The 72,089-nt window shown below is 39.7% G+C and overlaps 1 protein-coding gene across 18 annotated transcripts; it reads right to left on the bottom strand.

The window, feature by feature from the left end:
• Positions 1 to 28,032: 28,032 nt before the first annotated feature.
• Positions 28,033 to 69,734, bottom strand: HNRNPC (heterogeneous nuclear ribonucleoprotein C). 18 transcript variants are annotated; one of them, XM_036356537.1, is made up of 12 exons: positions 69,579 to 69,721; positions 68,908 to 68,955; positions 64,464 to 64,628; positions 64,108 to 64,133; positions 63,414 to 63,585; positions 38,859 to 39,132; positions 34,551 to 34,665; positions 33,913 to 33,960; positions 29,889 to 30,076; positions 29,270 to 29,383; positions 28,873 to 29,054; positions 28,033 to 28,773 (listed from the first exon to the last, which is right to left on the bottom strand). In XM_036356537.1, the coding sequence occupies exons 6-12, from the start codon at positions 39,097 to 39,099 to the stop codon at positions 28,690 to 28,692; spliced, it is 972 nt and encodes a 323-aa protein (XP_036212430.1). In that variant the 5' UTR covers positions 39,100 to 39,132; positions 63,414 to 63,585; positions 64,108 to 64,133; positions 64,464 to 64,628; positions 68,908 to 68,955; positions 69,579 to 69,721; the 3' UTR covers positions 28,033 to 28,689. The 18 variants fall into 18 exon arrangements, with proteins under 18 accessions (XP_036212430.1, XP_036212411.1, XP_036212447.1 ...); XM_036356518.1 differs by lacking the exon at positions 68,908 to 68,955 and having other exon boundaries at positions 69,579 to 69,732; XM_036356554.1 differs by lacking the exon at positions 64,464 to 64,628.
• Between the last annotated feature and the right edge of the window lie 2,355 nt (positions 69,735 to 72,089).

Raw genomic sequence — 72,089 nt, 5'->3', positions numbered from 1 at the left:
GAGGATGGGAAACAGAAATTCTAGGCCTAGTGAATACATTCCCCTGAAATAGTCCATTGGGAGAATGCTGGGATTCTGGGGAGGGGCAGTTCCTGAACCAGGGACAGAAGACATTGCTCTGGTGGGGGTTTTTTTAATGCCAGGCTTTCTGTGGTGTAACCTTTTAGTGTGTTGCGTGCGCCTGTATAAGAATGTTTCTGTTAATGTTTTATGTCTCTTTGTTGTTTGTTTAATTTGTTTAAAAATGAGACAAGTCCCACTTTGGAGAAGCCCAGTTATGTGTGGTGGGGCTGAACATGTGATAGAGACTGCAGGAACGTCCCAGCAGCTGCCAAGAATTTTTAATCTTGGGGACTCTTCCTGCTCTCCCTCTCAGGGTGTTAGCCACCAGAAATTCTTAGCTAGTGAGATTTCTGTCTGTGTGTTTATAATTTAATGTTGACTTTCTATCTTTAGGAACTTTAGTTTGCTCTTCCCTGGCTTATGAATATGGGGAAGTAAGTTATATGGGCTGGGTTGGGCAACAAGGTTAATGTTTCCATGATAATGGGCAGTTCTTGAATGAGGATGGACCACATTCCAAGGGTGACTCCCAGGTCCCAGGGCATACTACTCCCTGCCAGGTTGGTATGTCCTTTCTTTGAACAGAAAGGGAAATCATGATTAACAGCATAATTAATATTTCCTATAACTATAACTAGCCCCCAGTGTTCTGTTTTCTCCCATAACTCTTGGAGAAACAGATCTGTAGAAGTACCTTCTAGCTGTGAAGCAGGGGCACTCCTGTTGTCATAAAGAGAAATAAAATAGTACTTTCACATTGAGTTATCCCTTTTACAAAATTGGTCAAGAAAATGCTTTAGGTAATAATTGGCTTTAAAATCTCAAAGTTGTTAAGACATAATAAATAGATGTAACTAAAATGAAGGATTTGTGATAAAGCTTTTCAGTAATAATTATAAATATGTTAATAATAAAAGTCCAGTCAGCTGCCAGCCCTTTCTGCATGCGCCTCTGTACCTCTGCACTTTACTTCTGCACCTCCTCTGAGTCTGTGATTGACTGTGCTCTCTGTTGGAGGAAGGGGCCAGACATCCTTCTCCCTGTAAAGGCAGAGAAGCCTAAAAGAGAACAAGGACAGACAGAGAAGGAGGATCCCTTTCCTTGCCTTCCCTTTCCTATGTGACCTGGGGACAATCTGAGGGAACATCCAAGATGGCGATTTACAATCCCAGTCTCCCCCTCAGGAGGAGGGCTGTCTTGATAAGGCTCCAACTGGCCTTGAGGCCTCTGTGCCACCAGGAACCAGCTTTTCTAGGTTGTGAAAGGAGTTGGAGCAGTGTAAAAGAAAATAGTTAAAACCTCTGCTGGAAGACCCCCATGGCTTAGCTGACCAGTGAATATGCAGACCCAAGTTAATGTCTATCTTGGGAAGACTATTCTCATGAAAAGAAGGGGGAGTGATTTGAAGGTCGGGTATGGCTATCTGGGAAAGGGAGAAGATGGGTCACAGAGAAAAAGGAAGGGACCCCTCACTGAGCCTTTAGATCCCAAGGCCACATTCTCACCCCTCTCCCAAAGAACAGTTTCTTAACAGTCCGGCTACTATCAGAAGCTGAGCTCATTATCACCCAAACCTCAGTATATTATCTCTAAGGAAAAATGTGGCAGTTTTGAATCCAAGCAGCTAGAGGTCTGGGAAAAGGCTGTGGGGCTTGCTCCCTTCTTCCCCTGCCCTTTTCTCCAGCCTCATAGGCCTATACATAATTTTCCAAAGTCTTTGATAACTTAAAGGCTTTGGAGCATTACTGGGTTAAATGATAAACATCTAAATATTTTGAAATAACAGGATACTGAAACATTAATTAATTTGAGTTTGCCTCTTAGGGGAAATATAGAGAATGGATTTGAATCTATTAATGAACAAGCCTTGCATTTTATTTGAAACTAGTGGGATTAATTAGAGGAAATATTTTAATATTGCTATTTGCCCTTTCTCTATAATAGAAGTGTCAGAGATGAAAGAAAATTAGTAAAATGTATATGAAAATCTCCCTCCTGTCAGAGTCTGGGGTGCGCTGCGGGATCTAGAGTCAAGTCCCCACCCACCACCTGCACGCACTTGAAAACACAGGAGACCCAGACCCGGCCAACCCCACCCCCATGGGGTGAGACCCAGACCCAGCTGGCCCCACCCCTGTCAAGCCCCTCCAGGCAGAGGGTGCAGCCTCAGGTCCCCCAGCTCAGCGCCAAGGTGGGGGGCATGGCCTGAGGTCCCCTGTCAAGTCCCACAGGGCATGGGGCACAGCCTGAGGTCTCCAGGCCTGGTGCTGGGGTGGGGGACGCGCCCTTGAAGTCCCTTGCTGGGCCAGGAACCATGCAGCCTCAGGTCCCTGCTGTTTGGTTGTGACATTATGGTGTCCCAGCTAATTTGCATATTCCTCTATTATATAGATAGATATCTCTTAAAATGTGAATGTATTGCTAATCTGAGGAATATTTATTACTTACATGGCACCTAAAAATTAAGGTTCCTAAGGGTTAAGAATTCTAAAATTATGGAAAGAAATTAGTTTTGGTATAATAGAGAAAGCATGAGGCATGAAAATGCATTTTGAAGAAGAAAGAAAGTGGTTTCTAAAACTGGTTATTTCTAGAAACCAAGACCTATGCTGCCTCACACAACCACTTCAAAAATACAACTAAAAGACAAAATGGCATCATCCAGAACCACAGGAAGGCTGGCTGAGTGGAAATTCTATGACTAGAAGGAAAGAGAAAAGCACTGAGACTCAGAGGAGGTACGGAAGTAAAGTGCAGAGGTACAGAGGCGCACGCCGAAAGGGCTGGCAGCTGAGGACGTGGCGCACGTGGAAAGGGCTGGCGGCTGAGGACGCCATTGTCTTTTTCAATCGGGAGGGAGTCTCAAGCTCCCAACTGCTCTGAACTCCAGTTCCAGGTGAGTCTCTGGGGACCCAGATTCCTATGGGTAGGAACTGGACTATCTGGCATCGGACAGAACTCGAGGGTGGCTTTCTCTCAGAGGTGTTTGCAGCGATTACCGGGACACTGAGATGCGGGGCCTCTTAGGGGTAGGACTGAGGATCAGCCATAGCTGTTTGCTCCGCCCTGTTGATCCCCTGAGACCCCGCCCCACCCAAGCTGTGCACAGAGGCTTTTGCATATGAAAGGCCTGGCCCTTTGCAACCTGAAAATTACCTAACAAACTGCAGCTGAATCAGAGAGACGCAGAACTTCCAAAAGAAGGTCCTAGGCCCCACAGGAGCTTGCATTGCTTCACAGCTGGGCCTCATCTGGGCACCTCCAAACCCCAAACAAAGAAGAGGAATCTCTCCATAGCTCCTGCTGGGTAGCCTCAGGCAGAGGATCTCCTTAGAGATCCAAGAGCCAGTGTACCCAGTGGTCAGAGTGGGACCATCCAGATTACAACTCCTCAGATCCATAAGGGACACACTCAGGGGCAGACTCAGTGAGCACCAAAGCCCCACTGAAGCAAGTCTTGCCCCAGAAGGGTGTCTCCAGCTCAGAAGTTCTCCCACTGCAGACACAGCTGATTCTCACAGCTAATTGGCCTGGAGGTCAATTCCTCCCAGTGATACCTACAACAATCAAGACTTAACTACAAGACTGTGCACAAAGTCCACAAAGGGGTGTACCAAGAGTGTCCACCTCAGGTAATTGGGGAGGCTGAGCCACTGGGCCCTATAGGACACCTAACACAGAAAGCCACTCTATCAACACATGGAAGCATAAAAAATGTGGAGACAAAGAAACAGGTCACAAATGACAGAAATGGAGGAAAGCAAACTACTGGATATAGAGTTCAAAACCACACTTTTAATGTTTTTCAAGAATTTTCTAGAAACTGCTGATAAATTTAGTGAGACCCTCAAGAAATCTAGTGAGACCCTCGAGGTTATAAAAAAGAACCAACTAGAAATTAAGCATACACTGACTGAAATAAAGGATATAATGCAGAGTTCCAACAGCAGACTAGAAGATCGCAAGAATCGAGTTAAAGATTTGAAATACAAAGAAGCAAAAATCATCCAACTGGAAAAACAAAAAGAAAAAAGAATCCAAAAATATAAAGATAGTGTAAGGAGCCTCTGGGACAGCTTCAAGCATACCAACATCTGAATTATGGGGTTGCCAGAAGAAGAGAGAGAGCAAGATATTGAAAACCTATTTGAAGAAATAATGACAGAAAACTTCCCCTACCTGGTGAAAGAAATAGACTTACAAGTCCAGGAAGCAAAGAGAACCCCAAACAAAAGGAATCCAAAGAGGACCACACCAAGACACATCATAATTAAAATGCCGCCGAAACCGGTTTGGCTCAGTGGATAGAGCGTCGGCCTGCGGACTGAGAGGTCCCAGGTTCGATTCCGGTCAAGGGCATGTACCTGGGTTGCGGGCACATCCCCAGTGGGAGATGTGCAGGAGGCAGCTGATCGATGATTCTCTCTCATCGATGTTTCTAACTCTCTATCTCTCTCCCTTCCTCTCTGTAAAAAATCAATAAAATATATTTAAAAAAATAAAAAAATAAAATAAAATAAAATGCCAAGAGCAAAAGACAAAGAGAGACTCTTAAAAGCAGCAAGAGAAAGAAACTCAGTTACATACAAGGGAGAACCCATACGACTGTCAGCTGATTTCTCAACAGAAACTATGCAGGCCAGAAGGGAGTGGCAAGAAATATTCAAAGTGATGAATGCCAAGAACCTACAACCAAGATTACTTTACCCAGCAAAGCTATCATTCAGAATTGAAGGTCAGATAAAGAGCTTCACAGATAAGAAAAAGCTAAAGGAGTTCATCACCACCAAACCAGTATTATATGAAATGCTGAAAGGTATCCTTTAAGAAGAGGAAGAAGAAGAAAAAGGTAAAGATACAAATTATGAACAACAAATACACATCTATCAATAAGTGAATCTAAAAATCAAGTGAATAAATAATCTGATGAACAGAATGAACTGGTGATTATAATAGAATCAGGGGCATAGTCAGTGGACTGACTATTCTCAGGGGGAAAGGGGTGTGGGAAGAGACTGGACAAAAATCGTACACCTATGGATGAGAACAGTGGGTGGCAGGGGTAAGGGCAGAGGGTGGGGTGGGAACTGGGTGGAGGGGAGCTATGGGGGGGAAAAAGAAGAACAACTGTAATAATCTGAACAATAAAGATTTAATTTTTTTTTTTAATATATTTTATTGATTTTTTACAGAGAGGAAGGGAGAGAGATAGAGAGTTAGAAACATCGATGAGAGAGAATCATCGATCAGCTGCCTCCTGCACATCTCCCCTGGGGATATGCCCGCAACCCAGGTACATGCCCTTGACCGGAATCGAACCCGGGACCTCTCAGTCCGCAGGCCGACGCTCTATCCACTGAGCCAAACCGGTTTCGGCAAGATTTAATTTTTAAAAAAAGAAAAAAACCTGGTTATTTCTGAAAGTTGTAAGGTTTCTAAAGAAATATTTGTGAAAGTTATAAAATGTTTGTAAAGAAAAATGTTGAAAAAAAGTTGAATAAATGACACAGGCCAGTAAGCCAGGATAAGTAGAATAGGAAAATTGAAATAGTTTAACAGCAATTTGGAGCCATCTAGTAAATCCTACCTTTCCGAAACCAAGGACACTTAAGACTAAATGATTTGCATTTTGCCTCCCTAAACAGAGAGTAAATCACTTCTATCAATGTACTCAGGGAGACTGATAGCAGAAATCCAATTAGTGTCATTTGCTGACTGCACCCAAGGACAAATAAAGTTAGAAAATAAACCTTATTTTGGTTAGTCCTTTTCTGAAGCAAAAGTTCTATAGATTATTATATGTTATATTAATCAGATATTTAAAAAGTAATCTTTATTGTGAGAACTGAAGTTTTACTAGCTTATGTTTGCGTTTAATACCCTCTTGTCACTTTGAATTCTATATAATCTTTTGGTAGAATGGGTTTGACAACCTTCCTAGGGTTTAAGTTTTAAGAAAAGGGTTTTTTTTTAACCTAGATTTGGCTATAGGTGATTCCAGTAGACCCTGGAATGCCTCAAGATCTTCCTACAGTGAAAACTAGAAACCAAATTTTTTTTTTAATATATTTTTTTATTGATTTTTTACAGAGAGGAAGGGAAAGAGACAGAGAGTTAGAAACATCGATGAGAGAGAAACATCGATCAGCTGCCTCCTGCACATCTCCCACTGGGGATATGCCTGCAACCCAGGTACATGCCCTTGACCGGAATCGAACCCGGGACCCCTCAGTCCGCAGGCCGACGCTCTATCCACTGAGCCAAACCGGTTTCGGCGAAACCAAATTTTTTAAGAACTATGTACTGGGTATCTCTTCTACTTTAATCTCTCTCAAGTTAGAAGGCCTCCTGCCCCAAGGTCTTCCTCTTGAGTTTCTGAATCATCGCCATCGACCAGAAGACTATGTTTGTTCTAATAAAGACTTGGAAGGGAAGCAAGTTGGAACCCTCCTGGGAAGGACCCTACCCTGTCTTGCTTACCACAGAGACTGCTATTCAGATTCAGAGCGAGGTTGGACCCATCACACATGGGTTAAGGGCAGACACACCTCAACTTGAACACCATACAAGGACATATCTCCTTGAAATTGACTCTGAAAACTGTGATCTGTCTTAATAACCATCATGTACTGAGTTCTATTTGCTTTAGGGATCTGGAAAATTTCAGGGGCTTACAATGTGAGCTGGAGAAATTTGTACAACCTGGGTCATGCTTACCCAGTTAAATTATTGATTATAGATCATTTGAATGACTTGGATATTTCAGCCTTTAGGTCAAAAGATTGGCTAGGACTAAATTTAGGAGTAGATGTCACAGGACAAGATCCCCTAGGCCACTGCCACCACCATGCAAATAGAAGTTGGATATAAGGGAATGAATGCCTGGGTGGAATGGATTAAATATTCTGTATGTACCCTAAATAAAAGTGACTGTTACGCTTGTGCAGCAGGAAGGCCAGAGGCCCAAGTGGTCCTATTTATATTCAGATGTACCTCAAACAGTAACAGGATGGAATATGTGCTTGCCTTATACCAGGAGGAAACCACCTGGGGAAACGCTTCCTGTAAGACCCTTGCCCTGTTGTTCCCATTAAACAAAGGTAAAGAGCAAGGACCCCCCAAAACGATCTGGCCCCTGTCCTCCGACATAAACTATACCTCCTGCCTCTCAAGGAGGGGAACAGTACTTGGAGTTTATGGGAAATTTATCCGGATGCATAAATGGCCAAGTCTCCTCAGAAGGCAGTCATGCTGCACTGTTGATACCCCGTGCTGATGTCTGGTGGTGTTATGGGGGACCCTGACTTGTGGCCTTGCCCAGCAAATGGAATGGAACTTGTGCTCTGATACAATTGACTATCCCTTTCACTTTGGCATATTGTAAACCTTTTTCAATGGACAGACAGACTAGGAAGAGGAGAGAGAGTCTAGGGGGCTTCTTTGATCCCCATATATACACAGATCCCATTGGGGTTCCAGGAAGAATGCCAAAGGAGTATAAGGCTAGAAATCAGATTGCCGCAGGATTTGAATCTGTCCTGTTCTGGTGGCCCACTGTAAACAAGAATGTGAGTTGGATTAATTATATTTACTACTAGAGGCCCAATGCATAAAATTTGTGCATGGGTAGGGCCCGTAGGCCTGGCCAGCGATCAGGGCTGATCTGTGGGGTGACCAGCGGGCGATCAGGGGGCCCCCATTGGCCCCTGTCTTGGCTGGCCTGGGACATGCGGGCTGGGGGCAGCTCCTGCGTTGAGCATCTGCCCCCTGGAGGTCAGTGCATGTCATAGCAACCAGTAGTTTCACTGGTCATTCTGCAGTTTGGTCCATTTGCATATTAGGCTTTTATTATATAGGATAACCAGCAAAGAATTACTAACTATACTTGAGACACAGTTAAAGAGAGAGCTGAACAACTAGATGCCACCATCAGGATGACCTGGGAGAGTAGGTTGGCCTTGGATCTGATTCTGGCAGAAAAAGGAGGAATTGCCCTAACCGGTTTGGCTCAGTAGATAGAGTGTCAGCCTGCGGACTGAAGGGTCCCAGGTTTGATTCCGGTCAAGGGCATGTACCTTGGTTGTGGGCACATCCCCAGTGGGGGATGTGCCAGAGGCAGCTGATCGATGTTTCTCTCTCATCAGTGTTTCTAACTCTCTATCCCTCTCCCTTCCTCTCTGTAAAAAATCAATAAAACATATTTAAAAAAACAAACAAAAGAAAAAGGAGGAATATGTGTAATGTAGGGGGTCAGTACTGTACATTCATCTGGACAACACAGCCAGACGGACCATCACTGAGGCCCTAAAGCATTGGCAGCTTTAGCTGATGAGTGAGCTGGAAACTGGGATTGAGGGCCCTTTCTCTGACCCACTGGACCAATGGTTTGGAAAGTGGAAGGGAGCGATGGTGTCCATATTCACCCCTTTGATTAGGAGTTACAATAATGGGATGTTACACCATCCCATGTATAGGGGGCCTTATCCAAAGATTAATTGAAACCGCATTGACCAAATAGCAAATTAGTCTTTTCCTAGACACTGTAGAGCATGAAAGTCAATGAATGTCAGCCAAGTTTGAAGAAAAGAGTTTAAATAAAGAAAGGGGGGAATCGTGAGAATAAACAAGTCATCTTTTCTGTCAAAGAACAGTTTAGACAGCCGCCATGTTGGACTGCGTGACTTGGCAGCCACCATATTGGCCACATGGCTTGCAACTCCCATGGGGGCCGCCATCTTGAAATGGCAAAGGCCAACCCCTCCCTTCAAATTAGTCAATCACAAAAGACTGCGCCTGAGCACCAATCAGAAGTGAGGAACAGGTCATGTGAGTAAAGATTAAAAGGCCAAGCAGACCACCTGCTCAGTGCACGTGTGCTTTCAGACCATGTGTATGTGCACCCTCCTGCAGGAGTAAAGATATTTGCCTTGCTGCCTGGCTCCTGAGTATGCTTTGTGTTCTACCAGGACCCCTGAATTTGGGGGCTTCCCTTATTTCTTACAAGACACAAGGAAATCAATTCACATCTTGAAAATTTATAAATAATAAAACTGTAATATGCTAATTAGACCAGACAGCCGAACGACCTTCTGAGCAAAGCCGCGGCTGTGAGGGCCGAGGCAAGCTGCTGTGGCTGCGAGGGCAAAGCCCCTTGCACAAATTTCATGCATCGGGCCTCTAGTTAGTAAATAAAGGGGAAGAATCAAACACTTATCCTGCATTTCCTATGTGAACTGCATCTAAAATATAAGGACAAAGAAAAGTTGAAAGTAAGAGAATGAAAAATATACCATGCATACTTTAACCAAACGAAAGCTGGTTTAGCTATGTTAATATTAAAGTATACACTAAGAGAGAGATCATTACTAGAAACTAGGGACATTTCATAATAATAACAGGACCAAGCCAACAAGAGGAAGTAAAACTCCTACAATAATATGCATTTAATAACATAGCCTCAAATATATATCAAGCAAAACATGACAGAAAATAAGGAAAAAATATATAAATTAAAATCACAGTTGGAGATTTTAACATATCTCTCTCACTAAATGATAGAACAATCTAAGAAAAAACCTGCAAGGATATAAAGGATATGAACAAACAACTAATAAAATTGACATATATAGAACACTGCATCCAAACACCACAGATTACACATCCTTTTCCAACATATATAGATATTTACCAAAATAAAACCTACATATGGCAATAAAGTAAAAGTCTTAACAAATTTGAAATAATTAAAGTATACAGAGTATATTATCTAAATGCTGTGGAATTGAGCTACAAATCTACAAGAAGAGAATAATAAATTCTTGTTTAGAAATTAAACAAGACAAGAAATGAAACAATAGATTTCTAAATAACCTGAGTCAAAAAAGAAACCACAATAGTAATGAGACATTACAAAAATTAAAAAGATAAAAGGACATTATGCCAATAATTTATAATGTAATTAAAATAGAAGAAATAATTTAAATCTACCAAAACAAAAAAGAAATAGATAATCTGAATAGTCCCATAGCTAATACAATTTTTAATTCTGCTTTTCTTTTAATTTTAGAGAGAAAGGAAGTGAGACAGAGAGAATCATTGATGTGAGAAACAGCAATCGGTTGCCTCCTGCACTTGCACCAACCAGAGATCAAATGCACAACCTAGGTACGTACCCTGACCTGGAATGAAACTTGCCATCATCTGGTGTAGGGGATGACACTCCAACCAACTGAGCCACATTGGCCAGGGCTTTTAAATCTGATTTTTAAAAATTCCCTACAGAATAGGAACCAAGATGGCAGTGTAGGTAAACTCGGTACTCGTCGCCTCTCACAACTACATCAAAATTACAACTAAAATACAGAACAACCATCATTCAGAACCGCCTGAAACCTGGCTGAATGGAAGTCCTACAACTAGAGAATTAAAGAAAGCACATTGAGACTGGTAGGAGGGGCGGAGGCACAGAATGAGTTGGTCCAACACCCACACCCACGTGTGGCATTTTTAATTTATTTTTATTCTTTTAAATATATTTTGTTATTTTTTTACAGAGAGCAAGGGAGAGGGATAGAGAGTTAGAAATATCGATGAGAAAGAAACATCAATCAGCTGCCTCCTGCCCAACCCCTACTGGGGATGTGCCCGCAACCAAGGTACATGCCCTTGACCGGAATCAAACCTGGGACCCTTTAGTCTGCAGGCCAATGCTCTATCCATGAGCCAAACCGGTTAGGGCACGTGTGGCATTTTTTAATTGGGAGGGACATCTTGGCTGCAGAGGCCTCCCATGAGGAATGAGGGGTCCCAGCCCCACGCCAAAGCCCTCTGTCTAGGGGTCCAATGCCAGGAAGAGAAGTTCACATAACTTTGGGCTGTAAAAACCAGTGGGAATTGTGGCTGAGTGACACAGAGGCTGCTTTAGACCTAGGCATTTCCTCTTAAAGGGCCAGTGCACAGCCTTACAAGATCTCACTCCCTCTGAGCTCCAGCGCTGGGGCAGGGGCTTGGGCGGTGGGAAGGGATCCAGGGACATATGGCGAGGAACTGGATTGTCTGGCATTGGAGCAGGAACTTGGGGGCAGCTTTCTCCCAGACAGGGGTGCTAGCAGGGGTCATTGCTACTATGCTGAGACCTCCTCCATCACAGACCTGACTGGCAGGGGCCATATCTGAGTCTCCATCAATCTGGCTCATACTGTTCGCTCTGCCCTGATGATTCCCTGAAACTCCACCTCACCCAATTTGCAGCCCCACCCAAGCTGTTTGCAGTGGTTTTTCCTGGATGAATGGCCTATCTTGGATCAGGCTTCAGACTTTCCTAAAAATCTCTCAAACAAGCAGCAGCTGGATTCAGAGTGCTCCATACCTCTCAATAAAAGGACCCAGACACAGCACTAGCAGCAGCCTGCCTTGCTTCACAGCTTGGCCTCTCCTGGGCACTTCCAAGCCAAACACAAGTAGCAGCCATCTGCAGATTAGTCTGTATCTCCTGACAGGTGGCCCCAGGCAGGGTACAGGCAACAGCTAACTTTGCACATCCAGGAGGACCCCAGAGTCAGTGCGCCTGGTGGACAGTAAAAACCATGAGCAACACACTCAAGGGGAAGACTCAGTGAGCACCAAAGCCCCACTGAAGCATGTTCTGCTCCATAGGGGTGTCTCCTGCAAAGCAGTTCTTCCATTGTAGTCAGAGCTGCTCCTCACAGCCAACTGACTTGGGGGCAATTACTCCCAGTGACACCAACAGCAATCAAGGCTCAACTACAACAAGACAGTGCACACAGCCCACACAGGGGCCCAGCTAAGGTGGCTGGGGAAGCAGAGCCATTGGGCCCTATAGGACACCAAGTACACAAAGCCATTCTACCAATTCCAGGAGACATAGAAAACACACACACACCTAATACATAGAAAAAAACACAGGGAAGCAGCCAAAATGTGGAGACAAAGAAACATGTCACAAATGAAATAACAGAAGAAATCTCAGAAAGAAAAAAAAAACCTAAGTGAAATGGAAACAAGCAAACTACTAGATACAGAGTTCAAAAGAATGGTTAAAAGGATGCTCAAGGATCTTAACAAAAGCTTCAAGGGGCTTAGTGAGACTTTCAACAGTCTTAGTGGGAATGTCAAAGACATGCAAAAGGACAGTCAAAAGTTAAGCATACAGTAATTGAAATAAAGAATAATTACCTGCCTGGTTGGGGTGGCTCAGTGGTTGAGCATCGACAAATGAACCAGGAGGTCATGGTTCAATTCCTGGTCAGGGCACATGCCCAGGTTGTGGGCTCAATCCCCAGTGGGGGGGGTGTGCCAGAGGGAACTGATCAATGATTCTTTCTCATCATTGATGTTTCTGTCTCTCTCCCTCTCACTTCTCTGAAATGAATAAAAATTTATATTTTTAAAAAGAATGGTTAAAAGAAAAAAGAATAAACAAATATGAAGACAGAGAAAGGAGCCTCTGGGACAACTTCAAGCCTACCAACATTCACATTATGGGAGTGCCAGAAAGAGAAGAGCGGGAGCAAGATATTGAAAACCTATTTGAAGAAATAATGACAGAAAACTTCCCCTGGTGAAAGAAATAGACTTACAAGTCCAGGAAGCACAGATAAACCCAGTCAAGATAAACCCAAAGAGGCCCACACCAAGACACATCATAATTAAATGCCAAAGGTTAAAGACAAAGAGAGAATCTTAAAAGCAGCAAGAGAAAAGCAGTTAGTTAACTACAAGGGAGCACTCATACAACTGTCAGCTGATTTCTCAACAGAAACTTTGTAGGCCAGAAGGGAGTGGCAAGAAATAATCAAAGTGATGAATAGCAAGGACCTACAACCAATATTACTCTACCCAGCAAAGCTATCATTTAGAATTGAAGGCCAGATAAAGAACTTCACAGACAAGAAAAAGCTAAAGGAGTTCATCACTACCAAATCAGTATTATATGAAATGTTGAAGAGTGTTCTTTATGAAGAGGAATAAGAAAAGGAATAAAGAAAATATTAAAAATATGAACACAAAATGGCAATAAATACATATCTATCAACAATTGAGTATATAAATTAAACAAACAAGAAATCTAATGAATAAAATAAACTGATGAATAAAATAGAATCAGAGGCATGGAAACATGGAACAGACTGATGAATCTCAGAGGGAAGCGGGGAGGAGAGGGTGGGAAGAAATTACTCAAAGATCTTACATACATATATGCATTATCTATGGACACAGACAATAGAGTGGTGAAGGCCTGGGACAGGGCAATAACCAGGTGGAGGGGAGCAATTGGGGGGAGGGAAAGGGACACATCTGTATTGCCCACAACAATAAATATTTTTTTAAAAGATGAAATATAACTATCCCTATTTACAGATTACATGACTGAATAGGTAGCTGAATCTACAAAACTCTCAATGAAAAGAGAACATTTATTTCCCAATTAAGCTACAAAAAAGGAAAAAAGTAGATTATACAAGATCAAGATATTAAAAAATGGATCATATACTAAATAAAATTAGTCAGTCAGAGAAAGACAAATACCATATGATTTCACTTATGAGATCTAAAGAGTAACATAAATGAACAAACAATATTAATCAGACTCAGATAGAGAACAGGGGAAAGGGGTGAGGGACTGGGTGCAAAAGGTGAAGGGATTGAGAAGTACAGATTGGTAGCTACACAATAGTCATGGGAATGTAAAGTTACAACATAGGGAATATAATCAAATGGTAATAACTATGTATGGTGCCAGGTGGCTACTGATAATATCAAAGGGAGCACTTTGTAAAGTAATTGTCTAAGCTCTATGCTCTACACCTGAAACTAACACAAAATAATATTGAATGTAAACTGTAATTGAAAAAATGAAAAGAATTATATTCCTATGTACTAAATATGACCATGTAAAAACTGAAATTAGAACACAATACCATTTGAGATTGCTCCTAAATATTTAGGTGTAAATCTAGAAAAACTGTGCAGAATCTGTATGCTCAAAACTACAAAATGCTGTGAAATAAATAAAATGGAAAAGTCTAAAAAAAATGGAAAGACACCAATGTTCATGGGCTAAAGGATACAGGATGGTAAAGATGTCAATTCTCCTCACAGTAATTTATAGATTTAACATAACTGAATAAGATTGTTTTACATATAGACAAGAAAACTCTAAAATGTATATGTATATGTAACTGAAATAAGTTTGAAAAAATAAAAAATAAAGTGAAAGGAATTATTTTACCCAATTTTAAGATTTTTTTTTTTATACAACTACAGCTAACAAGAGCATGGTATGGACAGATGGATAAATACATTGATTAATGGAACAAGATAGAGAACCTAGAAATAGCCCATACAGGTATGCTCAATTGATTTTTGATAAAAATGTCAAAGACATTCAGTGGAAGGTTAGCCTTTCCAGCAAACGGTGCTAGAGCAATTGAACAACCATATGTCAAAAACAAAACAAAAGAAAAACTCAGTCTAAACCTGAAATCTTATATAAAAAAAATACAGGAGAAAATTGTGAGGACCTAGAGCTTGGTGAAGAGTTCTTAGAAATGAAACTGAAAGCATAATCCATAAACTAAAAAAATTGATAAATTGGCCATCATCAAAATTAAAAACTTTTGCTCTACAAAAGGCTCTGTTAAGAATAAAATGACAGAGAGAACCAAGATGGCGGCATAGGTTAACGCCGGAGTTTGCTGCCTTGAACAACTACTTCAAAAGTGAAACTAAAAAATGGAACGGACATCACCCAGAACCACAGGAACGCTGGCCAAGTGGAAGTCCTACAACTAGGAGGAAAGAGAAACACATACGGACACTCAGAGGAGGCGCAGTGCTGAAGTCAAGTTCTGAGGTGCGGAGTGCCCGGAGCGGGCTGGCGGCGGAGGGCGCGGTTGGCGTTTTCAATCGGGAGGGAGTTGCAGACTCTGAGCTCCAGATACAGGCGAGTCTTTAGGGACCCAGACTCAAACGGGAGAAGCGGGACTGTCTGGCTTCGGTCAGAGCGAGTGCAGCTTTCTCTCCGAGGTTTGCAGCGGGTGCTGGGACTCGGAGGGGCAGAGCCCCTGGGGACGGGACTGAGAGCCGCCATAATTGCTCTCTCCGGCCCACCCTGTTGATCCTGTGCGACCCGCCCCGCCCAAGCCCTGCACAGAGGCATTTGCCGGATAGCCTCAGGCAAAGGCTAGATTAGCACCTCCCTAGAGGACAGAAGTTCTCTCACTGCAGACACAGCTGATTCTCATAGCCACTTGGCCTGGAGGTCAAACCCTCCCTGGTATTAGCTACAACAATCAAGGTTTAACTATAAGACTGCACACAAAGACCACTAGGGGGTGCACCAAGGAAGCATAACAAAATGCGGAGACAAAGAAACAGGACAAAATTGTCAATGGAAGATATAGAGTTCAGAACCACACTTTTAAGGTCTCTCAAGAACTGTTTAGAAGCCGCCGATAAACTTAATGAGATCTACAAGAAAACTAATGAGACCCTCGATCTTATATTGGGGAACCAACTAGAAATTAAGCATACACGGACTGAAATAACGAATATTATACAGACTCCCGACAGCAGACCAGAGGAGCGCAAGAATCAAGTCAATGATTTGAAATGCGAGGAAGCAAAAAACACCCAACCGGAAAAGCAAAATGAAAAAAGAATCCAAAAATGCGAGGATAGTGTGAGGAGCCTCTGGGACAGCTTCAAGCATACCAACATCTGAATTATAGGGGTGCCAGAAGATGAGAGAGAGCAAGATATTGAAAACCTATTTGAAGAAATAATGACAGAAAACTTCCCCCACCTGGTGAAAGAATTGGACTTACAGGTCCAAGAAGCGTGGAGAACCCCAAGAGGACAACACCAAGACACATCATAATTAAAATGCCAAGAGCAAAAGATAAAGAGAGAATCTTAAAAACAGCAAGAGAAAGAAACTCAAGTTACCTACAAGGGAATACCCATACGACTGTCAGCTGATTTCTCAACAGAAACTTTGCAGGCCAGGAGAGAGTGGCAAGAAATATTCAAAGTGATGAATACCAAGAACCTACAACCAAGATTACTTTACCCAGCAAAGCTATCATTCAGAATTGAAGGTCAGATGAAGAGCTTCACAGATAAGGAAAAGCTAAAGGATTTCATCACCACCAAACCAGGATTATATGAAATGCTGAAAGGTATCCTTTAAGAAGAGGAAGAGGAAGAAAAAGGTAAAGATACAAATTATGAACAACAAATATGCATCTATCAACAAGTGAATCTAAGAATCAAGTGAATAAATAATCTGATGAACAGAATGAACTGGTGATTATAATAGAATCAGGGACATAGAAAGGGAATGGACTGACTATTCTTAGGGGTGAAAGGGGTGTGGGAGATGCGGGAAGAGACTGGACAAAAATTGTGCACCTATGGATGAGGACAGTGGGTGGGGAGTGAGGGCGGAGGGTGGGGCGGGAACTGGGAGGAGGGGAGTTATGGGGGGGGGGGAAAGAGGAACAAATGTAATAATCTGAACAATAAAGATTTAATTTTTTTAAAAAAAGAATAACATGACTAGGAGAAAACATTTGCAAACCATCTGACAAAGAACCTGTGTCTAGAATATATACAGAACTCTCAAAGTTCAACAATTTAAAAAGATTCTAATCAAAAAATGGAAAAAAGGCATGAGTAGACATTTCACCAAAGAGGATATATGGATGGCAGAAAAGCACATAAAAAGATGACCAATATCATTAGCCATTACAGAAATGCAAACAAAAACTATAAACAAAACAAAAACCACTACATACGTATAAGAAAAATGAAAATAAGAACTAGTGAGCTCAGCCAGCGTAGCCCAGCGATTGAGCATCAACCTATGAACCAGGAGATCATGGTTCAATTCTTAGTCAGGGCATATGTCTGGGTTGTGGCTTGATCCCAGGTACGGTGCATGCAGGAGGCAGCCAATCAATGATTCTCTCTTATCATTGATGTTTCCCTCTCCCTTCCCTGGCCCCCCCCCGAAATGAATAAAAATATATTTAAAAAAAATAATGACAATCGCCCTAACTGGTTTGGCTCAATGGATAAAGTGTTGGCCTTCGGACTCAAGGTTCGATTCCAGTCAAGGGCATGTACCTTGGTTGCGGGCACATACCCAGTAGGGGGTGTGCAGGAGGCAGCTGATCAATGTTTCTCTCTCTTTGATGTTTCTAACTCTCTATCCCTCTCCTTTCCTCTCTGTAAAAAAATTCAATAAAATATATATTTAAAAAAATAGTGACAATCCTAAATCCTGGCAAGAATGTGGAGAAAGGGATTTCTGATACACTGTTGGTGGGAATGTAAAATAATTTGAGCAATTTGGAAACAGTTTGGCAGTTTCTTACAAAACTAACCATATACTTAATACTAGTATACTACTTACCAGTCAGCACAATCACAGGTAACGACACTCAATCACCACATCCAGAGAAATGAAAACTTATGCTTATAAAAACTGATACAGAAATATTCATAGCAGCTTTATTTCTAATAGCCCCAAACTGGAAACATCAAAAATGTCTTTCAACAGATAAATGGGTAAACAAACTGGTACAATAAAAAGGAACAAACATTGATACATGTAACAACTTGAATAGAATTCAAGGTTACATACATTTGTATACTTCTTGAAATGGCAAAATTATAGTGAAGAGCAGTGGGAGGATGGAGAATGTGGTGTGATAGTAAATAGTACAAAGGGTCCTTTGTGGCAATGGAACAGTTCTATATATTCATTGTGGTGGTGGTCACATGAATTTATACATGGATAAGGTTGTGCAGAACTACACACACAGGTAAAAACTGGTGAAATCTAAGGTCTGCAGTTTAATAGTTATGTATCAGTGTTGGTTTCTCAGGTTTTCTGGGGGTGAGGGTTTAAATTGATTTTAGAACGAAAGCCAGCAAGTGAGAGATTATTCCACTTAATTATATGTATTCATTGATTGATTCTTGTACATGCCCTGACCAGGAATCAAATCTGCAACCTTGGTGTATCGGGACAATGCTCTAACCAACTTAGCTACCCTCCCAGAGCTGGTTTCTCAGTATTGACAAGTGTATCGTGATAGTTTTAAAATGTTAACATTAGGGGGGCAGGAGGTAGGGGGGTAAGAGATCAACTAAAGGACTTGTATGCATGCATATAAGCATAACCAGTGGACATAAGACATTGGGGGATAGGGGAGGCTAGGGGACTGTCTAGGGCGGGGGGATAAAATGGACACATATGTAATACCCTTTGTAATACTTTAAGCAATAAAAATTAAAAAAAAAAATAAAAAAAAAATAAAAAAAAAAAGAAAAGAAATGATTAAAAAAAAATAAATAAATAAAATGTTAACATTAGGGGGAAACTGAACAATGGGTATGCAAGGAGCTCTCTCTATTGTCTTTGCAACTTTACTTTAAATCTAACATTATTCCAACATTAAACACTTATTTTTTTAAAAAGCAAAGATTTTTTTTAATGTGACACCACTACTAGAATGGCTAAAATTGAGAAAAAAAACAGCAGTTAGAAAGTGGTGTGGGGTAATAATCTATATCCCAGTAATTTCACTTGGATTTTATTTTAATGTTTATTGATTTTAGAGAAACACTGATTGACTGCCTCCCACACACACCCTGGTTTGGGATCATCGATCAGGGGTCAGGCTCTCAACCTGGGCATGTGCCCTGACTGGAAATTGAACCAGTGACCTTGTGGTGCATTGGATGATGCTCAACCAACTGAAGCACACTGGCAAGGGCATCCATCATTCTGAGTTTTATAGCCAGCAGAAATAAATACATTTGTTCAAAAAACGACATGCTCCAGAATGTTCATAGCAGCTTTATTCAGAAGTCAAAATTGGAAAGTTGAAATGCCTGTTCATAGGATAAACTGCAGTATATTTATACACTGTAATATTATACAACAGTATCAATGAACAAACTACAACATGCAACCAATATGAATTGACATAATGTTGAATCAAAGAAGCTAAACAAAAAAAAATCCCTACATATTATCCCATTTATTTGAAGTTCAAAAGCAGGCCAGACGAATCTACCATATCAGGATAGTAGATGTTGTTGGTATGGTGGTATAGTGGTGGGAAGAGGGCACACATGCATGGGACTTCGGTAGTGCTGCTGATCTTCCAATTCTTGATTTCTTGCTGCTGTGTGTTCAGTGTATGAAAAGTAACAGCAGTACACATGATTTATGTACTTTTCTGTATCTAAATTATGCTGCAATAAAAAGCTTACCCAAAAGGAAATAAACACAAAATGAGATACCACTGCATACCCATTAAAAAACCTAAAATTAAAAAGACTGACAATACCAAATGCTGGCAAGGATGTGGAGCAACTTAAAATTTCATTTACAGCTAGTGAAAATATACATTAGTACAGTCACTTTTAGATAATGTTTCGCAATATCTATTAAACTTGAATATACACATACCCAATAATTCCATCTGTTTATATAACTAAAAGAAATGTGTACACGTGTTCTCATAACTAAAAGCCATGTACAAGAATGTTCACAGAAGTATTATCCCAAACTGAAAACAATCTAAATGTCTTTCAATAATGCTGGAATCTAAGATCAGTTACAGCCCAGAATTGCAGGGAAATTAACCTCCTTGTGGCATCCCTCAGTCAGCGGGGAACAGGAGCCAGTAGATAAGCATTATGTATCCAATCTCAAGAACAAACCCTTATATTGGTTTTTCTTCCTTAACACATTAAGCGCCATGTCAGTCACCGGTGACTGACACTATACTTTCTGTCCGGACCGGTCAGTCACTGGTGCCGTCAGCATATCGGTGAAATTGGATATCGCAGGCTAAACAGAAATGAATATAAAACAGGCTTGGTGCTTAAAGTGTTAACTGTCTGACTCTTCTCACTTCCTCACTTGTTTCCTGGAATCATCTCCCAAATAAACTCTCTCTCAAGGGGAGCCCAAACTTCCAACAATAAAATACTGTGCCATCTATACATAACTCAGCCAAAACCTATTATGGTGATGCAAGTCAGAGGAGGGGTTCCCAGTGAAGCAACAACTGGGGGGGGGGGGGGGGGGGAGGGCTTGAAGGTTTCTGGGTACCGGCAATGTCCCTTATCCTGAGCAGGATGGTGTTTAAACAAGCATGTTCACTTTGTAAATCTTCGCGACACTGTATGCTTAAAGCATATGCATTTTACGTATACTTTAATTTAAAAAATTAAGATACACGAGGGTTGATAGGAGAGCTACCCATTTAGGGGAGAGTGGGCTTCTAAGGGAAATTGGACTTAAAGGTATTGAAAGACAAGGTGAATTGCAATGAGCACATCCAACTTTTCTGGATAATGCCCTCTCTCTCTCACCCTTGGCATCAGACACAGGTTATTGAGGGATTTGTTGGAGGCTGACATTGGGAGAGGATTGTGAAATTACATTATAGTGAAAGAGGGCCACGAAATTCACCTGTAGGAATGCACGCCCTTGTTAGGCACAAGATATTAAAACACTCCTTCAGGTGTGTTTTTTTTTCTCTTTCCCTTCAGGTGTATTTTTGAGTTTGCTCCTTCAGACTTGCTTGGCATTCCTGATGCCTATTTCCCAGACTGCCTCACCCAGGACTAACCTTCGCCTACGTCTTCCTTTCCCTTTCCCATTCATTCAACATATATTTATCTCCTAGACACTGTTAAGCACTTGGGATATATATATATTGGTGAACAGTAATAGATGTGGTTCCTACTCACTGTGTTCTACTCTAAGAAAAACATATCAAATAATTATACAAATTGATGAGTGTGACTGTAATTAATGCTACCAAGAAGATTCCTGGTTCTATGATAGCCTATTGACCTACTTAAGAAAGGCAAGGTAGGCTTCCTGGAAGAAGTAACATGAGCTCAACTCTAAAGATGAACGTAAGTTAACTAGGAAACCAAAGGGGCAAAGGTAGCGGGGAGAGAATGGGGAGTAGAGGGATAAAGAGAAGTCCATTATGGTTGGAACAGGTTAAGTGAGGGAGCAAAGGTTAAAGGCTGGACAGATAGGCAAGGGGGGGGGGCATTTATAGTCGAGCAAACTGTGTTAAAAAGTTTTGTCATTATCTAAGGGCATGTAGTCAGAAGGTTTTTAAGTGGAAAAGTGCCATGATTATATGTATTTTGAAAAGATCACTATGGCTGCTGTGGAAGTGACTGGAAAAGGATCACAGTGGATGTGGGTATACAGGAAGCTATTGTAGTAAGCCAGGAGCAAGGTGGTGGTAGCTTGGACTGGGATGGTGGCAGTCAAGATAGAGAGAAATAGAACAGTTGAACAGATATTTAGGAGGCACATGAACTTTAACTATAGCTATACAATATGGTATGTCATCTTTACTTCTGATCTGAGCAAATACATTCGTGTTTATATCAGCTAGATACAGGAGAATGCATTTTGCTAACATTTGTTGTCTTTTTTCACTAGGACAATCCTTCTTAGAAAAAAAGGTGTGTGGTCACATTGCAAGTGAATTGTGTCTGGGATATTCTGAAGCTAAGTACAAAACTAGTGAAGAACAGAATTTAAAACTGCCATAAAATTGCCAAAATGGGGGCAGGGGACATGGCTATGGAATCGACAGTAAGGAGAAAAAACACCCAAAGGGCATTGTAAAGAAGACAAAATGAAAAACAAATGTACAGAGGACGGGCAGGAAACTGCCATCTTGGTGGGAAAAGTTAAAACAGGATTCCTCAGATGCACCAAAGGTAGGATAGCGCTTTCCAAGGTCTGTAGAGATCTAGGAAAAATGAACCTTTGAGTCATTTACATGAAGACTACGGACTCCTTGGTGAAGTGAGGGACTCTGCATTAATATTCTTACACTCGGGTGAACGCTTAAGAGGGCAAGTCAGCATAAACTTCAGGAGTGCTGCCATCTGGTTGGTCCACAGGCTGAGGAGTAGGACCCAGGTTATGTACCCAGGTAGTTGCCGGGCCTGCCAGAAGAATGGATCAGTATTGTAGGAGGGAATGAAAACACTAATGGCAAACACCAAGGCTGTATGGAACAGTGAGAATGAGGATGTGGCTACTTCCCCGGGGGGGGGGGGGGGGGGGGGGGGACACTCTACTAAGGGCTGCTTTCCCCTCTGCCCAAGGCTGAGAGTTGAAAATTCGCTGTCACTGCAGGATGGGGGACAAGGCAAGGACAGGCCACCACAGCACTCCCAGCAGTTACATAGTCAACTTTCTGGCAATTAAACCCCAATGGCTTCTGGGAATTTGCGAATGACCTAGCTGCACTAAATAGATTTTGTGGAGAGCTCATATCAAGTCCTGGGAGAGGGGCAGGTTTGGCTGGTTCCTTGAGAAATATTGTGGATGAGGTTGGGCTGGCAGTTGGCTCTGGGTGGCTACTTAGACCACCTGGCCCCACTACAAGCCCTCTAGTAGGGGCAATTTCCCACAGCACGGCCAAGAGGGGCGTTTTAAGTATCTCATACCTCTCTGTATCAAATATTATTTAGGGCAAGCAGACAAGAGGCCAAAAAATAGCCATCAAACTTTAACTATGGACCAACCTAGCTGGAAATGAGTGAGAGTTTCTGAGTCATTGAACAACAAATAGGTCTTCAGCCTCACCTTTCTCCCCGACTAATGTCCCCAATTCACATCAGAAATGCATTATTGTGGCTTGTGTGGGTCTGCAAAGGTGACTCAATCTGTGTCACTAAACCCTTCACATTAATTAACCCTTTTGGTGTAAAGACCAGTCTTTTTTAGGGACTCTTGCAATTACACTGCCAGTTGTTTCTAATGGGCCTTGAAGGCATCAAGGTACAGGGACAAAGCTGTGTACTGTCCTGACAAAGAGGAATTTTTACAAGGTATTTGGGAAGCTTGTTGTTTGAGGTAGAATAAATGGTTTAAAATAGGAGTTCTGGGTGATCCAGGAAGAGCTAAGGAAAATGGGTGGAAGTATAATCTCTGAATTTTTGCTACATTTCTAAAGCCCAATCATGTTGCATAAAACAGCATTTCAGCTCTTGGCCAGGCAATTTTCAATGTACTTTTGCAGCTGGTAGGTCTATGAGCCACTCCAGCACAATGCATATAAAACATTCTATAATAGTGGTAACTGCCTTGGGCTTCCGGCACTTAACTAAAAGATGGGTCCCCACTTAAAAGAAACAAATGTATACTGCAAGAGGCATTGCTAAATCAAAGTGTGACCTAAATGGACTAGGTCTACAGTTGTAGGGGTTCTCACACTAGGGAAATCTTTTCAATGTTTGGGTCTAGGTCAGCCGTGGGCAAACCGGCCCGTTTGAAATGAATAAACCTAAAAAAAAAAAAAAAAAAAAATGGACCGTACCCTTTTATGTAATGATGTTTACTTTGAATTTATATTAGTTCACACAAACACTCCATCCATGCTTTTGTTCCGGCCCTCCGGTCCAGTTTAAGAACCCATTGTGGCCCTCGAGTCAAAAAGTTTGCCCACCCCTGGTCTAGGTCCTAGAAGGATGTTATTTTCAATGAACTCAGCACATAAAATGTTGGACACATTTGTTCATAGAACTTTGAGTTAGTAATCAGCCTTCTCTAGCATGTTATCTAATAACAACTTTAAAATAAAAATACTTTAAAAATTTCTGTGTCACACTAGCCACAGGGCTACTATATTGGTCAATGCATTCTGAAACAATTCCATCACAGAAAATTCTACTGGACAGTGCAGTAGCTTTGAGTGTGGCGGGCCAATCAAGTTGGGCTTCACACACCAATTGAAAAATGATGCCCAAGTCCCAATGACCGAAATTTAGTATCTGGAGTACACACCTGGGAAATCAGGATTCTAAAGGTCCCTAGGTAATTTTAATGTACAACCAAGGTTGCGAACCACTAGACAACTAATTTGATAAAGTACTAATAACCATTCTAATTACAACATTTTTAGGATTGTGAAAGGCATGCGAGTTCTTTTTGCATAAGGAAATTTGTCAGACTTCAGAACATCTTTTGTCCCTCAAACTCTTTTATTCCTGTGTGACATTAAAAAAATAATCTGGCATGTTCAAGACTGGAACAGAGAGCACCATGCCTTCTTATCCCCATTCATCTTGGGCTTCAACCTTCCTATGAACTACTAACCTTTGTTGGCATTCACCCCATTATACTATTCCTTCTCTCTTCCTATTATGGTCTGCACCTCTAATTTAAGCTGTAGGGGAAGTGTCTCACCTAGTTCACAAGAGGGCTAACTTCACCACTCTCCAAACAGGTCCTACTTTTCATAATTGGGGCTAAAAATATTTTTTCATTAACAAAGTTACTAATACAACCACATACTGTTTTCAGACCTTTTCCTTGGTTTACTTCACTTCAATAGGATTAATTTATCAAAAATCCAAACTTCGAACTTTGCAACATCCCTAATTTAGTCAGTCTCCTCTGTAAACATCTGGAATTCTCTCATCACAGTCAGGTATAAATCCATATCCAGCTTTCTCTCTCGTTTAACTGACCAAATTTTTAATTTATGCCAAACTCTTTCTAAACACTAAAAGTTCTCCAACATAGAGCCCATATTAAGTCAAAACCACCACAGTATAAATGATATCTGTTCTCTGTGAAGTACAGTGTTGATAAAGCCTGTGAAGTACTTTTGAAGTTACTTAATTGCCCCTATTCTGCATATTACATATAACTCATTTACTGGTTACCCTCATTTCTATCATAGCTGTTTTACTGTTAATTGGTTTCCTCGTTACCAAGGTGCTTTTTCTTTGAACTTAAATGCATTTTCTTCATCAAGGTGATCTGAACTAGGGTCCAGAAATTCAAACCCCATTTGACATTGGTGTATTTCAGGGATTTTCAACTGGTATGCCACAAGAACTCTTAAAACATACAATACCTGACTATTTAGTCAGGAATTCTGATCTCTCTTCCCTAAGACTGTCAAATTAAAACATGACAACAGCCAACACAACAGCTGTCCGGTGTGAATTAAACAAAATCTACTGGGAATCCTCTTTTCAACTATTTTTTTTGGTCACATCAGCAAAACTTTTTTGGTGTGCCACAGGATTTTAATTAGTTCACGTGTGTCATGAGATGAAAAAGGTTGAAAATCACTGGTGTAGTTTAATTTCTCTTATAATAGAAAGGTCAGTAAGAATGTTTATGTGGCTAAGTCCTTCATTTCCCCAGGCCACAGTCAATAATGATGCTTGCTGGTTCTCGCCTGAAAATTAGTGCATCAGTGGCTAGCCACATATTCTCAGAATAAAGTACATCTTTCAACTGATCTCATTAAACATATAGCTATTCCCTATTCCCCAAGTATTTCTGTAACATTACCTAAATACTAGTACTTGTAAAGTTAAGTTTGTCATCTGTTGTTTTACTTTCCCTTTCATCCCACTGGGCTTTGCTGCTAAATTGTCCAATAGATTCCTTTGACATTTTATGATTACTGGATGGCTGAAATGATAGCACATTTCCTTCTACTCCTTCCATTACATTCTCAGTCCTCATTTGAATTCCGTTTATTCCTTTCCAATTTACCATGCCTTGCCGTTCCTATTTGCATTTTCTTTTCTGTTACACCTAGTTTCCTCTGTAAGAGGTGTAAGAACCTGCACTGACTAGCACTAATCTTATAAACTTTACAGGCTTAGGATGTTATGGTAACATTTGAACTGAAATCTACTGGGAAACCTCTTTTCAACTATGAAGGCATTTAATTCACAGTAGCCTGAGAACAAGAGTGTAAAGTGATTCTTCCCCATGAAGACAACCTAGACACATCTTTTGTCAATAACCCTGTGTGTGCAGATTTTCTAAGAGTGGATGATCATTTCTCTAGCTATTAAAAAAGAGCCATTCCTCAGTTTCTTCCAATATTTAGTTTTGAAGGAATTAGAATAGACACTTTCGCCATAGCCAGTTTGGCTCAGTGGATAGAGCGTCGGCCTGCGGACTGAAGGGTCCCGGGTTCGATTCCGGTCCGGGGCATGTACCTTGGTTGCGGGCACATCCCCAGTGGGGAGTGTGCAGGAGGCAGCTGATCGATGTTTCTCTCTCATCGATGTTTCTCTCTCATCGATGTTTCTGACTATCTCTCCCCCTTCCTCTCTGTACAAAATCAATAAAATATATTAAAAAAAAAAAAGAAAGAAAGAGACACTTTCACCTTAGCTGGTTTGGCCCAGTGGATAGAGCGTCAGCCTGCAGACTGAAGGGTCCCGGTTTCGATTCCAGTCAAGGGCATATGCCTAGGTTGTGGGCTTGATCCTCAGTGGGGGGTGTGCAGGAGGCAGGCAATCAATGATTCTCATCATTGATGTTTCTCTCTCTCCCCCTTCCTCTCTCTGAAATCAAATTTTTTTTTTTTTAATGAAGAAAATAGACACTTTCCCCTTTGGCCAGTGTGGCTCAGTTGGTTGGGCATCATCCGATGCACTGGGGGGATTGCACATGCCTAGGTTGAGAGCTTGATCTCAGGTAGGGGGCAGGCAAGAGACAACCAATTGATGTAAAGCTCTCATATCAATTTTTCTCCCCCCCTCTCTTTCTAAAAACCAGTAAAAATGTTTTAGCTTGGCCAGTGTGATCAGTGGTTAAGCATCTACCTATGAACCAGGAGGACACGGTTCAATTCCTGGTCAGGGCACATGCCTGGGTTGCGGGCTCAATCCCCATTACATGCAGGGGGCAGCCAATCAATGATTCTCTCTCATTATTGATGTTTCCTATCTCTCTCCCTCTCTGAAATATATTAAATAAGTGTTATTAGCATTTTTAGAACACTGACTCTTTCTAAGAATCCAGCTAAGCATCCACTTTATTTTGTCATGAGTTATGTGTCAAAAGTGAGTTTGTGCAGCATAGAAAATCACATGACTAGAAAACAAGGTGGGTAGTAGTATGTTTGATCAACTTAACACAAAAGCTACTTTGATACTGTGGATGTCAGATCCAAGGGCAGCCCATAGTTCAGCCTCTTCCTATTCTGCTTTGTGATATAATGATTTAGGAGATTTTTATGAATAGAACTTTCTCCCATAGTAGCTTGGTCATAAATGTCTTTGCTGTGAGTTATAAAAGAGCAACTTTCCAGGGAATCAAGGCTTGTGCGGATAATAGTCTAAACTAACCATGTTTTTGTCATGTTCTGCAGGAAAAACGGAAATATAAAACATACACATATTCAACCGTTCAGGACCGGCAAGCATCACAGATCTGAAAGCAATTTAATAAATCTGCCCTTAAAAGTCTGGGTGTTAACTAGTACCCTATGCCTAAAAATCATTGCAAGTAATTGGGTAGGAGTGCACAGAAATTACTTCATATGAACTGAACGAATTGAAAATAAATAAGTGTGTACACCTCACAATGTTCTCAGTTACCTGGGAAAGAGGTTTTCTATTTTCAGTAACACTGAGGCAAAGACTCAGAATCCAGAAGGTAACTGGTGCAATAAACAGTAATTAAAAGGACAAAAATGGAAGAAAGTTTCATTCTCCAGTTATTTCAATTTCCCTAAAATCCTGACATGTCTGAACCTCTTCCTTTAAGGATGTAACAATTTAGCACACAACAAATATCTCAAAAAGGGCACAAATGGACCACAAAGCATTGGTGAAAAAGCTTCACGTATTTCCCAATTTTTTTTCCATTAGGGTATAAAAGCAATTTTGAAAACCCTCCATTCCACATCAAAGTTACTTTTCTCCTTAATGTTAACACTCACCCCAATGAAATATAATTTGAGTAGTGTGTGTTGTTATGCACAATGATTACAATTCAAATAAAAATATATGTGGTACATTCTAGAGGTTTTGTAGAAACCGCTGTGAAACGAAGTATTTGAAATAAATATAAAGTACAAAAATAAAAAAACCAGGTTTTTTTCCTCCAAATTCCTGGTTTAATAAGGACGTGTTTATTTTGAGAAAAAAAGGTCCCAAACATCAGGCTGTTCACAAAAATAACCCACAGTATCAACTTTAGAAAACAAATCTTAAAACTATTACACTAATTATTTACCTAGAGGATGCATTTGACATGCCAACTCTCATTCACAAAAATACATTGTTACATTTGTGTTGAACAGCCCCACATAGCACTCTTATATGGGGTATAAAACACATACCTCTAACTCAAAGCTGCTCTCAGGTGCTACTCAACTAATGCGATTGCCTTTGCAGTTAGGGAAGCAACTACTGAACTCATATATGAATGAAAAGAACTGTGCTCCCTGCATAACAAGAGATTATTTTGGAGACAGTTGATAAAAACCATACATCCTTTTATTGTTAAGTCATAAAGAGGTATCAAAATTAAAAGCAAAAATTACAGGGTTAAGACTTAACATAACTACTAGGAGCATCAAAGGGAAGTGAAAATGGGACTAGGCGCAGGGCAATATGAATTAATGAACATGGGAGGGACGAGATGGGGAGAACAGTGAGCATGTGCTGAAGGTACTAGGGAGAGGATCTGGTGAAAATTTTGATCTCAGACAAGCGCCTAGATAAAGAAATAATGGGACAACATTTCTAAACCCCACTATGTGCTTAAGAGTCATCCTCGCCATTGGCGCTGTCTCTGTCATCCTCTCCTTCCTCAGCCTCTTTTTCATCATCCTTGATCAACTCCAGCTGTGAGAAACAGACACAAATAGGATGGAGTTAGAGGCACTCCATGTGTCCCTGATCCCCCCTCCACCACCTTTTTCTTTCCTTTCCCGTGGTTTTCACCTGGTCATCCCCCCGATCTTCATTATCATCATCATCCAGTAGGTCCCCCTCCTCAGCAGAATCCTCAGCACCCCCCTCGGACTCCATCTTCACATTAGTCTCATCTTTCTTCAGGGAGCTGGTGGTCTGCTCCTCTTCTGTCTTATCATTCTTCATCTCTACTGGGGATGAGAAGGACAAGTCTGTCCAGGGATATTAATGTCCATAGGGTGTAAACAATTCCCACTCATCAATACAGAACTGCAGCCTAATTCCCCCCACATAAATGCCCTCCCCAATTCAAACTCCCCAAGTTTCACATTCAATTGCTTTACACCCACTATTCAACGTATATTTTCAATTACCTTAGGTAACTAACCCAAATCTATATCCCCCAAAAAGCAGCAGTACCATTTACCTGCTTGTTTGCTCTGTTCCTTTTCAATTTTTTCCAGGCTTTCCAGTAGATAATCCACTTTTTGTTTTATCTGGGTCAATTCCTTCTTAATGGCCTGAAGGTCATCTCCTTTCACTTTTAAAATAAATAAAACCTTAGATGAGAATCAAAATACCAGAAGCTACAAGTTATCAAAAACATTCCTACTACACTATACACTAGTAGCCAACAGGAAATCCCTAGGGAGAAATGGCATTAGTATCAGATTGTCTCAGTAATGGGGACCTTCAATCTTGTAGCTGGTAAAGGAAAACTCCTTTATGTGCTTACTCCATTACCAGTAGCATTCTGACTTTTGTGGACCTGCTAAGACTTCAATTCCTTTTTAAAGCACTTTCTCTGTACAGTTTTATTGACATATATTACACAAATTTAACAGGTGCCTCAACTCCCTGAAGTATTCAAATTACCAGGGTCTTAAGGATAGAAGGCAATCTAGAACTGGTCCCTTAATCATTATATTCTCCTCTTTTATTACTTTTATTATGCAAAGGCTTTGTACAAAAACTGCAATTATTAGCAGCATTAATTTCACTATTTCAACACAGAATAAATACCACAAAGCTGCAATAATACATACACTTTGCAGACTTGGAAGAAGATCCTCGTTGTCCACTCTTAGAATTGAAGCCACTTTTGCCCCTTCGTGATGTGTTTCCTGATACACGCTGGCGTTTTGAGGGCACTACAGCCCGAGCAATAGGAGGAGGAGGAGGAACACGTGCTGGGTAACTGTACATCCTATTGGATAAGAAGAAGACAGAATTCCTTCACAACTAAATTAAGTCAGCAAGATCAAACAACTGCAACTTATAAAACAATACATTATCCCAGCCATTGTAGCTCAGTGTTTGAGCGTTAACCTATGAATCAGAGGTCATAGTTTGATTCCTGGTTCAGGGCACATGCCCAGGTTGTGGGCTCAGTCCCTTTCTTTGATCAGGAGGAAGCTGATCAATGATATATATTTAAAATCGTCCTAGTAACTATAACATAATCAGGTCCACACAAGAAAGATACAACCGACAGGGGATCTGAGCAAATGCAAACTTTCTTCTTATCTAAAATGTCACCTTAGGTGACACATAAAGAGGGCATCTCTTAGCTTTCCCAAGTAGCCAAGAATCCTCTTGCTCTCTTAATCACATGCCTTTCCAAGCAGGTATAGCACCGCTCAGGAATATTTTAAAAAAGGTAAAGAAACGGGAGGGAGGCAAGATGATAGCTTTTGCCCTAGCTGGTTTGGCTTAGTGGATAGAGCGCCAGCCTGTGGACTGAAGGGTCCCAGGTTTGATTATGGTCAAGGGTTGCGAGCTCGATTCCCAGTAAAGGGCGAGCAGGAGGCATCGGATCAATGACTTTCTCTTTCCATTGATGTTTCTCTCTCTCTCTGTTCTTTCCTCTCTGAAATCAATAATAATAATAATAATAATAATAAAGATGATAGCTCTTCTAACCCCAATAAAATTGAGTTAATCCAAAATCTAAAACTTTGTGAGCCTAGAACAAAATAAGGGCTCAAGTATTAGCTTAAGGAATATATGGATAGCTTCTTTCACCCATCTTGCAATTCAATGAAATCTCTCCCACCACTGTACAAACTTTTTCTTTACCTCTGATCAATAGGTCTTGCTTGAAAAGATCTGTAGAGTAAGAGATCAACAAAATTGCCTGACCTCCCTTCATGTAACCTTTAATCATGTAATCCTAGTCATAAAAGAGGGAATCTCAACTATACTCGATTCTTCTCTTCCACAAAGCATCTACTTGTATAACTTTAACCCAATAAATCTCACCAAGACCTCCAATTTCAACAATTACAATGGTAACTACCTGCACCTTTCCCTGACTCCAGTTCCTCTTTTCTACCCATGGGGCTGTTGCTAAGATATCTGCATAGAGGATAATAATAAATATTTTAACCTTACAAATAAAGTATATTCAGAACTTCTGAGTGAAAGCTAACACCATTTTTCTGAGTAGTTTTTTCCATTCTTCACTAAGCCTGTTCATTTTCCCATCACAGAACTTAGTACTATACTTGACCAGCTCTTTAGTAGCTATTACTTACTTAGAATGGAAAGGGGAAGACATTACTTTTAACTGTCACATCATATCATCAAGCAATACATTAGTAAAGAGTAACTAAAGGTATTATTTTGCCTCTTTAAAAACAAAGAAGCCAAGAGTGTGTTGCTAACAATTTTTTGGACTAAACAGATATTTCTGCAAACATTTACATTTCTTCACCATTCCTTGCTGTCTGTGTCTCTTTTTATTAAGTTTTGTGAAATTCCTCACTTAAAACAATTTTTCCAAACATGCCAGATTGTCCCCCCAAAAAATATGCACACACTTTAACAGCTGATACATTGATTGATGCTTCTTTCTTTAGCGATTTAACCCACTGGAATAATTCAAAGTGTATATACGTTTTGGGGGGACACCCTGTATTTACAGGTTGAGATGATAGGGACATTCAAAGTTCTGCTGCCTTACCAAGACAACTAAAGTAGAACATCAGAAGACTATTCTCATAAAGGTAGGGTTACACTGTCTGAATTTTATACATACAATTTAGAAAAGTTTCTTACCTAGTAAGAGTTCATAATACCCCAGAAATTATATCCATAAAATGTGTATTAAAATTTTTTCTAAAAGGTGTCATGACAGAGAAATAGGGTAAAAGTCACAGAAACAAAATTACTTCCTTGTTCTAGGTTATCAATGATTCTCAACCTTCCCTGGACATTAGAATTCTTTGGGAGCTTTAAAACACACCAATAAAGAGTCTACCTAAACCAGCTGTATAAAAATCACTACAGATGTAGTTGGGCATGAGTATTTTTTTAAATGTGGCCAAGAGATTCCTATGTGTGGGATGGTAGTGGATAAAAAATAACTGCTTCAGACAAATTCTGTTATTCACAAAATTTCAGGACCTTCAAGTAACTCTATCACTGACCAAGTTTTCCCAGATCTGTTCTCCCAACTAAGATCTGCCATTTTTATATTTTTGAAGTAGAAAAATCATTATTTTTCAAAATGTGTTCAAACATAAAAATCTGAAGAAATCTCTCAAGACAAATGAAATAATCATTTGATGATGCAATAATGAGACTCAAATCATACAACCTTATTAGCATTCAAGGATTTTTATGATGGCGATCTAAAACAATTTTTCCAGTCTTATTCCTTTGGCCTTTTAATAATTAGCTACCATAGTCTACATATTTCTCAAACACAAACGCAAAACTTACACTTATTTATCAAGTACATGTATGAGTATGGTCAAATACTACCATATAATGCATAACTTAAAAAGTACCAAACCAAATATATCTAATGTTTCCTTAACACATTAAGCGCCAAGCCTGTTTTGTCTTCCTTTCGGTTTAGTGTGTGATATCCAATTTCACCAATATGCTCGTGGCCGGAGACTGACGAGGTCCAAACAGAAAGTATAATGTCAGTCACCGGTGACTGACATGGTGCTTAACGTGTTAATAATTCATGAAGATTATTATCTGAATGCCAATATAATACCAATACTTTCTGCATATCATGCCACCCCCCAATAATTAATTCCTATTATCAGCTGGATGTAGAAGAGGGCGTAGAGGAGATAAAAGGTGATGGAAAAAATAGAACAAAATAAAATTAAAAATAAAAGCCACCCATAACCTATCCCTACCCATACGATCTTTCAATTTTATTTCGTATGAATCTCCAACAATACTAATGCTGTTCTAAAAGCACAAGAAGAAATCATTATTCCAACCTCCTTATCTTTCATTCATTCATTGATTTCAGAGAGAGGACGAGAGAGGAAGAGAAACATCAATGGTGAGAGATAATCATTGATTGGCAGCCTCCACTGGGGATCCAGCCTGCAGCCCAGGCATGTACCCTGACTGGGAATTGAACAATGACCTCCTGGTTCATGGTTTGACGCTCAACACTGAGCAACAATGGCCGGCCAACCCCCTTACCTATTAGAACTATATCACCATGATTCCTAATCTATAATATAAATCGTAACACTCCAACATTAACTCCCAAAGCAATCTGAATTGTTAATTCATTATATATACACTGATTATAGCCTATTTTGTATTAGTTGATTTGCTTAAAATTCACTGTACAATATTTAAGGTTAGAAATCATTTTTTAAATTTTACTGTAACCCCATACAATGCAAACCCAAGTGGCAAGTATGCCATAGGGAAATAATGAAGAAACATGTAACTGCTATTTAAGCATCATTTCATCATTAGGTAAGTCAGTAAATCCTTTTATTTGGCATACAAATTAAAAGAAAAAGAAAACTGACGTGTTTCAAGAAAAACCTTAGTCCAGAAAATATTGGACATGTCCCAATATGCCCTAAAGATATGTAAGCTGATTCTTTGAAATCTATAGAAATGTCACCTTACTAGTCTACCTCAATTTGCAGGAAAGCATTTTTCATTTTGTTTTTTTTCGCAGAAAGAAGAGACTTTGTTTGAAAATGTTTATGTTGTTCGTTACTACAAAATAGAAAAAACAAAATGATTCTCACTAGGTGCTTTTTATCAAGATAGACAAAACATTTTTTAACATACCTGTCATAATAATCCCGTTGAAAGTCATAGTCCAAATCAAAAGAGGAGCTGAAAAATAAACACCAAAGAGCATTAATTTGAAGCCATTGATGTCAAGTCACAACAGCAGATAGGGGAAAAAACCCCAAAGCCCATGCCAAACCAACCACAACAAATAGATCAACAGATTAGCATGGAACAACTCCCAATCATCATTCAATTAACATCACTAAATTCTAAGCACCTTAGGCCACTGAACATGTAGCGGACAAATTCAAATTCAGGTGAAAGTTTTGCTAAAATTTCAACACACTACATAATAGCCAAAATAAGAACACTGAAAATTACAATAGTAAACTAAACATTCTTAGGCCATCTTCCCTTTCTTACTCCTCAGCTCCTGAGAAGCTCAACTCCTCTTGAAGAATTTTATAATTTATGCTAAATACCAAAGTACTCTTTAATAGCCAAAATCTCAGGGAATTCTAGTAATTTTCTGGGAAATGGGTGAAAAGGAAGTATGTTAACAAAAAATTAATAAAGCATTACTTAGACACAAATAAAACATACTACAGTTAGCCCTCCCATATCCAGCAAGACAGATAGAGAATATGCCCACTGATGGACACAATGGAGTTATAAATAATAAAGTTCCGGACCTGAGTAGAGGGGACGGAGAAGGGTGTTCTGGTACTGACCCGTACATCTCCGCTGCAGATCGTTTCACACCTGCTTTTCCTCGGTTCACTTTTGGCTCTGCAGCCAGATTAATATCTGAAAAAAAAAACACAAAAATTTTAGTGACAACACTGTTGGGATTTTAAAAAATGTCCGTAAGTCATATAAATCCACAAAGATCTAACACTGTAACTCATCTTTCCTTGTGATATAAACACTCAAGAATTTTTATAAGGCTGGAACGTTTAATCTTCCATTCCTTCTGTATCAAAAAAGTTTTCATTATTTATAACACATTAAGTTTGTCTTTGGTACCTTCCACACTCAGCTTCTACTCCAATGAAACGCTTACCATTCAGAACACCCATTTTTCACTTAGTTAGTATCACAGGAAAAAGTATCAGTAACTAATAGTTGCCTTTCCAGAAATGATTCTGTGCATTTTAAATTAAACAAATATATTAGAAATAAATTACCTCAGAGATTTACTATGGCAGTTCATGAATTAATATATTTGGAGTATGGTACCCTTAAATTTCCCCAAATGCAAATGTTTATTCTACTTACAAGTAGAACCAACTCTAAAGTTGCATAAAAAAATGCTTAAGAAGTACTCTGCAGAAGTGCTTAACAACCTTTACATGCACATACATAAACATACACTAAGAAAAGAAAAATAAAGGAGCAAAGGGAAAAAAAACCTAATATGCAGTGTCCTGTCTGGGAGTTCGATTGCTCGCTATAACGTGCAATAACAACCAGGGGGCAACACAGCGCGAAGGAAGGCCCTGCAGGCAGCCACTAGGGACCCTACCCGTGCACAAATTTCATGCACTGGGCCTCAAGTTTCCATATAAAATGTAAATATTTAAAACACCCATTCTAGCCGAAACCGGTTTGGCTCAGTGGATAGAGCCTCGGCCTGCGGACTGAAAGGTCACAGGTTCGATTCCGGTCAAGGGCATGTACCTGGGTTGCGGGCACATCCCCAGTAGGAGATGTGCAGGAGGCAGCTGATCGATGTTTCTCTCCCATCGATGTTTCTAACTCTCTATCTCTCTCTCTTCCTCTCTGTAAAAAATCAATAAAATATATTTTAAAAAAAATAAAATAAAAAATAAAAAAAATAAAACACCCATTCTAGCAGCCAACTACTTACCCTGTCCATCCACTGCCTACCAACCAAGAGTTCATGTGCTCCTCATTAACAAGAGGCCATTGTAGCTCTTTTAAAACTCAGGTCATCAAATAACCAATTAAAAAACAGACATTTAGTACATTGTCTTTTTGCTAAATAGACAATTCATGAATAATCTTCAGTTTTTGGTCCACTAAATTCATTTCTAATTTTTCATATCTAATGTTTATAAAAGCCTTGCCCTTTTACAGTTTTGACTATAGACATTTATAACATTAAAGATTAAATTTTAAAAAGTGCATATTCTATTGATTTTGAGAGTGAGAGAAAGGGAGAATAGGAGCGAGAAACATGTATGAGAGAAACATGTATGAGAGAGAAACATCGATGACAAAGAAACATGGATTGGCTGCCCCCTTCATGGCCCCTATTGGGGATTGAGCCCGTAACTCAGGAATGTCCACTGACCTGAAATCCAACGAGGGACCTTTTGGTTCATTGGATAATGCTCAACTGAGCCACAATGGCCAGGGCAAGATAGAATTACATTTTTTAAAAAGCAATTTTGCCCTAGCCATTTTGGCTCAGTGAATTGAGTGTCAGCACGTGGACTATAGGGGTCCCAGATTCGATTTTCTGGTCAAGGGCAAGGGCGCATACCTGGATTGCAGGCTTGATCCCCAGAAGGGGGTATGCAAAAGGCAGTCAATCAATGATTCGCATCATTGATAGATGTTTCTATTTCTCTCCCTTCCTCCCCGAAATCAATAAAAATATTTTTAAAAGCAATTTTTAAATGTAAAAAAAATGAAACGAAAGAACTAAACTTTATCAAAGTTGATTATACAACTTTATAGATTTCATGTGATTCCAAACTATAGTACTGAATCAATAGTCAATAGACTATATATTAATAAAATTGCATTTCATAATATTAATTTTAGTAAAAATACAAGTATGATTATTTTAAAACTGTAGCACAAAGTACACATAAAATTGTATTTTTTCTATTCTTAAAAAGCATAAGTTTCTCCTAATCTACCCACTGAATCTAGTCAGAAGCAATTAAAATTCAAACACTAACTCCTGATATACAGACAGTGGTTTCTAAATAATTCTCATTAAAAGGAGCCAAGGCTCCTGGGCAAAAGGGCAAATTCCAAGTTTATGTCAAGCTATACACCAAATGACCTGGAATGTCTTCTGGTGCCAGAAAATGAGGCAACAATACATTATTCCATTAGGAAGGTCACAATGACATAGGGACCAACTTGAAGGTGATCCACTAGGCTAAAAGAAATTATTTGGAGTTCTAAAGAATGATTTGTGGCTCCAACCAGCTAGCTCAGTTGGTCAGAGTGCGTCCCAATAAACCAAGTTTGTGAATTCGACTCTCGGTCAAAGCACATACAAGAACCAACAAAGCAATGTTTCTCTCTCTTTCTCTTTTCTCTCCCTTCCTCTCTCTAAAAATCAATTTAAAAAATTGCAATGGACTAAAAACACACCTATTTAAATGTATGAATTCAAAATAATAGTAAACAAAAGCTATGGCTATATTTATAGGTTGCTAGAGGATCAATTACACCAAAATTTGAAAAGATTTATTCGGCCTTTCCAATGTGAACAGTATTTCAGAAAAATCAAATATTAGCAAGTTGTTGTTTAGAAAAATTCCAGTTAATAAGTGCAGAAGGAATTAGAAAATCCACTCTTTTGAACCCCTAATAAATTACCTAAAAATATCATCACCATAAGGTGAAAAACCGATGGGGAACTTTATCACAGATAGGTCAGGATTAAAACTTGAACCCACAAATTTTCTTAATATCACCAAAAATGGACAACGGTGGTAGGCCATCAGATGTGATACACTATAACGCAACCAATGAATGTATAAATAAATGAAACAATAAAATCGAGTATTTCTCTCTCCCCTCTAAAATCAATACAACTCAAATTTTTAAAAAGAAATGTATTATGTCTGAATTCAGATGTTTTATAAGTATGCATACACAATGGATTTCAAAGACTTGGGATGAAAAGAGAATATAAAATACCCCAAATCATATTTTTAAATAATTACATATCAAAATGACAATATTTTGGGTATAATGAGTCCAGTAAAATTAAAGTCACCCTTTTGTTACTTCTTTTAATACAGTTATTTACAAATTTAAAGGTCACATATATGGCTCACATTCTATTTCTATTGAACTAGCACTGCTCCAGATCATAGGGGTAGAAAAAAATTAACGATAAGAAAGCAATCAGTTCAGAGTGTAGGAAAATACTAAAGGCTTCAACAAATTGTCATAAAATTTTTAAATGTGAAAGGTACAGAAGAATTAACATTTAAAGCGTCTCTAGCTAACATGCTGGAGTTCTACGCTTTCATGAATTATCTCAATTAATCAATTTATCTAAATCCTCTTGACATCCTCAAATACTAATACCTCAGGTAAGAATAAGTAATAAACCGAAATACCATTATCTCCATTTGAAGAGATGAGAAAATTTAGGGCTCAGCCAAGCTAAGTAAGCTGCCTAACACAGTGTAAAGCCCCAGTGCAGAGCCAAGTAATCTGATTCTGCAGCCCATTAGTGACTAAGCTATATTGCAGGGGTCCTCAAACTACGGTCCACGGGCCACATGCAAATACAAATATTGTATTTTTGTTCCCGTTTTGTTTTTTTACTTCAAAATAAGATATGTGCAGTGTGCATAGGAATTTGTTCATAGTTTTTTTTAAACTATAGTCCGGCCCTCCAACGGTCTGAGGGACAGTGAACTGGCTCCCTGTTTAAAAAATTTGAGGACCCCTGCTATATTGTATTCCACCAGTCCACTGTGAGCAGTACCCACAGCCATTTATTACCTTATGAAATATCATTCCTACCTCCTGTACCTTACCCAAGACTACCAAGTGAGGGTTATCTAGTCTCAACTACTAATGGCATAATAAAAGTCTGTATTTAGCCTAATATATCTATAAACCTAAGATTTTTATTATGCCGATGAAGTAAATTATCAAACCCAGAAAATCTCAGACTATTAAAATGATAAAGAAAAAAAAACAAAAAAACACAGAAAAATTCTCATATCTGAATTACATAATCAATGAAAAAATTAATTCAACTCATATCTTACCTAAAACCTGGCCAGCAATCATTCTGCCATCTTCTCCTGCCACCGCAGCCCGGGCATTTCTCTCATTAACATATTGAACGAAGGCAAAGCCCTTATGAACAGAGCAACCCACAATTTTGCCATACTTTGAGAAGATAGCCTCCACATCAGATTTCTTCACCACAAGAGTATTGAGATTCCCAATGAATACACGGGAATTCATGGAGCGAGGATCCGTCTTGTTGGTAACATTGCTGGCCATTGTCTTTGATTAAGGTTCCTCACAAAGCCAAAACTAGAAGGAAAAAAAAAATGCATTCAGGTGAAAAGATGCTAAAAACAAAGTATTCCTTGATAAAACTTCATCTACTCTTATTTTAAACCACTGTGACTACCTAGAGTACCAGCCAACCTCCACGGATCTCAAAACAGCAAGTCTATTACTCTTCAGAGATAAGCGGCCAAGAATATATCTTTATAGAAATTCAACTTCCCCTTCTCTAGTGTATTCCAGATTATTTTTTCCCCTCCACAGACAATTGGCAACACAATCTTCCTGAACATTTAATTCCAAATGACCCCTGTTATAAAGTTCTCATGCAAATTAGAAACCCCTAAGTTATCTACTACAAATTTCGACTCATTTTTCACCTTCTCAGTCATGCTAACCTAGCCATTGCTTGCCATCTACCATATTCTTGCACATTGCTTTTATTAAAACGAGTCACTCACTCTCCCAAAGATATAAAAAAGCCCTCGAGCCCTAGATAGTATGGCTCAAGTGGATGGAGTGTCAGCCTGCGGACTAAAGGGTCCCAGGTTTGACTCCAGTCAAGGGCACATGCCCAGGATATACGCTTGATCCCCAGTAGAGGTTGTGCAGGAGTCAGCCGATCAATGATTCTCATCACTGATGTTTCTATTTCTCTCCCTCTCCCTTCCTCTCTGAAATCAATAAAAAATATATTTTTAAAAATACAAAATAGGGCCATAGCTGATTTGGCTCAGTGAATAGAGCATCAGCCTACAGAGGAAAGGGTCCCAGGTTCAATTCCAGTCAAGGGCACATGCCCGGGTTGCAGGCTCAATACCCAGTAGGGGTTGTACAGGAGCCAGCCGATCAATGATTTTTATCACTGATGTTTCTCTCTCCCCTCACCCTTCCTCTCTGAAAACAATAAAAAAATCTTTTTTTTAAAAAAAAAGAAAATAGGGATTTGCTGGGAGGACGCTCGAAATTCTGCCGATAAACCACTCTTTAGCTAGATTAATGTGGACAATTAACAACCTGCCCTTCAAGTATAATTAACCTCATTATACAAAGGCAATAAACACAAACAATTCATTCACTCTGGAAATACCCATTTATAGGTACCTCAATTGACTTTCAATATGCCAGATACCTTAAGTATAATATCTTTTTATAGAATTCGATGGCTCTTTTACTTCCTTATGTGGTAACCTACAAAATATAGTCGGAACATTTAATACTACTAGATGGTGATGATAAACTGGGTGAAATCAAAAGACCACGACAGGAACTAAGGCTTCCTCAGACTATTTCAAAACTATCTTTATGTATGTTAGATTCAATCTTAATGTTTGGCATTCTTTTAGCTTTTGTATCTGTTTGCTGCCAGTTGCCATTCCAACCACCAGTTATGATGGACCCACTTTCACTTTAGAGCAGTGGTTCTCAACCTTCCTAATGCCGCAACCCTTTAATACAGTTCCTCATGTGGTGGTGATCCCCAATTTCATTGTTACAAATTGAACATAATTAAAGCATAGTGATTAATCACAAAAACAATATGTAATTATATATGTGGTTTCCGATGGTCTTAGGCGACCCCTGTGAAAGGGTTGTTCGAGCCCCAAAAGGGTCCCGACCCACAGGTTGAGAACCACTGATTTAGAGTAACACGGTAAAGATTAATTTAAAGATACCAGTGTCTAATGATATTTTTCCAATACTCAAGAGAAACATGACAAATTAATTCTCATGGATTTAAATGTTAAAATGTCTTAAATACACACATTTAATAAAACAGGTAATATATAACATTTATAAGGACCACCACAATTCTGACCCATAAAATACCTACTCATTTCACAAGCAGTACTGATTTTAAAGATGTAACAACTGCCCTAGCCGGTTTGACTCAATGGACAGAGCGTTGGTCTGCGGACTGAAGGGTCCTGGTTTCAATTCTGGTCAAGGGCATATGCCCGGGTTGCAGGCTCGATTCCCAGTGGGTGGACATGCAAAAGGCAGCCGATCAATGGTTCTCTCTCATCATTGATGTTTCTCTCTCTCTCTCCCACTCCCTTCCTCTCTGAAACCAATAAACATATACATACATACATCTTATATCATAAAGAGGTAATATGCAAATTAACCCTCACACCCTCACAAGATGGCTGCCTATGACCATGCCGGCAGGGGGGCTTAGTAAGGGACAACCCATCGACTTAACAACAGGCTGTGTGGGTGAACAACAGGTTATGTGGGGCAACCAGACCAGCAGGGGGTTGGGGTGGGGGGGGCAGTAAGAGGCAACCAGGCCAGTGAGGGGCAGGGGGCAGTTAGGGACAACCAGGCTGGCGAGGGTGGGGGTGGGGTGAGGGGACTGTTGGGGGTGACGAAGCCAGCAGGGCAGTTCGGAGCAACCAGGCCAGGAGAGGGGGCAATTAGGGGCGACCAGGCAGGCAGGTGAGCGATTAGGAGCCAGCAGTCCAGGATTGTGAGAGGGATGTCCGACTGCCAATCAGGCCTAAACCAGCAGTGGGACATCCCCCAAGGGGTCCCGGACTGGAGAGGATGCAGGCTAGGCTGAGGGACCCTCCCCATGCACGAATTTCATGCACCATGCCTTTAGTATATATATAAAAGGATGTAACGACTGCTTTTCCCTTCTAGCATTTCTGAAATTCAGGACACAATCTATTTTATTTTGGTTTATAAATTATATTCTTATTTAAACAGTAGTTCTTAACCATTTTTTTTCTAGACTAAACAATGGAAATTTACCTAACAATAGCCACTGAGAATCACCCATAGCCTTTCAAATGTAAGTGTGAAGGCCAGAAATCTTTAGAACAACAATAAGAATAAACATAAACCCAGCCCTGACCAGTTTGGCTCACTCAGTGTTCAGCTTGTGCACCTAAGGGTTGCGAGTTAGATTCCCAGTTAAGGGCACATAACCAAGTTTGCAGATTTGTTCCCTGGTCCGGTTGGGAGGCAATTCTCTCTCTCTCACGTCAATGTTTCTCTCTCTCTACCTGCCCTCCTCCAATGTAAAAAAATCCTCGGGGAGGCTTAACAAAAACAAAACCAAAAAATCTACTAAAGAGAAAAGGATGGTTCTGCATGCCAGCAGCATACTGAACATGAGCTGAAAACACCAAAAAGACGTTAGATTTATGTTCCTTTTACATATACTCCTTTGAACCACAGAACAGAAATGGATTTAAATGACTATTTCCTCAATTTTTACAAGGATGCTACATATAGAACAGAATGCATCACTTATAGAAAATGAGTTAGGGCAATGATTTTTCAACATATTTCATCTCATGGCACACATAATTACTAAAATTCTGCAGCACATCAAAAAATACAAAAAAAATTGTTTAATTTTGATTCAGTCGTATGGCTGAATGGATGGCTGTTGTATTGGCTGTTACCGTATTTTTTACTTGGGAGCCTCAGGAAGAAAGAAGTCAGTAACCCTGGCTAGTCGGGTATTACATGTTTTAAAAATTCTTGTGACACACTAGTGTCCTGTGGCAAGTGGCTGCCTTATGGTTTAATTCTCTCAATGAATCCTATTTGAATAGACTGGTAGAAAGACATCCAAGAATATAAATAAAAAAGGTACTAACAGTGACTGTCATCTCTGAATTTTAGGACAGGATTTTATTTCCCATTTTCCTTGATATAAAAATGTTAATGAAAAAATAATACAATGATTTCAGTTTCAAAGCTGTGTTAAGGTCACCTGATTAGCTTTCAATGTCCATACTTAACTATAAGGATTTAATCAAGATGTAACAGAAAAGACAGAAAACCCACAAAGACCCATTAATCCCACTCCTAGGAACACATCCTTTTAAAGAATTAAACAGGAGTTATTACAAATTACTTTTTAATTGTATTTGCTAAGTACCAGGCACCAGGGCTACTTCAGGGGAGAAATGGGAACCAAAAATTCTAGTGGTACTGCTACTGAAAATTTTCTGAAGAGGGAACAGATTTTCTAAAGTTTTAGAAAGAACCAAATGATCTCAGGTCACACTTCACACTGACTGCTGAGGGGAGAAAAATGGTCACAATCCTAAATGCACAGACACTACTGGAAATGAACTGGGATTCCTGGAAGAAAGCAGCAACAACACAGAATAGTTCTGGAATTGTTCTGAATCCTTACATAAAAGCAATCATATAGCCGAAACCGGTTTGGCTCAGTGGATAGAGCGTCGGCCTGCGGACTGAAAGGTCCCAGGTTCGATTCCGGGCAGGGGCATGTACCTGGGTTGCGGGCACATCCCCAGTGGGAGATGTGCAGGAGGCAGCTGGTTGATGTTTCTCTCTCATCGATGTTCCTAACTCTCTATCTCTCTCCCTTCCTCTCTGTGAAAAATCAATAAAATATATTAAAAAAAAAATTAAAAAAAAAAAAAGCAATCATATAGTAAAAAAGCCAAAAAACCACAGACAAAACTTGGCGTCATGGTATCCCCCCAATCAAAACTCGCAAAATACAAGCTGGCAAGGGCAAGCCAACATGCATGGTATCACTAACTGGGGAAGTAGCAACTGGGAGTTACAAGACCTAGGAATTAAAGAATCCCAAAATATCCAGCGAGTATTACTAGAAATAACTAATTTTAAGAAAGGCAGCTGAAATGGGAGTTTTTTGCCTGCTCCAATAGTGAATAACAAGATTTGATGGGCCTGGCTGGTGTTGTTCAGTGGTTGACCATCGACTGATGAACCAAGAGGTCACCGGTTCCATTCCCAATCTGGGCACATGCCCAGGTTGCAGGGTCAATCCCTGGGTAGGGGGCGTGCAGGAGCAAAAGATAGATTTCTCTCATATAAATGCTTATATCTCCCTCGCTTTCTCTCTGAAAGCAAAAAAACAAACAAAAAAAACCCCCAAAAACTTTTTTTAAAGGTTTGATAGTGCTAGAGCAGCTTAGCCTCTACAAAATCTTAAAACTAACACAAAAGTCCCATGTACATCATTTCCATCTCTCCCCCCCAAAAAGTTTCTGCTCTAGTTATTACTTCCTTTTTAAGTATTTCTATGACCTAAATGTGTATTCTTAGTATGGTCTTACTCTTTAAAACACATTTGATGTTGTTTTGTGTGTGTTTTTTTTAGAAAGACATCGATTTTTGCTCCACTTATACATTCACTCCTTGATTCTTCTATGTACCCTGACTGGAGATCAAATCCATATCATTGAAGCAAAACTCTCCAACCAACTGAGCTATCCTGGCCAGAGCTCAAATTTGATTTCTTTTAGAGCTCTTTTTAGGTAAGTTCCCCATCAACTTAAAATTTTTATGTTGACAAATACAGGGTACTTGACCTGCAGTTTCCAGTCTGAATTTTTCTGAAATTTCATTCTCTTAATACGATTATATACATTCTGATATCTGTATTTCCTGAAATAGGAAAACTGGGACCAAAAGCTTGATTAGACTCATGTGTGACCATTCTGTAGTCCTTTTGTGAAGTTATTCTTAAAATTCCACCTTATAGGTATTATGATGTTCCAAGCTTATCTCTAAAATATTACTTAGAAGTCATAAGAATAGTCTCTCACTTCTTACATATTATTGCCAGCCAGCCTGTACTCTGAGTCTATTTGGTTGGATATAAAATCATTGGATCATACTTCCTGTCTTTAAATATGTTATATGCCATTTCTGTCTGGACTATCACAGGATCATTCCAAAGTGTAAACCTTGCTGGCAAAGTTCTGTTTTTTCCAGGATTTTTGCTTTATAATAATTCATTAGCTATTTTTTTTTTTAGACTAATCTACCCTTATAGGACAGGTCAATTCGTCCTCTAACTTGTTAAAGGTAAGTATTAGGAAAGGGGGGGAAATGGGAGGAATTGCTCTGTACAGCATGAAAATCTAACCCAAATGGTTAGATTTCTCCCACTTTTTCAGTATCAGAATTTTCTGGCATATCCTAAACACTCCATAATTCCTCAATAATGAAAGGAATCATTATAGCCTTTAAAAGTTTTCTCAGCAGTCATTTTTAAGTGAAATTCATTAAGACAAATTCATTGATTTTATTTCAAGTGTAAAATCAAGTTACAGAATAGGTCAATTTTTGCTTTTTAGTTTATATATACCTGTAGCATTTGCATTTTACATGTATTTTAAAATAGGTTTTTAACAACTAAGAATTCTAATTATCAGCAACTGCAGTCTTTGGAAGATTGACAAATCATTTTAAATACGGAAATTATGATATAATGCTGAAGTCCAAAAGCAGGATACTCCACAGGAGCCATGGCCCATTCCAGGATGCTTCCCTTACGCAGTGCACATGGCCACGGCCCAATTGCTACAGCTCTATCTTTACTCTCAAGATGTCTGAACAACTCGCAGGTATATGCTGGTTCTATAAATCTACACTCAGGATGCATTTCCATTAAACTGTCCAAGACATGATTGAACTATTGTGTTTCCTACACGATATGCCCTGAATGTAACTACTATTTTAAGTGCAAAAGATATTTTTGGGGGCATAATTTCACCAAAGTAGCATAATTTATTACTTTTTTACTCATTGATGGTCTGTGGATAATATTACATTTTTCAGCGTGAAACCCAACACTTCAAATCCCTAAAGCAGTCTTAAATTTATGGTTAATAAAAGCACTTATAGTAAAAACAAGAGTATGTAGTTGTACAATACATAACAGGAGGCATTTGTAAATTATGTGCTTAGGAAAGACTTATTTTTAAATGTTCTATAGGTATTCTGCTTGTTTTATAAAACCATTCAAATGTTTTGAGAACACCAAATTTACCTATATGTATTAATAGCCTAATAATGCTGTTAAATGAAATTACATTAATTTTCATGAATTGGCTGTTACTTTAATAATCAACAATCCAGAATCTAGATAGAGACTAATGTCCAGTTCATGGATCTAGCTTATAAATTCCAATTTCCCCCACTTTTTGAATATTACAAGTTTATTGCACATCCTAGACACTCCATAAATCCTCAATGTTGAAAGGAATCATTAGTTTTCTCAGTAATTGTTTTTAAGTGAAATTCATTAAGACAAATTCAGTTTCTTTTTTAAAAATATTTTTATTGCCCTACCTGGTCTGGCTCAGTGGCTAGAGCATCGGCCTGTGGACTGAAGGGTCCCAGGTTCGATTCCGGTCAAGGGCATGTACCTTGGTTGCAGGCACATCCCCAATAGGAGGCGTGCAGGAGGCAGCTGATTGATGTTTCTCATAGATGTTTCTAACTCTCTATCCCTCTCCCTTCCTCTTTATAAAAAATCAGTAAAATATATTTAAAAATATATATTTTTTATTGATTTTTAGAAAGGGAGAGAGATAAACATCTGTGAGTTCCCTCCTACATACCCCCTAGAGGGCATTAAAACTGTAACCTGGGCATGTGCCCAGACTGGGAATCAAACTGGCAACATTTCAGTATATAGGACAACACCTAACCAACTCAGCCACACTGGCCAACGAGTTTGCTTCTTTTTAATTTAATTGATTTTAGAGAGGGGAACATCAATTTATTTTTCCACTTATTTATGCACTTTGGTTGATACTTTTATGTGCCCTGACCAGGGATCAAACACACAACCTTGACATATCAGGATGATGCTCTAACCAAATGACATACTTAGCCAGTGCCAAATTAATTGTTTCTTAGCTTCAATATTGATTACTACAGAAGATCTAAGTAAATAAAATATGTAGAATTAAAAAAAAGTATGTTTCCTTCTTAAAATTGGTTTGAGTAAAACTCATATGGAAAATGTTTTCTGAAATGATTATGTTCCCTTGTTATTCTGCATCCTGTTTAATTCACTTGTAGAGATTAAGTGGATGTGATTTCCAGATAAAGAGAATTCCACAAGAGTACACATAATAGAAAGAAAAAGACTGCCCAGCCGGTGCCCTCAGTGGTTGAGGTTGACCATCGGCTGATGAACCAGGTCACGGTTCAATTCTCAGTCAGGGCATATGCCTGGGTCGTGGACTCAATCCCCACTGTGGAGAGTGCAGGAGGCAACCAATCAATGATTCAATGATTCTCTCTCATCATTGATGTTTCCATCTCTCTCCCTTCCTCTCTGAAATCAATGAAAATGGGGGTGGGGGAACTAGTGGCAGTGCAAAGGACAAGATTAGTGGATATAGAAATGTATTGATTCCTACTTCTACCATCCCAGGCATATCCTAAAAACAAGAAAATTAAAATCTCCATCTGGTTGAGATGCAAGAAAACTGTCAATTTTATTTCCACTATTCATTCTAAAGTTTGAGCTATCCTGAGTCTCCTCTTAACAGAGGCAATCCTATCTTGGATTGTCAATGTAGCTAAAAATTAAGGAAATGTTTATAACAAGTAGCCCATTTCTTGCCTCCCCCTCCCCTTTTCTGTTAATCCTCACCGGAGAATATTTTTCCCATTGTTTTTTTTTTTTCAGAGAGTGGAAAGGAAGGGGGGGGGGGGAGAAGAGGAAGGGAGGGGGTGGGGGGGTGGGGGGAGAAGACACATCAACTGATTGCCTCCCACACAAACCTGAAATGGAGAGAGAACCCACAACCCAGGTACATGCCCTTGACTGGGAACTGAATTAGAGACCACGCCCCCTTTTTTTTAGTTTCTATTGATTTCAGAGAGGAATGGAGAGGGAGAAAGAGAGATAGAAACATCGATGAGAGAGAATCGTTAATTGGCTGCCTACTGCACACCCCACACTGGGGACCGAGCCTGCAACCTGGGCATGTGCCCTGACCGAGAATCAACTGTGATCTCCTGGTTCATATAGGTCGACGCTCAACCACTGAGCAACACTGGCCAGGACATAGCCCTTTTCTCTTTAAGTTCACATTAAATGTCAAGAAAATTCTGCAAAGAATAGGTACATAGGAAGGTAAAAAAAAAAAAACAGATTGAGTTATCTGACAATTATAAGGAAACACATGGTTCAAATGGACCAGAAATACAGGTTATAAAGGTTCTGGAATTTGCTGGGAGCTGAGCCAAATCAATTTCTAATTGGAATCAAGACTTCAGCTCCCTTGCCTTTATGTAATGGCCACTAGAACTCCATCTTTAGTGGAAAGGATGGAACGGATGATACCTAACAAAACAGTGCCAGTCAGACTGTGTTCAGTATCATATCTGGGAATATGTACTGCAAAACACAGGGGGTAGAGGGGATAAGTAAACAAGCCACAAGATGTTTCTAATGGGCATTTCAACCAGTTCTCTACCTGTGCATTCTATTCACATAGATTAATCACACTATACTTACTTATATCACATAATATGTTGGTACAAAAAAGAAATGAAATATGGCACCAAGTATAACTTATTAGATGTCGTCATACTAACTAGAGAACAAAAAAAATATTAACTTACCTCAGAGTAGGACATTCAGAACCCCACCTTATAATTTTCTATATTACTATCCCCTAAACCTAGACTCTACATTTAATTAAAAGTAGATGCAACTGTCATGCCTAATATGCTCTTTCCTACCTTTCTTTGAAGAATTTTAAAGATAAAGTGTCACTAGATGGCAGCAATGAGTTGGCAATTTTTTTAAAAAGATGACTAAATCGTGAGTCTAAGGATTTTCTATTTTATAGTGTCATACAATTTCTTGTCAAGTTTTTCAGTAACTTCTGAGTATTATAATTTCTGTGCCTAAGAGAGCATCATCATCGGTCTCAGTTGTTTTCCTTTAACACACTTAAGAGTTCCTATTTTGCCCACTTCAATCCCTTATAATGCCCTTCCCCACACTACTTTCGTATTACTCAATCTACCTGGCCTACCTTTCCTCGCTCCCTTGTATCTTTATTGCATTCATCAACTATTTCTTTTATTTTTCTCAGTTTTTCATTTCAAGAAAAACAATTTTAAATATAATAATATAACAGTCAATAAACCATAATATTTCAAGAAAAGTGATCTTAAATGTTACTTACATGCAATAAACACCAATTACTCAAGAAAAATCTTACATATTACATGCAATAAACATTAATATTTCAAGAATAAAAGCGTTTTAAGTATAATAATATTACCAAAACTGTACTAACATAGTATGATATCACAAAGGATGTAGGAAACATTAAAAATTCATCAACTATTTTTTTCTGGCTCCTTCAGAGGGGAAAAATGAACTCCCTATGTGTCTACAAAAAGAACATAGTGCTTTAAATTCTTTCCATTCCCAAAGCTCATTAGTCATCAAAGCATAGACATAATTCCCCAAAAATAAACAAAAATAAAAACCAGACATGATCTCAAGGTAGACTATCATGGAAAGACCACTAGCATGAGAAAATAGCACATGGTAATATTTACAGGGCATTTTCAGGCCAAGAAAAAAAGTTTGCCACTTTTAGACAAATTATGCTGTTAATTCTAAGAATCAAGACTAAAAATACACAAGATATTAACAGGGGAAGAAAATGAGTAATTCAGTAAATGGTGCCATGTAGCCATCTAAAATAAATGGGGACCAATCTCACCCTATATACCAAAATTAATTACAGATGGATCAAAATTTAAATGTAAAAAATTACATATGCAATTGTCAAAACCTCAAGAAAGCCCTGGCCACTGTGGCTCAGTTGGTTGGAGCATTGTCCCATACACCGAAAAGGTTGTAGGTTCAATTCCCAGTCAGGGCACATACCTAAGTCAAAGGTTTGATCCCCAGACGGGGTTAATATAGGAGGCAACGAATTAATGTTTCTTTCTCCCTTCCTCCCCATCTCTAAAATGCATGTTGTTGGGTGAGGATTAAAACAAAACAAAAACTGTCCATTCAGATTGACTCTGTTGAGCATCACCCTTTGCACCAAAAGGTTGCTGATTTGATTCCTGGTCAGGGCACATACCTGGGTTGCAGGTTAGGTGCCCAGTTGAGGTGAATGAAGAGGGCACCCATAGATGTTTCTCTCTCTATTTGGGTGAGAATTTAAGTAAGTATTTAAATCAGAAAAAAAATAAAACGCAAAAACCGTGAAGACAAAACTCAACAGTTCCCAAAATTATTAACAGAAAAAAGGCAGAAAATCCAAAAGAAGTAATAAACATAAAAAATTGTTTTAAGAAAAGAATATTGAACTTTAGCCTAGCCAGTGTTGCTCAATGGCAGAGTGTCAACCTATGAACTAGAAGATGATTGTTGAATTCCTAGTCAGGGCACAGACCCGGTGTGGGCTGGATCCAGTCCAATCAAATGACTCTCTCTCATCATTGATGTTTCTATCTTTCTCCCTCTACCTTCCTTTCTAAAATCAATAAAAGGTGTTTTGTTTTTTTTAAAGACAGCAACATTTCTGGAGGTTCACCGAATTAAATTCACAAGCAAACTTATTGATTAAGAGATATTACAAAAATTTTAAATAACGCTATTAAAAAGAAAGCTTGGTGAATATTACGTCAAGAACTGATTCAGACAAATGTCAATGCTACAATCACTGAAAGTTTTCTGGATTAGAAACAAATTACATGGTCTCAAATTATCCCACTAATTACTGATTAGTGGAGTCCCTCTGCCTGGCCTGCGGGATCGGGCCAAAACCAGCAGCCTGACATCCCCCCGAGGGGTCCCAGATTGAGAGCGCGCAGGCCAGGCTAAGGGACCCCACCGGTGCACCGTGCACCAGGCCTCTAGTCCTATCTAATAAAAGAGAAACATGGTAATTAGCGTACGACCGCTACCATTCCCATTGGCTAATCAGGGCAATATGCAAATTAACTGCCAGCCAAGATGTCGGCCAGCAGCCAGGCAGCTTGAAACTAACCTGAGGCTTGCTGGCTTCAGTGACAGAGGACTCCAACGTTCCCCGCCTGCCTTGCCGGCCTCTGAGCTTGCAGTTTAAGAAATATTGTAACAAATACAGAAGCTAAACAAAACCCCAGAAACCCGCTTTCAGCCTGCGGGATCTCAGAGCTGGTGTTGATACAATGTTTCGATTATAGAACCCAAACAAACCAGGTACCTGCTTTCAGCAGCAGAGGCCTCAGAGCTGGAGTCAAAGCTAAACCTGGCCCAGAATTAAAAAAAAAGAAATAGAAAAAAAGGAGCAGTTGGGAGCTTCAGTCGGCCTGAAAACAGCCCTCAGCCCCTCACCCAGACTGGCCAGGCACCCCAGTGGGGACCCCCACCCTGAAGGGTGTGTGACCAGCTGCAAACAGCCATCATCCCCTCACCCAGGCTGGCCAGGCACCCCAGTGGGGACCCCCACCCTGATCCAGTACACCCTTCAGGGCAAACCAGCTAGCCCCAACCATGCACCAGGCCTCTATTCTATATAGTAAAAGGGTAATATGCCTCCCAGCACCGGCATCAGCGGAGCCGCAAAGCCTCCCGGCACCAGGATCAGCGTGACAGGGGGCAGCGCCCAAACCCCCTGATCGCCCTGCGGCTCTGTGTGTGACAGGGGGTGGGGCCACAGCCTCCCTATCTGCCCTACTCTGTTCGTGACAGGGGAAGGCGCCCCAACCCCCTGATCAGCCCTGCTCTGTGCCTGATACGGGGGAGCTCCCCAACCCCCTGATCGCCCTGCGGCTCTGTGTGTGACAGGGTGCGGCGCCTCAACCCCCTGATCGGCCCTGCTCTGTGGGTGATAGAGGGCGGCGCCCCACCCCCCTCCCTCCACGGGCCCTGCTCTGTGTGTGATGGGGTAGAGCCATAACATCCCCATCAGCCCTGCCCTGAGTGTGACAGTGGCGGCGCCCCAACTCCCCTATTGGCCCTACTCTGTGAGTGACAGGGTGGAGCTCCCCAACCCCCTGATGGCCCCTGCTCTGTGCATGACAGGGGGGAGCTCCCCAACCCCGATTGGCCCTGCTCTGTGTGTGACAGGGTACGGAGCCCCAACCCCCTGATGGGCCCTGCTCTGTGCATGACAGGGGGCATCTCTCCAACCCGCTGATTGGCCCTGCTCTGTGCATGACAGGGAGTGGCGCCCCAACCTCCCGATCCGCCCTGCTCTGTGCATGACAGGGCGCGGTGCGCCAACTCCCCAATTGGCCCTGCTCTGAGCACGACCAGGGGCTGCACCTAGGGATTGGGCCTGCCCTCTGCCAGAGAAGATGGTCCTGATCGCAGGCCAGGTCTAGGGACCATACCCACACGTGAATTTCGTGCACGGGGCCTCTAGTTTATAATATAACTGAAAACCTATGTAAATGAGAACAAAATGGTCAGTGTATAAACCCATACATAGTCAAGGGAAGAGTAGTGTCGTTATGTTTAAGAATTTAGGAGGTATTTATCTTAAATCAACAATTTCAATGATTCTAGGATATAGCAAGAAAATACTGCATTTCTATGAAACTTCCAGATAATGATGATGCTGGAGTATAACAACACTTCATTGCCTTATTATCTTGTAGAAAGTTTCAATTGAACCAGTAAATTCCTTTAAGCTGAGCATTCAATTCCAACAAAATATACTTTTCAAAGTCTACCATGGTCTCTTGGAGACATGTTTGGAAAATCAGGAATTTTCAGATTTTACAAAGGTAATGACACTATGATTTCTTGATATAGAACACCCCAGTAGGATCTGGGGAAGGAAATGCAGTAGTATTTCCACAGTAATACATATGCAGTCACTAAATTTATCACAGACTATAATCAATCTCATGTCGATTGAGGTCAGGTTTTGTCACCAAAGGAGTCTGTCAAACTAATGAGAAACTTTCTTGCCATAGATTGTAAATTTCTGAACGGTGAATAAAAGATTTTGGACCAGTACAGCAAAAACATTTTTTAAATATATTTTAATGATTTTGTACAGAGAGGAAGGGAGGGAGATAGAGAGTCAGAAACATCGATGAGAGAGAAACATCTATCAGCTGCCTCCTGCACATCTCCCACTGGGAATGTGCCCCCAACAAAGGTACATGCCCCTGACCGGAACCGAATCTGGGACCCTTCAGTCCGCAGGCCGACGCTCTATCCACTGAGCCAAACCGGTTTTGGCAGCAAAAACTTTTATAAGGAGCCAAAACCGGTTTGGCTCAGTGGATAGAGCGTCAGCTTGCGGACTGAAAGGTCCCAGGTTCGACTCCGGTCAAGGGCATGTACCTGGGTTGCGGGCACATCCCCAGTAGGAGATGTGCAGGAGGCAGCTGATCGATGTTTCTCTCTCATCGATGTTTCTAAGTCTCTATCTCTCTCCCTTCCTCTCTGTAAAAAATCAATAAAATATATTTAAAAAAAATAAAAAATTATAAAAAGAAACTTTTATAAGGAAATATAACTTAAAGCTACATTTTCCATCACTCAGACCTTAGCAGCGAAAACATATGATTATGCTCTAAACTTGAGAATCTAACAGTAAAATACATATAGGAGAATCCCATCTTTTGTTATCTTGAACTTGATTTTATCAGCCAATATGAAGCTAACTATACTGAGATTCTTTCTCAATTTTTAAAAAACTTATCTCGAGTAAACAAAACTTCCCAAATTCCAGAAAGGTCTAAGCCAGTGGTTCTCAACCTTCTGGCCCTTTAAATACAGTTCCTCATGTTGTGACCCAACCATAAAACTATTTTCATTGCTACTTTCATAACTGTAATGTTGCTACTGTTACGAATCGCAATGTAAATATCTGATATGCAGGATGGTCTTAGGGGACCCTGTGAAAGGGTCATTCGACCGCCAAAGGGGTCGCGACCCACAGGGTGAGAACCGATGAGCGAAAAACATGTAAAAGCAAAACCATCACCGCCCTCACGGGTTTGGCTCAGCGGATAGAGTTACGGTCTGTGGACTAGAGTCCCAGGTTTGATTCTGGTCAAGGGCACATGCCCAGGTTATGGGCTAGATCAACAGTAGGGGGCAAGCAAGAGGCAGCCAATCAGTGATTTTCATCATTGATGTTTTTATCTCTCCCTTCCTCGCTGAAATCAATAAAAACATTTTTTTTAAGAAAATAAAAAAAATAAATAAAAGCAAAACCATCATCCATGTTACCATCCCTACAGAAATAAAACACAACTGGGAATGCCTTACAGTCCTCAGAATAGTGTTTTAGTGTCTGAAAACATATTTATTCAATTTTTGTGATTATTTTTTAAGTCCTCATCTTTTACAAAAACACATTAAAATATTGGTAAAATATAGCAAGGATTTACTTCAAAATAAAGGGAGGGAAGGGTAGATGCAGGTATAGATAAAACAAGATTGCCCAAGGGTTGTTAAAGAATGGACAAATTCTTTTGTGTATGTTTAGAAATTTTCCACAATAAAATTAAGATGGCACCAAACATATGCACACACATGTCTAAGAATAGAAATTTTATGAGAGCCCGAGCTGGTTTGGATCAGTAGATACAGCGCTGGCCTGATTCCAGTCAAGGGCTAGTACCTCTGTTGAAGGCTCAATCCCTCCCGCATTGGGGTGCACGTGGGAGGCAACCAATCAATGTTTCTTTTTCCGTTTCTCCCCCTCCCTTCCACTCTAAAAATCAATGGAAAAATGTCCTTGGGTGAGGAGTCACACACAAAAAAAATTATATGCAAATCTCAAACTATACACAGAAATATATTCAACTTGTAAGCAATTCCATAACCATAATATTCTTATTCTTTAATTTCTACTTATCAGAGTCTGAAATTCAGTGTCCAACCCTGAAACATAAGCGAAAGATCCAGGCAATTCACAAAACTACAAATCATTAGCCATCATTTACACTGCAAGTAAGTAGATAAACTGTCATCACCTTTTGGGAGAGCAACCTAAATTTACAAAGTTTTTAAAACATATATGCACTTGAACAATTATATTTCTGGGGATTAACTCTGAAAAAATAATCAATGGGCCCAGCCAGTGTGAATCAGTGGCTGAGCATCAACCTATGAACCAGAAGGTCATAGATTCGATTCCTGGTCAGGCTGTGGGCTGGATCCCCAGTGGGTGTGTGTGCCTGTGTGCATGCAGGAGGCAGCGGGTCAATGATTCTTTCTCATCGTTGTTTTTATAGTTCTCACCCTCTCTGAAATCAATCCTATATAATAAAGAACTAATATGCTAATTAGACCAAATGACCAACCTTACAGAGCTGGGGCTGCAAGGGCCGAGCCTCTTGCACACATTTCGTGCATTGGGCTTCTAGTAATATATTTTTTAAAAAATAATCATTAGTATTTATAAAATTTTAGTTGTAAGACTATTTGATTTTTTCTGAAACTTTTTAAAATGTTTTGTTTTTAGGGAGCAAGGGAGAGGGAAAGAGACAGAAAAATCGATGTGAGAGAAACATCATCAATCCGCTGTATCCTGCACATCTCTTACTGGGCATCAAACCTGCTACCTAAGCTTGTGTCCTGACCAGGAACCAAACCCATGATCTCTAAATTCCTGGGTCGATGCTCAACCACTGAGCAACACCTGGCTGGGCTGTAACTGTTTATAAAAGGAAGAACTTTTAGTTGAGTAGAATACTATATAAGTAGGCAACGTTAATACTACGTAGAAATCTTATTTACTAGCATCTTATGTTCATGCTATGTTAAAAAAAATGCTACTTAAATGTATGATATGACTTTTATGATAAGCCTATATATGTAAAACAAAATAAAAAACCAAACTTTTCTTTCTGGCTGAAGTATGCCCCCTTTGTATGTGGCTGGTTTGCATTTTTTTCCAATACATATTTTTTATTTTAGAGAGGAGAGGGGACGAGAAAGAGAAACATCAATCTGAGCGTGAAACAACTATCAGCAGCTTCCTACACATCCCCTACCAGGGATCAAGCCCAGAAACTGACCAGAAATAGAACAGGCACTCTTTCAGTTCATGGGGTGACACCCAACCAACTGAGCCACACCAGCCAGGGATGGCTTACATGTTCTAGATATTGTATGAGCATGCATGCTTACTAAACTGGGATTAAAAGTGAAATAAAAATGGGGTACCTTCTCTTAAAAACCTACATCAATCTTAAGTCATTTGATTAATCTTTCTAATTTCAATGAAACCACAACTTTAAAGTTAACACCAAAATAAAAAATAGGTGAAGATGACTATATTTAAAGGATTAGTATAAGGAATAATACACTATGAATGGTGAATGGTTAAATCATTTGCAGAATACAGAAAATTACGTTTATCATGTACTCTACAAAACTATTCCTGTTATTCTGGACTAGCCAGAAAAGCCTAAGGACTGGTTCCATTAACCCACAGTTACATCAGTTCTAAAATCAATTCAAGTCATAAGTTAATTTACATGGGAAACAGGATAAATATTTCAGAGTGGTAAAATAGGAAAGCATGTTAGGTAGGAAGAAAAAAGTCAGATGTCCTTCCAAATCTGTTATGGCTAACTCTTTTAAAAAATAGCGATATGGTTCTCATTGGAGAATATAATTTTTTAATCGTTTTTAGAGAGAGGAAGGGAGAAGAGAAAAAAAACACTGATGAAACAGCGATCAGCTGCCTCCTGCACACCTCCTACCCCTACTGGAAACCAAGCCCGCAACCTGGGCACGTACCCTTGACCGGAATCGAGCCTGGGACCCTTCAGTCCGCAGGCCCGCGCTCTATCCACTGAGCCAAACCAGCTAGGACTGAACTGGTGACTACTTCATGCATGGGTCAAAGCTCCACTACTGAGCCACACAGGCTGGGTTAAGTTCTTTCAAATTTTTATTACAGCCCCATCACAGGCAACATAGAGCAGCCTCTGCCCTCAAATGTTAACTTGACTCATTTAATCACAGCCAAACCTATTTTAAGGTTATTATTTAACTCCCAAAACTGCTGCTAAACCCATATGACACAGGCTGTACTTACACTATTTATAGCCAGACACAGTACTAGAAGAGTTGATACATATCTAAGGTAAATTTTTTAACTAGAAGCAAAATGTATTGTTCATTATAATAATCAGTCTTTATGCACACAGAGCAAGTTTCCTTCTACCTTCCTAAGTCCCTCTCCCTTGTGCAAAGGTAATCAATGTTGTTTTATATGTATCTTTCCAGATATTTCTCTTTGCCTTTACATAGTAGAAAATAAGGTTCTATAATAGGTGAGCTACTGAAAGAGCTGGAGTATTGGCAGTGGGGGTGGGGGCTTGAAGGGCTGTGAGAGAAAATATCACTGAGTGGCAGCTTTGAGTAAGAACCTAAATTGGAGAACCTAACCTTATGAATGTCTGGGGGAAGGAAATCCCCAAAAAAGGCTTTCAGGTAAGAACATCTAATGTGTTCAAGACACAGTAAAGAGACCAGTGTGGTTGGAGCAGAATATACTATTAGCAGTAAAGGAGGAGGAGTCTTATAAATCACAATGAAAAATTTGGCCTTTAGGCTGAAATAGGCAGCTACTAGATTTTAAGCAATACATTTTTCAAGTATTACATTTTCCTATCTTTTTTTTTTCTAAGTACAGTTGGCATTCAATATTATTAGTTTCAGTTGTACCAGCACAGTGGTTATTTACATCACTTCAAACATTACATTTTAACAGGATTAACCTAGCTACCACACACTGGTGGGGAGGGGATAAAGAAACAAATCTATTGCAAAATGCACAAGAGACCATGGTGGCTTAAAACTGGAACAAGCGGTGGCAGTTCTGGATGGTGAATTATTCTTTTATTTTAAAGGAAAAGCTGACAAGATTTTCCACAGGGCCAAAGGTGAGGCATCAGAGGAAAAAAAAAGTCAAGGTTAACCAAGTCTGGCCTAAATGACATGAAAACTGGAAATCTGCCAAACCGGTCTGGCTCAGTGAATAGAGCGTCGGCCTGCGGACTCAAGGGTGCCGGGTTCGATTCTGGTCAAGGGCATGTATCCTGGTTGCGGGTACATCCCCAGTGGGGGGCATGCAGGAGGCAGCTGATCGATCTCTCTCATCGATGTTTCTAACTCTCTATCCCTCTCCCTTCTTCTCTGTAAAAAATCAATAAAATATATTAAAAAAACAAAAACTGGAAATTTTGTTAACAAAATCACTGCAGAAGAAATTGGTCTGAAGGAAGAATAGCACGAGTCCCAGTTTTGAACTTTTAAATTAATATACTTAACTAGATAGGTAACTATATATGGGTATGTCATTCAAAAGAGAAATCCAGCCCTAGCCAGACAGAACTCAGTTGGGAGAGGGAGGTCACAATGACCTACACATCAGGTGGCATGCACAAGCTGAGATACACTATGCAGTGCAGGCTGACATGTTACTGGGTGAGTAGGCAACCCAGGGAATGCACTGTGCATCCATGCTTCAGCTTCTCCACCATGGTGATCTAGGGGAGGAATCCAATCACCAAGAGGATCCCCAGATTGAGCACCCCACTTCCCATTTCAAAGCTTTCAGCCTCAGGACCAGGATATAGGCTTCCTTGATGCAGCATGCCCGGAATCTAGGAACTACTTCCCAACTGCCTCTCTCACCAGACCTTTTCTGGACAGGCAACCACCCTCACTGTTATGCCATTCATTACAGTGTATCAGAAGTGTGGAAATATGGTTAAAACTGAAGATGAGGACTGTTCATGACCAGAGTGGTTTGGTAACTTAATTAGGGTCACAATGCTAGTGCTAGAATAGATGTGAACCCAGCTCTCATTCCAAAGTCCAAACCTTTTCCACTCTGCAATTTTCCCAGGGTTTGGGAAGTTGACTTTTATCAATTTTATTCATACAAACCCTAAGGGTTACACTCAATGTTGTCTTCAGTAACAATTCTAAAAAAAAGACCTACCCTGTTATGGGGGTACAATGTGAACCCCTCAGAGATTCACTATCCCTTTGCACAAAAAAGAAAAATGACCACTGGATTTAGCAACACCCCTCTGGGGTTGCTTCTAAAATCCATAAAATCAGTTTATTTTTAACTGAAAAAACATTTAAAATGTGTTTATGTCTCTAAAAGAATGCTGTCACATCTAAAGATTCTACAGTTATACTACAAAGCCTAATCTACCTAACCTAAATAACCCTTGTAACTTCATGCCATTTAAAATGTTATGAAAAGTATACAAAAATATTTTAAATCCCTTTAAAAATATTTTTTAAAAGTCCCAAGCAGTTTTTTATTTTTTACTGAATACTTCACATATCAAGTAGTCTAGTGTGATTAAGAGTTGAAACTGCCCTGGACGGTGTGGCTCAATTGGTGGGAGCATCCTCTCCTACACAGAAAGTGGTGGGTTTGGTTCCCAGTCAGGGCAACTACCCAGGCTTCGGGTTCCATCCTGGTCAGGGCACATGTGGGAGGCAACCCATCAATGATTCTCTCTCACACTGATCGATGTTTTTTTCTCTCCCTTCATTCCTCTCTCTAAAATCAAATACATACATATACATATATTATTTTTTTTTAAATAGAAATCTGCAGGGTTAACTGCCTAGGTTGAATCCATGTGTCACTATTAGGCAATTATTTAAATTATGTGCTTCAATATTCACATCTCTAAAATATGAATATTGTGCCCTAGCCAGTTTGGCTCAGTGGATAGAGTGTCAGTATGAGGATTGAAGGGACCCAAGTTCAATTCCAGCCAAGGGCACATGCCCAGGTTGCGGGCTCGATCCCCAGTAGGGAGTGTGCAGGAGGCAGCCAATCAATGATTCTCTCTCATCATTGATGTTTCTAGCTCTCCCTCTCCTTCCCTCTCTGAAATCAATAAAAATATGTTTAAAAAATAAAAAATATGAATATTGTAATATTTACGTAAGGTTTTGATGAAGAGTAAATAACACAAGAAAGTTAACAGTGGTGAATACATGGTAAAATGTCTAGATTATTGCATTCAAAATAAAGAAATTCAGGTTCTACTTCATTTTTCCTTTCAAATAGCAAACCAATTATGTCTCAACAAGGGTTGTTAGAGAAATAACCAGTGACATCTTTCAGCCTGCCTAACCTATTTTCTTCAAACTAAGTACATTTGCTCATTAATATACACAAAGAAAACTCATTTGAAAAACCAGGGCAAGTAGCCTCAGGGATAGGATCACTACTTTCTTCAAGAGATTAACTAACTATAAGTCTTCTAACTTGCACTTAGTCCCCATTATTAACCTTTCCCACAAAAGAGCCAGAAGGAAATTCAAAAGAATCAAATCTCTCTGTTCTCTTTAGAATTTCAACAGATAATCTAGATCTTAAACATGACCCAAAAAGGACCTGTATACTATGGTTAGTACTTGTCTATTTCCCAAATTTCATCTATCCTTTGCATTCTTTTTTTTTTGTAATATATTTTTATTGGTTTCAGAGAGGGAGAGGGAGATAGAAACATCAATTAGACAATCATTGTTCGGCTGTCTCCTGCACGCCCCCTACTGGGGATCGAGCCCACAACCCGGGCACGTGCCCTTGACCAGAATGGAACCCAGACCTTTCGGTATGCAGGCTGAGGCTCTATCCACTGAGCCAAACCAGCTAGGGCTTACTCTATGCATTCTTAGTGACTATTCTCCAGTAGTATTTGTAGTAGTTCTCAACGCTCTGGCCCTTTAAATATAGTTCATGCTGTGACCCAACCATAAAACTGCTGCTTTAAGGCCTAGTTTCCAACCACTCCCAATTATCTTCTTTCAGATATGATAATCCATGTACAGATCTCAATTTCATTAGCATCAGGCTCATACTTCCACATTGTAAGTTTCCCCTACTACAGCGGTTCTCAACCTGTGGGTCGCGACCCCTTTGGTGGTCGAACAATGCTTTTACAGGGGTCGCCTAAGACCATCCTGCATATCAGATATTTACATTACGAATATTAACAGTAGCAACATTAGTTATTAAGTAGCAACGAAAATAATTTTGGTTGGGTCACAACATGAGCAACTGTATTTAAAGGGCCAGAAGGTTGAGAACCACTGCCCTATCTCACCCTGTTTTTTCATTTCATGGATTTAGATTGTGAAATTGCTGTATGTTCACTTTATTTCTCTCAATCTATAATAATAAAAGTATAATATGCTAATTAGACCAGACGAAGCTGGGGCCAGAGGGAAGCCTAGGTCCCAGGTGCCAGCCAGCAGCCAGAGAGAAGCCCGGGTCCCGGGTGCCAGGGGGAAGCCGGTGCCGGCAGCCAGGGGAAGGAAGGCCTACTCTTGCTCAAATTTCGTGCATCAGGCCTCTAGTAGTCTACAATACCCAAGACAGTATGTTTTGCCAATATCTATATGCCTAAGGGGGATTTTCATAATAATCACTCAAATGTTTAATAAAATCGCTACTTGAATGTTCTACAATCATCTCAAAGATCAATGTTTAAATACCTTTCTCCTACAATCAACCCCTAATCCTTTTGTTTAATGTTTATCTAACTATCCTCATCCCAGAAGCTAGAATCCTAGGGGTCACTCCAAATCCCTCACTCTTCATATCACAACCACCACTACATGCTCCTAAATTTACCTCTCCTCTCTGATAACATTGCTTTTGACCAGGTCAGGTCATTCTTATTCCTTGTAGTTTAATATCTTCCTTTCCTCTAAGCCATATTCACACTATCAGAATGACATTTCTAAGGTAAATCTGTCATTCCCCAGTTTAGAATCTTTCAATAGCTCACCACTAGTTTCTGGATAAAATACAAACTCCTTGGCACAGCATTAAAATGTTATAATCTGGCCTCCTCTAAAATTCATTTCAATTCCCTTTCTCTTAGAAGCATTTCCTGACCACTTAATTAGTAGGTACCCATTTTTGCATGCTACTTTAGGTTCTGTACTTACCTCTAATCACATGACATATTCTCATTCATCTGTCTCCCTTCCTAGGTTGAGTCCTTGAAGAAGTATACCTTTTTCCTCAAAACCAGAACTTGCACCATTAAATAATGGATTTGTAAAATAAGGAATAAATTTATCTGAACCTATAGTGAACAGCAGCCATACAATGACAATGATACAGAACACCACAGTAGAACTAGATTTCATAGAATAGAGAGCATTAATAAAACTTGATCTTAGAGAAAAAAGCCTTCCAGATATCCTTAGGACATTAACTTTTTTCCATTCTGCTTTCCTTTAAGGCTACCTTCAGTGTTCACTGTAACTAGATTTTACCATTTCAGTACAACTAAGGGATTTATTCTAGCAACACAGCAGGGAGCATGCCTTTAAAAATCATCCTTTTTGCCCCAGCTCAAAACTATTAAAGTTAGTAATCAAAATATTGCACTATTGTCGGTAAAATATTACAGGTTGCAAATTTTTTAACTTTTTGGCTACTTATATCCTTATTAATCTCATATTATTCCTGTGAATAGAGCAGATTCATTCCTTCCTATCACCCTTGGGAACACACTTTATTTCCCAACATCTAACTGGCCCACAAGTCATTATTGAAAAAGAAGTCAACCCTAGATTTTCTGATTTGGATACAAAGATTAAACAGATTTATTTCCCTTTTAAAGCTTAAAGCCTTCCTAGCCCTTTGTTTTTAAAAACCTTCCAGTGAGATAGCATCTTAATATTATAGCAAACTTATGGTTTGATTCATGTTAAATTTTAATAAAAAGTCAATAAAATACAACACAAAATTGTTGTCACAAACCGAAGACTACTCCAAATGACAGAAAATTTTCACTAATTTGCAATAGTAAGAAAAATAACTGCTTTGTTGCTAATCATTAAAACAAGCCATTTTAGCCTTGGCCCGGTAGCTCAGTTGGTTGGAGCATCGCCCAATCCACCAAGGTTATGGGAGCTTCCATCCCCAGTCTAGGCACATATAAGAAGCAACCAATGAATGCATAAATAAGTGGAACAACAAATCCATCAAATTGGTTTTTCTCTCTCTCCTCTCTAAAAAATAATGTTTAATAATAAAAGCCACCCTAGCTGGTTTGGCTCAGTGGATAAAGGGTTGGCCTGTGGACTGAAGGATGCCATGTTCGATTCTGGTCAAGGGCACATGCCCAGGATGCAGGCTCAGTCCCCAGGTTAAGGGGCGTGCAGGAGGCAGCCGATCAATGATTCTCTCTCATCGGATTTTCTCTCTCTCTTTCCTTCTCCCTTCCTCTCTGAAACCAATAAAAATTTATTTTTTAAAAAGCCACTTTATTTTAAAGTATATTTAATCTTCAGCTGCTTTTTTCAATTATCAAAAATTTTCAGTCAGCCTAAGTTAACTAGGTACTTCTAATTCCATTAGTTTACAAAAAATTTAAGTGGCCTCCCTTGGAAACATCTCTTGATACAAACAAAAAGATTAACCCTAACATTTCCAAAAGCTATCACCTACACCTCCATCAACTAAACTTAGACTGGTGTATTTCCTAGTCTTCACAATGAAACCAGTGGACCTCACACCTCTTACCATCACCCAGGAAGGGTGTGCATCTGTTCCGAAGGCCCCCCTGGCTCCAGGTCATCCTGGCTGCCGTTGCTCCAGGCTGGGCATCCATGTTGCTGCAGCTTGTGGTTTGTGAGGGGTAGTGTACAGGAAAAGCAGGATGGGATTTCAAGGGGAACAGGAGGAAGATGGCTTTCTGGGAAAATGCCATCATCATCATAGGTGTTAAATAGTACCACACACATTTTATTGCAGCACAGTTTAAAAATTTAACAAATGAAAGATTAAAAATAAAAAAAATAAAAATAAAAAAATTAAAAATACAGACGTCCAGAGATGCTCTAAAACAGTTAAGTTAAAGATCAGGAAAAATAAGGTCACAGACTTAACAGCCAGTTCTTTTGAGCTTGGGGGAAGGGATGAGGGCAAGGGTGGGGTTGGGAGAGAAAAGGTTTAGGTGATCAATCCACTTAAAAATGCTAATGCCTTCACTTTCTCTCCCAAGATGGAAAACTCCAAGTCAATTAGGAGGCAGGAGAAATTCTTATGAACATTCAGAAAAACTCGACTTTAATCCGGTTAAAAATCATCAGTCATTATCATCATTATCATCACCATCATAAGTATAATAATAATAAATAATAGTAACTAGTAACAACAATAAAAAGGAAATCAGCGGAAAGTCAGGAAAAATGTAAAAAAAAATGGAATAACTTACTGTAGCTGAAGATCAAAAAAATCTCACTGTAAAAAAACAAAAATAAAAATAGCCCAGATTAGAAAAACGGGAGGTGCAAAAATGTCAAGTCAATAAAGTTCATTTCTTTTCTCTTTCCAAAAGCAGTTTCCACAAAAACCGCAAGGGTAAAGTTCTCAGTAGCAGACAAGCAAAGCCCTTTCCACATCATCAATCAATCTTAAAAATACACGAGGAAATAGAGAGGTCAGTTTATGAGAGGCTAAAAGGCTCCTCCTCCTCTAACCCAACTGCTGCAGAAAAAATAGAAATAGAAATTTTAAAAATTACATCTTAAATCCAAGTCCCGTTTTTGGAAACAATTAAAAAAAAAACACCTGTAAATTTGCTGTAGTGCACACCAAGTTGCATCATTATGTTTAAAATGCTCTTTATAAAATCAGTTTTGGAATGGGAATGTGTGTGTTCTGGAAGGGTGGGGAAGGGAGGTTAAAAATCAAAGCTGAGCTCCAGTGAGTAGGGATGGGGTTCGCCTTGCTGCCCTGTGAAAGGAGAAGGGACAGATTGAGTCAGAGTTCCTCAGAAATGTTGTGCCCTAAACCCCCAAGACAGAAACATCTGTCCATTGCATCTAACACATTTTGGTAAAGCATAACATTCCACTGGGATGGGGAGAGCCTCTATAGAATCACTTCTACCAGTGATTGTCTTGACAATTCCTCAACATTAGTAGGTAACTAGAATTATCAAAATAAGTGCATGTATTCCCTTAAGGGTCTCAAAAAAGGGGTTAAGTTCAAACATTCACCTTGATAACAGTTTGGGCAAGGAATATATATATATATATATATATATATAAATAATCAAGCCAACAGAGGTAAAGTGAGCAAATCTCAAGAATGAAAGATTAATGAAGGAAAGCAAATTCATGGCTTTTTAAATTTTAAGTCCATGTAATTTTTCCTGTAACAGACTGAAGGAGAAAGGTCTACTATGAAGATACATAAGAGAGAAACACTGATTCTCAAAACCAATTAAGTGAACAAACCACAAGACCTAGTAAGTTCTACAGCAAGAAAAGATGCTTTAAACAAGGAACACATTATTTATTCACTGACAGAATGAAAAACGAAAGATGAAGGGAAAGATAATGGCTACTGAATATTTAGTGTCATAAAATAGGTGAAAAATTATGGTCCTTAAGTTTCAGTGGTCTATATGTAATCAGTCGTCACTAATTTATAAGCAAGTATACATAGCTAATTCAAAGAATCTTATATATAACAAAAAAATAACATGACTGGCTGGCTATCTCATCAGCAGAAACAAGATCTGCAATTAGACTGTAGGTCTTTGAGTAAATAAGAATGGACTAGTTGCATTCACATTTCAATATTCAGCCAGGAGGTTTTATTCTCATCTCTAAATGTCAGTAACCTGAAAAATTTTAAACTGACTTTGAAAGTCTTTCATAAGTCAACTATATATGAATGACTACAACAAGAGCAGAAGTACAGTAATTCTAAAATTTAAACTAAATTTTTTTTAAGCAGACCAGTGTAGGCATGACATGTAAGTTACTGGTATACTTGTTTTCATGTGTTAAATTGTACAAATGCACAAACTACAGAAAAAGCTGTAGAAAAATGTACATCCTTTTAAATGTTACCTCCTTCGACTCAGTGTTTGGAAAGAATAGTCAATTTTTTTTTTCTTAGAGTCATAGCCTGAATCTGGTACTTAAAATTTTCAGGATATGTTAACATAACTCTGTGGCTCATCTATAAACAAATCCTTTGCACGTGTCAAGACATAACATTGCCCAGCCAGTGTGGCTCAATGGTTAAGTACTGACCTATGAACCAGGTCAACATTCAATTCCAGGTTGGGGTACATGCCTGGATTGCAGGCTCAACCCCCAGTTGGGGGCCCTGAAGAAGGCAGCTGATCAATGATTCTCTCTCATCATTGATGTTTCTCTTTTCTCTCTCCCCCTCTCTCTCTTAACTCTCTAAAATCAATAAAAATATATTATTTTTTAAAAGACAAACTTAAAAAGCTGTTAATATAAGACATCTTTCAAAGAAGTTAAGATGTCTCCCAAGATGTTATAAATTGAGTAGCTATCACTCATTAAAAAAACCCCACTATTTTAGCTAATTCCAATGCTTTGTAATTAGTAGTATAGCTAAATTATACTGTAGTTTGACAATCCTGAGTGGTTTGGATCCCTTCTAAAGGGGTATTCTCAAAGGGAGGTCTGACAACTAGTATCACATGGCACTTATTAGGAATGCAAATGATGGGGCCCATTCCAGACTGACTTAATTATAAACTCTGGGGCTAGAGAGCCTAGCAATGTTTTAACTAGCCCTCTTGCTGATTCTGATGTCAGCTCATGTTTAGGGACTGTGAAGAGTTTAATGAGGAACCTCTATCCCCCTAGTTAAGATACATTCTTTATAAACAAAGTGTCTTATCCTTCCAGTGTACTGACAACAGGTTTAAGCAGCAAGGCTTTGAATGTATTCCTGATATAATATATATCCAAGAAAATTATAACTTATCATAGTAAATACACCAAGGAATTTAAAAAACAGTCCAATAGTAATCCTTTTTCCCTTTACAGCCCCCACATTTTCAGTATCTCAGATAATACAAGAAGTTATGCTGTATCTAGTAGTTCTGGTTCTTACCAGTCAATTCTCTGCTAAATCTAATCATGTACAAAACCATAATCTTCCCTGATCCCAATGAGAATGAATGAGTATACATATTAAGTATGAGCACATACAAATTTGTCCCAAAAGACAACTACTAAAAAATTACTTGCCCGGCAGGCATGGCTCAGTGGTTGAGCATTGACCTATGAACCAGGAGGTCATGGTTCCATTCCTGGTCAGGGCACAGGCCTGGGTTGTGGGCTCCATCCCCAGTAGGGGGCGTGCAGGAGGCAGCCAATCAATGATTCTCATCATTGATATTTCTATCCCTCTATCCTTCTCCCTTCCTCTATAAAATCAATAAAAACTTGAAAGAAAAATCACTTAGAAGACTGAAATACTTTCATTAACAGCAGTTAACATTGATATACAAAAAAACTTCTAATCGTAAACTATTTCTGTATCTTTTCAAAACTTCCAGAAATAAACGAGTTCTAGAAATCAGAAATCTAGCGATTTCTATTTTAATTTCTGATTAGATTTCAATTTTATTTCTATAACTCATCTATTACATATTTAACTAATATCTAAATAGTTTTAACTCATTTGCCCGACACAGGTAATAATAGCATTGGGGTAGGGGGTGTAAAATCCAGTTCTCTTAACTCCTAGAGCCTAGGAGTTAAGATTTCTTCAACTGTTACACTCCCCAGTTAACATCTCACAATTTCACAAGTTAAAATAATCTTTAAGATTTGAATAATTAGCTATTTTGGAGCTTATTCCTTGCTTATTTCTAAGAGAAACTCCATCCAAAACAAGGTTGGTTGCCTGCTATGTGAAACTCTCTAGAGACCTAATTACAAATATAAGCTATGTTTAAAGTCTCTACTGAAGGAATAGAAACCACCACCAAGCATTCCTATGTCATCAGCATAGGAAACAAAAAGGTCAGATCTGCAATTTAGTCACGATCAGGCAGCTGATCGATGTTTCTCTCTCATCAATGTTTCTAACTCTCTCTCCCTTCCTCTCCTTCTTAAACTCCTCCTCTCTAGCAAATATATAAATGTTCTAATGCCTACGTATTTGAAAAGATATCTAGAAACGTTAAGATATTAATTCTGTGGCCAAATCATTCCAGATTAACTCTAAGAATTGTTACCTTGGTACATTTTGACTTAACACATCCAGTGCCCTTCAATTAATTTCAACTCATCAGTAACTTCTTAAATATTAATTCCTGACATTCTTTATTTGCCAACAATATTTTTATTAGGTAAATGATTTCCTAAATTAAGCAATCACCGCCCTTAACTCATTTCTAACAATTCTGCAGTAATAAACTTTAGTTTTAAGCCCGTGTATTAAATAATATACAAATTTAGGCTTAAAAAAAAAGAAATGTTTTTGATTCCTATTACATTATCTACAATGGTGAGGAATCAACAAATGCATGGGTATCTAGAATAATAGTACTTTTATTTCCTATCAAGTAGGTTTCTTCAGGAATAAATTTACCTTGCAGTACTGGTTTATGCCTTGCTTACTAACGTTAGTTTGTGAGATTAACACATTATGAAAATTAAAATCAACTAAATCTTACACAATAAATAGCAATTTGGTTTTTTTTAAAATCTTTATTGTTGAAAGTGTGCCCCCCCCCCTTTTCCCCTAATAAACCCCTTCTAGCCTGCCTTACCCCCTAAATAGCGATTTCTTGGATAAGGAAACCTCTGCTATTTTTATAAACTTAGAAAAAAATTTTAATAAAGGTCAGGACATGGCAAATAGTAGGCACATTGAAATTTGCTTAATAAAAAAAGTACGTAGTTATGAATCTTGCCAGTTTAGATGGTCTGGAAAACTAATGCCAGAATATCCTGAAAATTAGACTTGATCATCTTGGAACACTGTATTAGTAACAAATGCAATTCTCCTAAATATTTTTTCCCAAGTGCAGTCTGGGAAATTTCAGGTACTGCTAGTGGTTGCTGTAATTAGGTTCTTGTAAAGATTCAAATTCAGTACTTAGTGCCTATTATTCCTATAGCTAACCTAGCGGTTAAATTCCTACTTCCGCTCCTGATTCAATATAACCCTGGCAACCAACATTCTTATACCTCTATTTCTTTCCAAGAAAGACAGTAATACCTACCTCAAGGAAAATTCCACTAACTTAAATATATTTCAAGTGATTTATAACCTGCAGATAAAAAGTCAGCTTTAATTAGTAGTTAATATATGAGATTACAAGCTTTAAAAAAAAATAAGTGAAAATAAATACTTCGCGGTCCATCCTTTTCTCAGAGAGGTAAAATAAAAGTAATCTATAAAATACTAAATCCACTGTTATAACATTTATTATTCTTATGCCCTGCGGTATGCTCCAGGATTGAGAGACACGCGGTAAAATGTCTACTTGGTAATCCTTCCCCCAAACCCCGCCCAATTTATAAATTTAACAAGAGGCACCAGCACTGTATTAACTTCAACTATATGAACGAGCATGTCGATCTTCCCTTTCATGTCCCTCTTGGAGACCTCATGGTCGTAAAAAAATGAAAGGAAAGCAGCCGTTAACCCAGCAAGAGAACGAAAAAAGGACACTTCCCCTGCTGATCGTGGCCTAGAGGACGCCAGGTTAAATCTACACAAGGGCTGAGGCCTACAAAACTCTCTCCCGCACAGGACCTAACCCCCCACCGCCAAAGAGAATAAATGGGGGCCTAGTTAGCGAGAAAAGGGTTGCCTCGTCTTCTCTCCCACATCCCCTCGCGCTCACAGGGGAACCCAGCGCCTCCCCCTGCATCTATCTCCTCCACTTACCTGGTGGGAAAAGGGAGAAGAGATTCGATTCTGAATCTCCTACTCCCGGGTTCTACGTGGAGAAGCCGACTACTGCTCGAGGTCAGCAACGCGGCCGCAACCGCTCTGCCTTCGTCTCTTCACAAAATGGCCCCCGAGTCTCCTCTGCCGCCGAGGCGAAGGCTTAGCCCCCGCCCCACTACTGAGACTCTTCCTATTGGCTGCGATTTTTCTCGCTCCCGCTTCTAATTAGACAATTCTACCGCTCTTCACAATTCTGTCCAATCACAATAAGCAGTGGGTTAGACTAAGCAAAAGAATTTCCACATGCGTGAGAGGAACTAGTTTGTAACTGGTTATTTTTCCTGTCGTTCATCTCCTGAGAAATGCTTATTGGCCACTCTAGCTGAGGAAGCGCTGGGTGGAAACTCGCCTTTGTATCGCGTACTGCTTCACATCCGGGTATCCGGGAGGTCTGATTGACGGCCGCCCTACCCTATCTCTGCTCCTTAGAGCGCCTAATGAAAGGACCGCCCACATCTTGGAATTCCCGCTGCGCCAGGGCGGGGAGGGAGGAAGGGATTTCCGCTGGTAGCGGGCTCTGGGAGCATCTGCCCTAGCCTCGGGCCTGAGAATAAAGAGAAACGCCAAGTGGATCATCCAGTGTTCTGTGTGGATAAAGAAATGAGTTATTTGGGAGCGAGGAGGTAGCCATGAAGACTCAGCCTTGCGGTTTTTCCAACCTCAGATTCCTTCTCAGCTGCAGACTGGAATGTCAGTTCCCTCCTGGACAATTTCACTTGTCTTAGCCTGTCCAGCCCGTCCTCAGACAACCCTTATCTCACCCAGTCCAAATAACTTCCTTGTTACTCTCCATCACAAGAGTCAAGGAAGTCTAAAATGCAAGGCCTGTAATTCCCATTGTCTGACCCCGTCATCTCACTAATACCCTACACGTGCCAACCAAATTGGCCTACCCCATTGGTTTCCCCCTCGCCCATCCTAATCTGGGCCCTAGTTTACCTTCATCCTGAAATGGCCCGTCTCCAACCTATTACACTTCATTTTAGACAAAAGGTGGGGAAGCAGCCTTGACTGGTTTGGCTCAGTGGATAGAGCGTCGGCCTGCGGACTGAAGGGTCCCAGGTTCCATTCCGGTCAAGGGCATGTACCTGGGTTGCGGGCACATCCCCAGTGGGGAGTGTGCAGGAGGCAGCTGATCGATGTTTCTCTCTCATCGATGTTTCTAGCTCTCTATCCCTCTCTGTAAAAAGTCAATAAAATATATATATTTTTAAATGTGGATACCGGTTAAAGATGCGGATTAACTGATGGATTTTTTTTTTTTAAAGGTGGAGAAGCAATCCCCTCTGTTTATAGTATAGCAGTTGTGCAGGTGGTGGAACAGCTCTACTAATGTTATGGGTTCACTTCAGTGAGATAGACCACCGACTCAGAATTTAAATTTTATTATTAAATTTTGTGGAGGCCCAGGGAAAAATGTGTCTTTCAAATTCTGGGCCCCCCCAATATGGAGGAAACTCTCTTTATTTATACTTTTTCCAGTCCTTTGTCTCCCAAAAATGGCCTGCGTGCTGGGAAGGAGCCATGAGACCATATCTCAAGGCCTGGCCTGATGTCAGTCAGTACCTTCCTATCTATGTGTTTTAGGAACAGACAGCACAGCATGACCCGTCTGGCTGAAGCGCCAGATATGCAGCCCAGTACACTAAGAACCGTGGGGGGGGGGGGGGGGGGGGGATGTTCACTTACCCAATCAGCATTAATTGATCAAATACAGTAAGCAAGGCTTGGGAGATATTATGAAGATTAATACACAGTCCTTGCCCTCAAGCAACTCAATTTAAGAAAAAAGATGGACATCTTTAAAAAATGACTGTAAGGTAGTTTTTAATCGTGTTTAATAAATACAGTAGCCTGAGAATACAATTAATTGAACTGAGACAAGATAAAAAATCTTCAATAAGGAGATGTTTTGAAGCTCAAAGTATATTTTAAGCTTAGAGAATAGCTTATATACAAAACAAGACAGATAAAAAACCATGGTAAATTCAAAATTTTTAATTAATTTAGTAAGGCTGGAATGTATTGTGCATGTAAGGAATTGTAGAAAATGTCTGTCAGTTCTTAAAGAGCCACATTTGCACTGCTCTAGAATTTGGACTTTATTCCATGCAATGGGCACTCATTAAAAACTTGTAAGAGCCGAAACCGGTTTGGCTCAGTGGATAGAGCATCGGCCTGCGGACTGAAGGGTCCCAGGTTCGATTCCAGTCAAGGGCATGTACCTGGGTTGTGGGCACATCCCCAGTAGGAGATGTGCAGGAGGCAGCTGATCGATGTTTCTCTCTCATCAATGTTTCTAACTCTCTCTCTCCCTTCCTCTCTGTAAAAAATCAATAAAATATATATTAAAAAAAATTGTAAGAAAAGGTTAAAAAAAAAAAAAGGACTCCTTATGGTTAACTGGGCCCAAATTTATAATCAAGGTCTAGCAGCTAGCTGTTGTTT

This window comes from Myotis myotis, unplaced genomic scaffold (genome assembly GCF_014108235.1).
Source record: "Myotis myotis isolate mMyoMyo1 unplaced genomic scaffold, mMyoMyo1.p scaffold_m19_p_1, whole genome shotgun sequence".
In the NCBI taxonomy this organism is placed as follows: domain Eukaryota; kingdom Metazoa; phylum Chordata; class Mammalia; order Chiroptera; family Vespertilionidae; genus Myotis; species Myotis myotis.
The sequence above is the reverse complement of the archived record's forward strand: the minus strand, read 5'-3'. Positions and strand labels throughout refer to the sequence as shown.

Coding starts and splice junctions, on each gene's coding strand:
- HNRNPC (XM_036356527.1), bottom strand. CDS start 39,099: ATGGCCAGCAATGTTACCAACAAGACGGATCCTCGCTCCATGAATTCC. Junction 33,961..34,550: donor TCTCCGTCCCCTCTACTCAG/GTCCGGAACTTT, acceptor TTTATTTTTCAG/CTCCTCTTTTGATTTGGACT. Junction 29,384..29,888: donor TTCTTCCAAGTCTGCAAAGT/GTATGTATTATT, acceptor TTATTTTAAAAG/TGAAAGGAGATGACCTTCAG.